The 69,979-nt window shown below is 51.9% G+C and overlaps 2 protein-coding genes across 2 annotated transcripts; both read left to right on the top strand.

Annotated features, from left to right (window-relative positions):
* Positions 1-19,104: 19,104 nt before the first annotated feature.
* Positions 19,105-39,212, top strand: MTARC2 (mitochondrial amidoxime reducing component 2). The gene is made up of 8 exons (XM_056110678.1): positions 19,105-19,563; positions 24,991-25,164; positions 27,233-27,395; positions 28,095-28,235; positions 34,214-34,275; positions 34,350-34,421; positions 36,387-36,532; positions 38,416-39,212. The coding sequence occupies exons 1-7, from the start codon at positions 19,292-19,294 to the stop codon at positions 36,508-36,510; spliced, it is 1,008 nt and encodes a 335-aa protein (XP_055966653.1). The 5' UTR covers positions 19,105-19,291; the 3' UTR covers positions 36,511-36,532; positions 38,416-39,212.
* A 1,515-nt stretch (positions 39,213-40,727) lies between these two features.
* MTARC1 (mitochondrial amidoxime reducing component 1) lies at positions 40,728-58,113 on the top strand. The gene is made up of 7 exons (XM_056110686.1): positions 40,728-41,010; positions 44,133-44,306; positions 52,353-52,515; positions 53,453-53,593; positions 55,954-56,015; positions 56,083-56,154; positions 57,848-58,113. Exons 1-7 carry the CDS (start codon positions 40,739-40,741, stop codon positions 57,972-57,974), a joined length of 1,011 nt encoding a protein of 336 aa, XP_055966661.1. The 5' UTR covers positions 40,728-40,738; the 3' UTR covers positions 57,975-58,113.
* The last annotated feature ends 11,866 nt before the right edge of the window (positions 58,114-69,979 follow it).

Genomic DNA, 69,979 nt, shown 5'->3' with positions numbered 1-69,979 from the left:
AGGAGTAAACCTTGAGCATCACCCAGTATGGCCCAAAAAGCAATAACAGAGAGGGGGGGGGAGGGAGAGGAGAGGAGAGGAGAGAGAGAGAGAGAGAGAGAGAGAGAGAGAGAGAGAGAGAGAGAGAGAGAGAAAGGCAGAGGGGCAGGAGTGATAGTACAGCGGGGAGGGCACTTGCAAGCGGTCAACCTGGTTTGGATCCTCAGCACCCCATATGGTCTCCCAAGAACTGCCATGAGTAACCCCTGAGTATTGCCTAACACATTAGCCCCCCAAAAAATGGAGACACAGAGATAGTCAGGGTTAGGGTTAGGGTGGTGTTAGGAGTCAGCCTCAATCAAGGCAGGTGTCTTCACTAACCCTTTTTGCTGCTCTCTCAGGCTCTTTAACATGTGTTTGGGGCATGCAGGGGCTCCCACACAGGGCTACAGTGTCCAGCCCTGACTCTGTGGGCCTGGGGGTTCCAGGCTTGGATCCTGGCAGGCCTCCTGGCTAGACCCAGAGGTGCTGGGGAGACTCTGTGGTGCCCGGGTCTCTGCACCACACCCCTGCCCCACAGTGGAGAGAGACTGCCTTGGGTTGAGTCTTGAGTCTTTGCTTTTGGTGTTATGGCCAATGTAAAGCAGAAATGAGCTGGTACCAAGCAACACAGGTGCGCCCGGCCAGCACCGCATCACAGCACTGCACCACAGCACTGCATCACAGGCCAGCACTGCATCACAGCACTGCAGCATGGGTCAGCACTGCACCACAGCACTGCACCACAGCACTGCAGCATGGGTCAGCACTGCATCACAGCACTGCACCACAGCACTGCAGCAAAGCACTGCAGCAAAGCACTGCAGCACTGGCCAGCACTGCCTCAGTCAGTTCCAGTGAGCACAGAGTCATCCTCATGGCCTGGCTCACCTGAAGAACATACGGAACAACATATACCAGAGACTGTGCCAGGTAGAAGAGTCAGGGCTGATGCCTGATGGGAAGGCGCTTGCTTGCACACAGCCAACCTGGGTATGATTTGGGTATGATCACAAAAATTAAAATCACACACACAGCACTACATAAGGTCCAGCAAATTCTGCCAGGAATGATGCTGAGCACAGAGCAAGGAGGAATCCCTGAGTACCACCAGGTGTGCCCCTCAAGTGAACAGAACCCAGAATCAATGGCCAGTGCGCAGGCCTGGCTACTCGGGCAGTTCAGGTAGCAGGATGCCACAGTCACTGCGACAAAGGATGAGAGAGGGGAGGGACAGGTGGGACACCGCCCGTCACCAGGGCTGCACTAGGGAACAAGGAAGCCTCAGTTTCCCCTGGCCAGCTGCTGCTGGCAGCTCCATTTTATCTGTCTCCACCCGCTATTTTTAAATATCCCCTGGACTCTTTCTGAGAAGGGGAAGTTCACATTTTCCCAAGCCTGTAGATTTTGCCCCAGACCTTTGGCTCATCAAGACTGAGATAACAGTTACTAACTGTGAGAAGCAGAAGATTCCTCAGTATGATTATAGAAAAGGGGGAATGTGAGAAGCAGAAGATTCCTCAGTGAGATGCTAGGAAAAGGGGAATGTGAGCTAGCTCACCTCTTCTCACCCTCTTTGTAAAAGTTGTAGGGGGCAGCTCTGGCCAAGAGGGATAAATGATTTAACTGAGTTAACTAGTTTACAGCAACAGAACCAGAGAAGCTCCTGTAGGAACATAAGGCCAGGAAAGGAATTTCAAAGAAGACCATAGCCATTCCCAACCGCCCTGATAACCGCCTTAGCAACGGACTTTTATCTAGGTAGAAGCCCACGTGGGGCAGGTTGGAGAAACCCTATGAAGGCCACCTTGAACAAAGGAACAGCACGCATATGCTGCCCGAGCCCATGTGCTGCTTGTGCCCACGTGGCCAAGCACATGTGCTTGAGCACATGTGTTGCCCACATCTCCCCTCTTGAGATGCGTACTTTCATGCTTTACTGTCTAGCTGATAAGATGCTTTCTTGATGTCTTCTTAATTGCGAATGTTTGTTTTCTTGATAATTTGTTTTTGTATGCCTTTGTTCGCTTTGGACTCTTTCTAAGTTACTTTTGCCTTTGGACTTGTTTTTCGTTGATCTCCCCCCACCCCCACAATAAGCCATAATTAGTCCCTACTAAGTCCATGCCCATTTGGGGAGTTTTTCTCTGTTCTACTTTCCAATAAGCTTCTTCCCCCTTTCCTAACTCTGAGTCTGAGCACCTCCATCGTTCAGCCAATACTGACAGCCCTGGGGACTGGGGGCCAATCCAGAGACCTGCCACACTCCTCCTGCTCCAGGGGGAAGGCTCTGGAACCCAGCAGCTCCGTGGTCCTGCTGAGCTCAGGGAGTCAGCGCAGCTGCCTGTCAGGTGGGCGGGAAGACCCCTTTACAGCCCCAGACAGGAAGGGGGGTGCTGAGCAGAGACCACCCCAGGAAGCGATTCTCCCTCCTCTGCTCTCCTCCACCCCACACTGCCCTTACTTCTCTCTGAGTGGCTTGGGAGGGGGGGTCCCACACTCTCCCACCCCCAACCTTGAGAGGGCGTGCCTGACTGGGGGAGCAGACAGCTTCGTTCTCGGGTGTGTGGACCCTGGAGGAGCTGAGTGAAAGGACTTTGGCAGGTGAGGTGAGGCTCACTGCAGACAGCCGCGTGGGCGCCAGGTGCCTGGGGGAATCCCTGGGGGAATCCCTGGGGCTCCCAGCCGCCTGAGGGCAGACATGTGGGTGTTTGCGCCTCTCCCCCACCCCCACAAGCCCAAAGCCGCCTTGCAATGTTGGAGAATGGACCCCGCCACGCATTAACAGCTCTCTGGCACACATTCCGCACGTACAGCATCCTGCTGTGCTCCCCAGCACCAGCCCCGGGTCCCAGCGGAGTCTGGACACCCCCAGGGTACCAGGTCCCGCCGCAGCCTCCCAGAGACCCAGACCCGAGGGTTGAGCACAGGAATGGAGGGCAGAAGCTCTGCAGGGGACTCTGGCCTCCTGCGGGTGGACTCAGGCACGGAGGAGCAGGGCTCGCAGGAGGAGGCACCGCCGAGGGAAGCAGCTTGTCGGGTTCCGGGATGGGCCGCCACCTGCGCCTGGCACATGCGCAGTCCTGACTTGCATCCCCCGCAAGGCAAAAATTAAAATCACATACACAAAAGTCAGACTCAGGGGAGCCAGGATGGCTAGTGCTTAGCCAGTGCTAAGAGGGAGGCAGTCACCCCACAACTGGCAGAGAGATGGGATGGGTCCCCAGCAGGTGGCTGCGCTGAGGTCCCCCAGGAGGCCAATCACCCAGCCCTGGAGAAACTCCCTGACCCCTCCCCGTCCTACGTTCAGAGAGGAGACAAGCATCTACAACTAGACAAGCAAAAAAAAAAAAAAAAAAGAAAGAAAATGTTTTTCCCCCAAAAGCACTGGCCTGGGCGGCTTGTATTTTGGTTAATATGACCACCTCTTCCGGGGAGACATTCCTTTGCCTGTGACTGGACTGAGAAAGCCTTTGTCCGGATAAGGGCCCCAGGCTTAGCGGCAGAGAAGACAGTGGAGGCACCTCACAAGAACTCGCCTCCCTAGCCCCCACCCTACACTACATTGGCCACTAGTTTTTGCATATGCCACAGGTGATTATGTGCATGCATAATCACACATGTGTGTTTCTCACTCTTAAATACTCACCTTTTTTCCTGGCAAAACATACAGTTGTTTTGGGGGTTTTTTTTGCCCTAACTTGACTGAGTATGAAACCATTTCCCACTCACTTATTTTTCAAATTTTTACTTTGGAGGAGGGTGAGTAGGCTGTGCCTGGCTCTATGCTCAGGAATCACTCTGAACTGGTGCTGGCGGGCCCCTTGTGGTGCCAGGGAATTAACTGGGGTCATGTGTGCCAGGCAAAGCGCCTTCACCCGGTACAATACTTCAGTCTGCTCCCGTGATTTTTTTTTTCTTTTTGGGTCACACTCGGCGATGCACAGGGGTCATGCCTGGCTCTGCACTCAGGAATTACCCCTGGTGATGCTTAGAGGACCATATGAGATGCTGGGAATCGAACCCAGGTCGGCTGCATGCAAGGCAAACGCCCTACCCGCTGTGCTATCACTCCAGCCCCTGCTCCCATGATTCTTGGCTGAGGCCCCTAAACCATAGGGGAGGACAGGATATTGTCATTGAAGTGAAGCAGGGGTGAGGTGGGTGAGCTGCTGAGTTTTTGGGTCCCCTAGGGGAAGAATCCCCAGGTCTCACTGGAGCCCCAAGGAGCAAAGGAAAGTGAGGGGATTTGCAGAGGTGGAGGAGGGGTGAAGAAAACAGGCATCCAGAATTCTCTGGCCTTGGCTGGAATCAGCAGGGGAGAAGAAACAAAGAATGCCAAGAAGCTTTGAGCTCCAGGCCAAGAGAGCTGTTTATTTGTTTAACGCTCACAATGGTGGAGAATAATGAGCAGGTTCAGCCCTGGAGTTTTCTGCCTCTGGAGCCGAGTTTCCTGAACTGCTGTTGTCATTGTCCCCAGCCCCTGACCTTGGCCTTCTCCGGGAAGGGAGCTGCCGGGATTCGGGCCGGGATTCGGGCCTACACTCCGTGTCTGTCCAAGGCACATTCCAGGGCCTGAGGGGCGCGCCTGTGAGGCAGGGCTGCGAGAGCCTTTGGTTATTCCTCTGACCCGCCAGCTCAGCCGATTTCCCTCTGAGAGCTGCTGCCCAGACGGAGAAGGGGCCCACTCAGCAAGAGGACCCCCCAGAACCCCCTCCTCCCAAGAACTGAACAGCCTTTCCAGCCCTCCGCCCCGCCCCTTAGAGTTGTCAAGTAAGGGCTAATGCAGTTTTAGGAAAAGGAGAAAGGAAATGAAAAGTTCCCGCAGGAAAGTAGAGTGCAGGGAGGACTAAGGGGGCCTCTGGAGTCACACCCACTGATGGTCAGCCCCGAGGAGACACCTCCTTCCCCCACAGTCTCTGAGGAAGGATCTCGATCTCAGATTACAGTGCTCAGGCCAGATAGTCTTTCCCACCCCTAGCAGGATCCTAGTCTCGTCGTTACCTTTGGATCATGACAGCATTTGTCTATGATCAAACTCTTAACTTATAGTTAAGAATCGTGGCACTTTGGCCTGGCCCATTTCGCTGCCAGGGTAGCTCACCGCTTGCCCTGGGTCCATTCAGTTCCTCGTCGGGACCCTGCTTTTGGGGTGTTAGGAACTAAGGGCAACTGAGGCTTAAGTCGAGAAAGCAGATGCCCGGGAGTGAATAATATTCAAAGCCAATCAAATCCTAAATTACAAAGCATAATGTTAATGGTCTTCCTGGATCTATACAAAAAGGATATTGCTTTAAAGTAAACTGTTCATAAGGCATAAGGAGAGGAGAAAGGCAATATTTCACTCATACATATAAAATCATAGATTTCTGGGAAACTGACTTTACAAATTAACAGTCTGATTAACTGGGTGGGGAGGAGAGCATAGGGAAGACTGTTTACAGATAAACACAATGGAAGTGCTTCAGGAGCACTGTGATGGGTGTAACCAGATAAACCTAAGCTTCTTGTGGAAGAAGGACAAAGCAATGTTATCCTACAAGCTGTGTGCAAGGCAAGTGCCATATTGTACTATTGTGCCAGCCCCAATTTTAGAAAGAGGTATGAGTCAGAGCCTAAAGGATCAGGATCACTGTCCTCCCGTTGTTCATCGATTTGCTCAAGTGGGCCCAGAAACGTCTCCATTTTGAGACTTGTTGTTACTGTGTTTGGCATATTGAATGTGTCACAGGTAGCTTGCCAGGCTTTGCTGCGTGGGCGAGACACTCTTGGTAGCTTGCCAGGTTCTCTGAGAGGGGCAGAGGAATCAAACCCGGCTTGGCTGGGCTGGCTGCGCGTAAGGCAAAGGTCCTACCGCTGTGCTATCACTCCAGCCCCAGTTTTAAATGTCTGCATTGAGTTCTCTGGTCTGTTTGGAGTCTGTGTTGACACACAAGGAATTTTCAGGGATATCTGTCTGCTGTTCCACTGTCATTGATTAAGGAGAATATTTTGTGGCCTCTCTTCTCTCAGTACTGCACTGTACTGTACCTTACAATGGGGAAGGACCTGCCTTGCACACAGCTGGCCCGGGTTCCAACCCCGGCAACCCCATGGTCCCTCGAGCCCACCAGGAGTGATTGCTAAGCACAGAACCAGGAGCAAACCCTGAGCACAGTCAGGTGCAGCCCCCAAGTAACAATAAAACAGAAGGCCACGCCGTGACACACTTCCTCAGACATGGTAACGTACAGTCCTCAAGGTCCATTTCTCTCCAGACTCTGAGTCTGATCTCCATTTCCTACCCTGTCTGCATGCATACTCCCCTGGAACCCTCACCTGCCACTCCTCAACTCCAAGTCACCTCCTCCAGGAAGCCCGCAGGCAGAGTTCACTGTGTTAACTACTCACACAAAACATTTCTGAACCCAACAAAACCTTGCAGTTTACTGATCCTCATACTCCATTTGCCTTACTGTGAACTCAATTGTACCCACAGGACTTTAGATGTTTTATTACTATTATTATTGTTGGGGCTGGAGCGATAGCACAGCGGGCGTTTGCCTTACAAGCGGCCAACATGGCCGACCCGAGTTCGATTCCTCCGCCCCTCTCGGAGAGCCTGGCAAGCTACCGAGAGTATACGATATGCCAAACACAGTAACAACAAAGTGTCCAGTGGAGACGTTACTGGGCCCGCTCGAGCAAATCGACGATCAACGGGAGGGCCTTTACCTTTACCTTTACCTTTATCGTTGTTATTATTTTTGGGGCTGGAGCAACAGCACAGCAGGTACGGCATTTGCCTTGCATGCGGCCAATCTGGGTTCGATTCCTCCGTCCCTCTCGGAGAGCCTGGCAAGCTACCAAGAGTATCTCACCCGCACGGCAGAGCCTGGCAAGCTCCCCATGGCGTATTCGATATGTCAAAAACAATAACAGCAAGTCTCACAACGAAGACATCACTGGTGCCTGCTCCAGCAAATCGATGAACAACGGGAGAACAGTGCTACAGTGCTATAGTGCTTCTCGCAATAGAGTTATTATGGAAATTATGTCAAGGGGGGTATGGTGCCACCAGCAGGTCAACCTGTACTAGCAGGGTGAGTACATCAGTAGCCTGATGGTGCCTTCAGGCTTCCTGATACCCCAAAATTGCTGCTGTGCCTTTAGCCAGAACCCAGCAACTCGGGGCCAAGTTTACCAAGAAATTAAACTGCCAAAAGTTAAGTATGTGGGAGCCATGGCTGCAAATTACCTCTGGCTCTGCTATACAAGCTCATTTATCGACCTTATTTCATTTATCGACCCATAAAAAGATCTCAAAAGAGATCAAAAGCTACAGTTACTCTTAGACCCATGCATGGCTGAACAGACTGGGGTAAATCGAAGGGGGCCTGTGCCTGCCTGAGCAGAGCTCCTGGCAGCCGCTTGCTTCCACAGTCCAAAATTGCCACCATACCCTTGGCCTAACTCCATCATCTCAGGACAGACCTCACTAGGATATAATTTGCTGAAAATTCTGGTATGCAGGTTTTGTGACTGAAATCTCCAGGCTCTCTCAGAGTTGGAATGGGCTACCTCCCCCCCCCCTCCACTTCCCAATACTCCTGGAAGCACTGGTAGTCACCCCCACAAACCAACTCCAGCACCGCCATGTAAGCTCTACTACCGTCCTTGCTTCAGAGACCCATAAGTAGATCTTGAAAGAGATCAAAAGCTGCAGTTAATCTCAGACCCACACATGTTTGAACAGACTGGGGTAAATCAAAGGGTGGTGGGTCAGCCTGGTGCCTGCCCAAGCAGAGCCCTTGGCAGCTGCTTGCTCAAACAATCCAGAATTGCCGTAATACCTCTGGCCTGACTCCACCATCTCGGAACAGATCTCACCCAGACATAATCTGCTGAAAATTCTGGTATGCGGGTTCTGTGACTGAAATCTTCAGGTTTTCTTGGGGTCAGGATGGGTTATCTCCCTGAACCTCCCTGTACTTCTGGAAGCCTTGGCAGTCACATTCACACCTCAAAGCTGCCACCCACTTGAAAAGCTACTCCAGCCTTACCATCCCAATAAAAATAACAAATTCCCTGAACAAACACCATTATCTCTTGGCACCTGTATTGCAAACCATAATGCACAAAAGGAAAAGGAGAGAGAGAGAGAGAGAGAGAGAGAGAGAGAGAGAGCAAGTAGAAAAGTGCCTCCCATAGAGGAAGGCTGGGGGTGGGGGGGGTTCGGGGGCTGGGAAGTGGTGGTGGGGAAACAGGGGACATTGGTGGTGGGAAATGTACACTGGTGGAGGGATGTGTGCTGGATCATTGTATTACTATAACCCAACTATGAACAGCTTTGTAATGGTCTATCTCACAGGTATTCTATTTAAGGTTTTTTTTTTAAGGATTATGGAGTTCATGCCCGATTCAATCAGCTTAATCAATGGCTAAATAAATAGCAGTACTCCTTACAGTAAAAAAAAAAAAAAGAAATTATGTCAAAATTCTTGATCACTTGACATCCTGTTACTTTTCGATTTGCTCCAGCAGGTGCCAATAACGTCTCCATTCACCCCTGTTGCGTGCTAGTGTAGCCCAATGGCATCTGCTCGCTCCAGGAATATGAAGGGCCTCAAACCGTTCGTTCAGGGTCTTGACAAAGAAGTCTGACTATCTCATAGGTGGGCAGCCATGCGATATTTTTTTTATGTAGGAATATTGCTATTTATTCAGCCATTGATTAGGCTGATTAAATTGGGCATGAACTCCACAAGCACGTGATCTTTTGATGTCCCATGGAATCCAGTCGGTAATGACTCTAGTCCAGCGGTCATCTCCAAATCGCATTACGTGTCCGGCCCATCTGATTTTCAACGCCTTGGCAAATGAGACAGTGTCCCTGATTCTCAATCTTCAACGAAGGTCGGAACTTTAGATTCCTTCTCTCACTTGAATGAAGCGTGATACTCCAAGCATAGCCCTTTCGATTCCTCTTTAGGAGACCCCAATAGCGTTCTCATCCTGTTTTCATAGGTCCCAGGTCTGAAGCATATGTTAATGCAGGAAGAACGGTGGAGTCGAAGAGATGTGCCTGGAGCCGGAGGTTCTTCGTCCTCTTAGCTACTAAACCTAAACAGAAGGTTTTATTTCTGAATTCCCAAATATGCTCCATTGAACTCCTGCCGATACTAAAAGTGTCTTTTAATCTGGAGCTTTGTGGGAAGCTTTGCAGGTGGTTAATGTTTTCTTCTTTGTTTCAAAGTGTTAAGGTAGAAATTAAGGTTACTGATTTGATTTTTTTTAAAGGTAGGCATTAGGCATTTTGGGGGCAGGTGAAATAGTACAGTGGGTAAGGCACTTGCTTGTGGCCCACCTGGGATCCACCCGGGTTCCTTATATTAATCACTCCTTGAGCCCTCAAGGAGTGGTTGCTGAGCATAGAGCCAGGAGTACCCCTTGACCACCACCAGCTGTGGCAACAAATCCAAAACATATAAATATGGGCATTCAAGTGTACAAATTGCAGCTAAAAACTAAATACTATTCTATTCTGTAAGTTTTGACATATGGTATTTTCATTTTTACTTATCTCAAGGTATTTTTCTAATTTTTATTATAATTTCTTCTTTGATTTAGTTGTTCTTTAGGTACATAGCATGTGAATTTCCCAAATTTGTTTCTGGTAATGACTTTCTAACTTCATTGCATTGTAATTGTAGAATATATTTTGTACTATTCATATATTTAATATTGTTTGAATATTGATCCTTTCATCATATAATATGACCTTATTACTAGTAAAACAAGTTTTGAAATCTAGATAGTTTGAAACTAATAGAGCCACATCAGTGGGTTTTCCCACTATTTAGAACTATAACATGCTGATCTATGAAGGTTTTCCTAATTAGAAATGGCATAAATGAAGAATTAATTACTATGAACTTCCAGGGAGCTGACCTAAGCCTGCTGTAAACAAGGTAAGGATTCCACCTACTGTACTCTGAACTCTGAACTCTGTACTCTGGCTCAGGTATGAAGAAGTTTTAATGTGCCCTCAAATAAAAATATTTGCTACTAAATCATAGCAGATAACACAAAAAACTAAAAGAACACTAACACAGTAAAAGCAGGAGTGCTATAATAGCAATAGGATTATTAATGCAATAATGTTATAATAAACAGCCTGGAAGAGTAATTCTCAGGGGAAATATTGGGAGTTTTACTTGTGGCATGCATTGCCTTTATAATTCCTTGGTGTGAAACCAGTACTGAATGTGATTTTTACTTTTCATCTTTTTATAGGGCTGGAGTCATAGCACAGCGGTAGGGCGTTTGCCTTGCATGCAGCCAACATGGTTGACCCGAGTTCGATTCCTCCGCCCCTCTCGGAGAGCCCGGCAAGCTACTGAGAGTAGCCGCCCATGATGTATTTGATATGCTAAACACAGTAACAACAAAATCTCCAATGGAGACGTTACTGGGCCCACTCGAGCAAATCGATGAACAACGGGAGGGCCTTTACCTTACCTTTATCTTTTTATAAAGACAAAAGTCTTTTTGGATTACTGGAGGCTCTCTGGGTGACTTGGGTGACGTGGGAAGAAGAGAGGCAGGAGCCTTAAGGAGTAAATCTATTGCTTTCTCTCTATCCGCCAGTCCCCCTTGGACTGCTGGGAGGGTTAAGACTGATCAGATGCGATGAGCCTCTGCACGGTCCAGACCTCATGACTCACCAGCCCCTGTCAAGCTGTCAAGCTGCATCTGAAGTCCACTTGTTCTCTGCGGCACGGGGGATGATCCCCACTATTCGATTCCCAGCGAGCCGTGGACTGAGGCTGGAGTGGGGAATTGCTCTCTGCAGGAAAGAAAGGTCAGTCCCAGAGCTCACCCAGACCTTTCGGGTCCATGCTGTCCTGGAAAAACAGTTCAGGAGGGGCTGGAGCAATAGCACAGCGGGTAGGGCATTTGCCTTGCATGTGGCTGACCCGGGTTCAATTCCCAGCATCCCATATGGTCCCCTGAGCACCGGCAGGGGTAATTCCTGAATCAGAGCCAGGAGTAACCCCTGAGCATCGCCGGGTGTGACCCAAAAAGAAAAAAAAAAGAAAAACATTTCAGGAGAAGACCAAAGGAAAATAGGTTGATTTAGAGATTTTAGAGATACAAGGAAGAGGAGGGAAAGAGTAATGCATTTAGGAGAGAACATGGGCTTCTCTAGAGTGGAGAGAACTGAGGGTGCACGCACATCTCAAGAGGGGAGGCGGGTGGCCTTTGTGCCGGCCAATCCTGGACACGGGCAGAATGGGTTGGCCACATAGACCACTCTTCCTTTTTCCACGTTAGTTTATTTACTTTTCCCAAGCTGACCCCATGTGCATCTTTCTACCTGGTTAAGAGTCTGTTGCGAGGGTGGTTGCCAAGCTGGGGAGCGAGGAGCAGGTGATGGTCTTTTTGTGTTCTTGGCTTGGCCTGTGTTCCTACTGGAGCTTCTCTCTGAAGGGGGTCCAGCCTGCACTGGAACCCAGTTAAAGTCTTACCAGATCTTAGCTTCCGTGTACACACGTGGGTGCTGTCAATGATTCTATGAGGGCTGGTGACAGAGAAACTTCTTTAAATTCCCATCTTGGTTTTATTATGTCTGAGTGGGGCCCCCTAACTACCTGTCTGCAGACTTCCTGGTGAGAAAAACTGGGACAGATGTTGTCACTGAACTTTGAACAAGGGTTGGACAAGGTGTGAAGTGCACAGATGAGGGTGGAACTGCATGAATCCACTTAGGTGGTTTTTCTTCCTATTCATGGCTAAAGAATATTTGAGACTTGCAAAGGTCACTTATTGCTCAAGAGTCAGCTCTCTGGGTCTTTTGTGAAAGTGAAGAGGTGCTATAGGAACTTGCAAAAAGCAGGGAGACCTGTAAATCTGGTCCCTGAGGGTTGGAGTCACCATTTGCCATTTCCTTATTCCACTGAAGTTTTGTACCCAACCAGTTCATTTGTGTGGTTACTGGACTCTTGTTTGTTTGGGGTCACACAGTGCATGTTCAGGGTTATTCCTGGCCCTGTGCTCAGGAGTGACCCTTCATGGTACCTTGGGGACCATATGTGGTGCTGGGGATTTGAACCTGGAGCCACTTAGGAGCTCAGTGATAAGAATAGCATGGGCACAAGTCACGTGCTTCCAGATTCCAGGGGGTGTCCTGCAGCACACAGGACTCTCCTTAACTGTGCTGTGTTGTCTACGGGAACTTTGAAAGGATAGGCTGGAAAGTTCTTATAGGAGGAAAGAAAAAAGTGGTAAGTCTATGCAGTGATAGCTGTGAATTAAAGTTCTGAAGGCAATTGTTTCACAATCTCAAACCTTGAAATAAACCCAATGTTCTCTGGCAATTGTACTGCAATAAATGGGGGGGAGGGTAAGAGGAGGAAAAGAAAGTTCTGATATTGCTCATGGGGGGTACTTGGGCATGGCCACTATGAAAAGTAACTTTAAAAAATTAAAATTAAAATTTGAGTGACTCCAGCACCACTCTAGCAAAAATGCAAGAGACATGTGCATGAATATTCACAGCAGCCTTAGTCATCAGGTTTAATGGGGAAGTGGACAAACCAAATTTGATATATACATACAATGGAATCTTATTCTCCTTCAAGACAGAATGAAGAACTCTTTGAGGCCAGTACACAAGTGAACCCTAAAAACGTTGCTAACTGAAACAAATCACAGCCACAAACTAAAGCCACATGTTTTCTGGTTCCATTGATCTGAAATGTTTCAATGGAAAAATCCCGTGAAGATAGAAAGTACCAGGACATGTCAGGGCAGGGAGGAATTGGACCTGGAGTTATCTTGTGCAGAAGATTCTGGAATGAGGTAGAGAAGGTGAAGGTACTAAGTCCCACTTTGTGGTGCACCTTAAATTAGTGAACTAAGGACTTGGCAGAGCTCAGTAGCAGAGCACAAAGTCAAAAGCTCACCACCCCCTGCACCAGACCACATGCCAAGTGGCACCCCAGGGGCACCTCTATTTGGGATGTCCAATTCCACCACAGTGTGTGATGACCCTCTCCACCCTGATCATCACAGCAACAGCAGCCAACGGAAGGGAATGGGGGGATTCTGTCTGGTGGTGAACTTGATATTAGGTAAACCAAATCTCTTAAATGAGACATGGCAATGTAGTTGTGGCTGTGCCAAATTATGCTGATCACCCAGGTCCACCTTGACAGGTCAATAAAAAAGCAAAGAAATGATAAGGGGGATGAAAGGGAGCTTGGAAGGGGAGGTTGACATGGGACTAGCCTTAGATGAGGAGACATGTTGTGTCCTATTTCTGGGGGAAGATAGAAGGAGGGTGCAGGGAGGCACCACAACAGGGGCCTTGTCTGGAAAAGGGTGGCCTTGAGCAAGGACATATTCTTCCCTCCCCGGTCAGTGTGTTCCGCTTAGTCTTCATCCTTTTCTTGGAACAAGGACTCACTGCGCCTGAGATGAAAAACCACATCCCCAGCAGCAGCCAAGGAAAACAAACACAGAAATGTCCCAGTACCCGAGCGGAACCCTCCGGGTCAAAGGTGTAGAGATTGCTGGTCTCGGCCTTCGAAGAAGATCAGGTGATGCGGCCCAGGAAAGGGTGCTGAGGGGTCAGGGGCTGATATAAGGCACAGCAGCGAGAGACCCGACACAGTCCTTTGAACATCTACTCATTAGTTATCAGACGGGTTCCACCATGTCCAAGAGACACAGAGGCACATGACGGCCTTCAGGTGCCTTGTCCTGAGGCTTCTGGCTGGCATGGACACATGTCAGCCTGGTTCCTCAGACCATTACTGGGCCCTGCCCAGGCTCATGTCATCTCCTGAGCCTTTCCTGCTAGGGGTGGAAGGGGGGTGTGCTGGGGAGAGGCCGGGTCTGAGCTGTCCAGGCTGACTCGGGAACAGACGCTTGGTTCTGCTTCCTGCCCAGGTCTGCCGTAAGCAACCAGGTCAGCAGCCCCAGCGACCTTATTGACAGCCCAGGGTGATTCTCCTCTTAGGGCTGAGGGCCAGTGTGTGGCTGGGTTTCCGCCAGTCTTGTCCAGAGCACTTGGCCTGCAAGTGGCTCGGCATCCTGACTCTTCACTGAGCTGAGTCAAGGGAAGTTGTGTTGGGACTTAGCCTGAGGAAGGAAAGGAGGGCTTCCTGCCTGCCTGGGAGAACTGCTCTAGGCCCTTCCTGCCTGCCCTTGCTCCACAGCGCTGGTCGCAGCGCCCCCTGGTGGGGCTCAGGAGCAGCTGCTAGGGAAGTATACAAAACACACACATTAACACCACACACACATGCACACACACAGGCACAGGCACACACACAGGCATACACACATACACACACACAGGCATACACACACACACACACGCACACACGCACATGCACAGAGGACAAACGTCAAGACCGGAGTTGAACCTTGGAAGGGTGAGACCTGGAGTTCTAATGGGGTACGTGTACATGTGTGTGTGTGTTTGTGTGTGTTTGTGTGTGTGTGTAGTAGGCATGTAATTGGAGCAGGGGAGCATAATATAGCTCTTACTTCACAGATAATTTTGATTTTCAACACAAGTCAGAAACTTTCCCATTGGAAAAAACAAATCCAACTGTGTAAGCCAAACAAAACAAGCAGAGCCAGGCGGGGTTGCACACCACCAGGAAGGTCAGATTCACGTGGAAGGAGGAAAGAGTGATAATATTGAATCCTGACACATAAACAAGAAACAGACTGGGTAACAGAAAACATTTTGAAGAAAATATAAAAACCACAACCATTAATGTGTTTGACAAAGAGGAAAAAAGAATCATCTTGTTAATTCATTTGTTATTCTAGTATCTTTACTTTTTACATGGATTTAAAAAAAACTTTCTATAGTAGTAAAAACTAGGAGGTCTTGATCAAAATTATGGGAGGGAACATTCAAATAGAAAACTTTTAAAATTTTATTTTTATTTATTTATTTATTTTTTAAATTGATTCACCATGAGGTACAGTAACAAAGCTTTCATGTTTGAGCCTCAATCATACAGTCATCAAACACCCATCCCTTCTCCAGTGCACGTTTTCCACCACAAAAGTCCCCAGTATCCACCTCCCCATACCCATTCCACACCTACCCTTGCCTCTGTGGCAGACAATTTTTTTTCTTTTTTTTTTCCCCTTTATTTTATTTTATTTTTTTTTAAAGTTGTAGATTTACAATTTTTTGTGCTTTGGTTTCAATTATACAATGATCAGATACCCATCCCTCCACCAGTGCCCATTTTCCACCACCATGGATAATATCCCTCCCACCCCCATCCCCCCATCCCCCCTGTCTCTGTGGCAGGGCAATCCCCTGTGTTCTCTCTCTCCTTTTGGGTGTTGTGGTCTGCAAAAGAGGCATTGAGTGGCAAACATGTTCAGTCCATAGTCTACTTTCAACATGCATCTCCCCTCCTGGGAGGATCCTCCAAACATCCTTTATTTGGTGCTCCCTTCTCTATCTGAACTGCCCTTTCCTCTAGGATACCCGGCTGGCCTCTAAGTTATGGAGTAATCCTCCTGGTGCTGATCTCAGCTATTCTTGGGTATTAATCTCATACTTTGTTACTTTATATCCCCCAGATGAATGCAATCTTTCTATGTCTACCCCTCTCTTTCTGACTCATTTCGCTTAGCATGATACTTTCCATATTGTACCACTTGTATGTAAATTTCATGACTTCATCTTTTCTAAGAGCTACATAGTACTCCATTGTGTAGATGTACCAAAGTTTCTTTAACCAGTCATCTGTTCTTGGGCATTCAGGTTTCTTCCAGTTTCTGGCTATTGTAAAGAGTGCTGCAATGAACAAACAAGTGCTGATGTCACTTCGACTATACATTTTTGCCTCTCTGGGATATATTCCCAGGAGTGGTATTGCTGGGTCAAATGGGAGCTCAATTTCTAATTTTTTGAGAATCGTCCATACTGTTTTCCAGAAGGACTGAACCAGTGGACATTCCCACCAACAGTGAAGGAGTGTCCCTTTCTCGTGTGGCAGACAATTTGCACAATACTCTCTTTCTCTTTGGTTACCTTTGACATTTGTGTCCAGTCCCATCACCACTCATACCTGCCTAAAATGCAATGCTAGACAGTGTATTTTATATTGCTTGTTACGGATACAATATAATGCCGCATGGCTGAGAGAGTGGCCGCACACTCTAGGCATTCTAAAATTTTAATAATTAGGGTCTCAAGAGATCACTGCAGCAAGTTGCTCTCATCCAAGATTCATTTGTGTGTCTCTGGATCATGACCATATGGGAGCTTAAATAGACAGTGGCCGCGTTTGGGCATCATTTCAGAGTCCCATCAAGGCAAGGGGGACAGAGAAGGACCCAGGAGCCACCGTTACCCGTACCTAGAGCTTTTCGCTGATGGCAGCCACCGGGGTTCCTAGAGGGCAGGCAGAGAAACAGCACCTGCCCCTTCCTGGAGTGGCCCAGAGAAAAGGGCCTATTGCAAAGTCCAGAGCCATCTCTGCCATAAGTTGTTTGGGTCCGAGATTCATTTGTGTGTCAAAATAGAAATTTTTTTTTCCAGGGAGGGACTGGAGAGATAGTACAGTGGGTAGGGCACTTGCCTTGGATGCAGCCTACCTGGGTTCAATCCCTAGCATTCCATATGCCTCCCCCCGCCCCCCCAGTACCACCAAGAGTGAGTCCTGAGTATAAAGCCAGAGGTTTGTCGGGTGGGGCCTCAAAACCAAAAATAAATGAATAAAAAATAAAAGGGGGGGGCTGGAGCGATAGCACAGCGAATAGGGCGTTTGCTTTGCACGTGGCCGACCCGGGTTTGAGTCCCAGCATCTCATATGGTCCCTTGGGCACCGCCAGGAATGATTTCTGGGTGTAGAGCCAGAAGTGACTCCTGTGAATCACCAGGTGTGACCCAAAAAGCAAAAAAAAAAAAAAAAAGAAATCAAAGGGGCTGACATGATGGGTGTTTGATGACTGTATGATTGAAGCTCAAACATGAAAGCTTTGTTACTGTACCTCATGGTGAATCAATTAAAAAATAAATAAAAAATAAAAATAAAATTTATAGCACAGTGGGTAGGGCGTTCGCCTTACAAGCGGCCAACATGGCCGACCCGAGTTCGATTCCTCCGCCCCTCTCGGAGAGCCCGGCAAGCTACCGAGAGTATTCGATATGCCAAACACAGTAACAACAAAGTCTCCAATGGAGACGTTACTGGGCCCGCTCGAGCAAATCGACGATCAACGGGAGGGCCTTTACCTTTACCTTTTACCTTAAAATTTAAAGGGCGCCTGCCTTGTATGCAGCTCACCCAGATTCAACCCTCAGCCCCCCATATGGCTTTCTGAACTCACCAAGAGTGATTCCCAAGCACAGAGCCAAGAATAAGCCCTGAACACAGCTGGTGTGCCTCCCAGTTTTTAAAAACATTTTATCTTTGGATTTGGGGGACATGCAAGCCACAGCTCCAAACGCAAAAGATTATCAGCATGTTTACAGGGGAAGTTTCCACTCTTCCCAGACTCCCTCACAGAGTAATGGTATGCCTGCCTTTCTGTGCTCAGGCCAAAGTCCACATTCCTTCCCCAGCACAGTCCTTTCATCTTGCCCGTTACCGCCCTCCAATCGCCTTTGCCCTCACCTCTTGCCGGCTGATGCCTGTGGAGATCAGAGCTCTTTAAAGGCCCAGGACCCGACTGAGAGTAGCACTCAGCTGGGCTGGAATGAAAGTCACTTTCCTGCACCACAACGGCCCATTGTCCTCAGAGCACGTGGCCTCTGGAAGCTCAGGAACTTGCATTGGGCAGCAGAGACCCAACTTTCCCCGGATCCCCACCCGCAGGCCGCACTCTGCCACAGCCTGTGCATCTCCTTGGGCTTCAGGGTGGTGCCTCGTTAACTAAGGAGGAGCCCTGGCACTGGGTTCTCTAGTTCACCTCTTATTGGGCCTAAGGGGGACTATGACTCCAAAGGTGCAGGAGCCCGAGGGGGCACAGGCGCGGTTCTCACTGGGAATGAGGGTGTGGCTCTCCAGCTTTGGACCCTAGTGATGTGGAGCACTCCTCTTTCCTCTGAGTTTTCCTCAGGATGCTCAAGTAACCAAAGGAACACCAGATTGGTGGGGGCAGGGGACCACATGGTATCAGAGCTAGAACTTGGGTCCTGGGACCAGAGAGAGTGCAGATAATCAGGCACTTGTGCCGCACAGCCCTGAGCCTGGGTTGATCCCCAGCAACACCTCATATTATCCCCTGAGCACTGCCAGGAGTGATCCCTGAGCACAGAGTCAGGAGTACGTCCTGAGTACTGCCAGGTGTGGTCCCCAAATCCAAAAATATTCACCTTGGTGGTGTCAGGGAAATCCTATGTGTTACTGGGGATTGTGCCCTGGTCCACTGTGTGTAATGCAGAAGGCCTGCAGGAAGGGAGCTGTGAAAGGTAAAGCAAGACATGCCTGATTGTAATCGGCCAAAAAGTTGGGCAGCTGCCTCAGGGGGCTAAGTGCTAGTTCTGTTTTGGCCAGGTTCGACCCTTGGTGCTGGATCCTCTGCAGAGCACCACCTGGAGCACGGACACAGGAACAGCCCTGAGCACCTCCAGGTGACCTGCCCCGGCCCCGCCCAAAGAGCTTCATTTTAACCGAAACATAAAAAAAAAGTTCGTTATCCAGAAACTACCAAAGAGTGAAGCATTACTCAGATCCACCAGTGAGCTGCGTGGCCCGAAGGTGAAGAGACAGGCTGTAAAGGGACCAGGCGGCGGCCACAATCTTCCCCGCTGCCGTCGGGGAGTCCACGCGCCGGGAGAGGCGCCCGGGCCCTGGCAGGAGCGGGCAGCGCCCTCGGGGAGGGTGGGCTTCTCCGACGCGGGAGCGACAGCCTGCAGCCTGTCCCGCGCCCCCGAGCCAGGCTAGAGCGGGGCGCACTTCGCGCCAGGCTCCCCAGCGGCTCTGGCGTTGGGGGCACGCAGCTGGTGCCAAGGAAAGTTTTGACCTGGACGGTGCCAGCCCGGCCGGCAGCCAAGTGCAGCGCGGGGGTGGGGTGGGGTGGAGGGTGGCGGTCGGGGACCGGAAGGGAGCGAAGGGAAGTGCGCGCGAGGGGCCACCCCGGAGAAGGTGGCGCTTGTCCCGCGGGCTTGGGGCGTCGCGACCGCCTCTCGGGGGCGCCCGAGGTCGAGCCAGAGCCTGTCCCCGCGCCCGACCGGCCCGCAGCGCGTCGGATCCCCGAGCCTGCCGTGCGCCCCTGCCCGCCCGCTCGCGCCCAGCCGCTGCCCATGGGCGCCGCCGGCTCCACCGCGCTCGCCCGCCTGGGCCTCCCCGAGCCCGGCCGCACCCGCTGGCTGGGGGTGGCCGCGCTGGGGGTGGCCGCGGTGACCCTGGGGGCCGTGGCCTGGCGCCGCGCGCGCTCCCGGCGGCGCCGGCGGCTGCAACAGGTGGGCACCGTGGCGCAGCTCAGAATCTACCCGCTCAAGTCGTGCAAGGGGGTGCGGGTGAGCGAGGCCGAGTGCACGCCCCTGGGGCTGCGCAGCGGCCACCTGCGGGACAGGTAGGACGGCACCGCGCGCGCAGGACCTGCAGTCGGGGGCCGGGGAGGCGTGGGCTGGCCCCGGGTGGGAGCAGGAAGGGGCCGCCGCCCGCCGTCTCACGCTGTTGGTGGCAGCCCCGGCCCTTGGCGGCCCGCAGGACAAGTCCGGTTTCTGCAGGTGGGAAAGGAGCCGGGTCCGCGCTCGTCCCTCTCGGGACGGCAGTTGGCGTCTGCTCGGCGGGGGTCTGGGCGCGCTAGCCAGGGCTTCTGCTCCCTCTGAACTTTCCGTCTTGGCCAACTCCGCGGGCGCAGCGGGCAGGTCGAGCTGGGCAGCGTTCCGGGACGCTGCCTTGGACTCCGCTGGGCTTTGTACTTTCCCCACTCTCGGCCATGGGAAAGGGGCCTGGGAGAGCCGGCAGAGCCGGCCTATTGTCAGCAGAGTGGATGAGTGTGAGCAGAGGGAATCAGGCCTGGTGTCCCTCCTCCAGAGGCACAGGGCTCAGGAGAGCCCTCCTCAGGAAGAGATGGGGGGAAGGATGGATAGGACGGAGAGGCGCTTGCCTTGCACGTGGCTGACCCCACTGCCCCATATGGTCTCCTGAGCCCCATCAGGCCGTGATCCCTGAGCCAGAGCCAGAAGGAAGCCCAAAGTACAGTTAGGTGTAGTCCACCCCCCGCCAATAAATTTGGGGGAATGCCCCCAACAGCAGACCTCACATGTTATATCTGTGGTTTTTGTTTGGGTTTGGAGCCGGCAGTACTTAGCCTTGCAGCCCTTGTATCCCCCTGGGTACTCGCTGCTTCCCTGTACCCCTAAAGGCTGTGTCCTGAGCTTATTTAAAAACTTAAATTTCCTGTGAGTCTCAGCCTATATTTGCGGATCAAAATTGCCAGGAGCAAAGCCAGTAGTTTGCTTAAGTGTTGAAATCTTCCCCCAGGTGATTCTCTGCCCCGGATTAAAGGGGTTTATTTGGGATTATTGAGAAGAAGAAGATGTTCAGGATTTATGGAGTGTGAGGATTAGAGACTCTCTTCCTGTGAGAAGCTGCAGAGCTCTGCACGCCCTCCCAAAGCTGGGAGAGGTTCTTGCTTATACTGCACAAGAGAATCGTGCCTGCTTCTTCTCGGTGTTGTTTTTGGGCCACGCCCGGACGTGTTTAGGGCTTATTTCTGACTCTGAGCTGAGTGAGCTGAGAGATCACTCCTGGTGGGTTCAGAGGACCATGTGGGGTGCCGGGGATCAAACCTGGGTCAGCCGAATGCAAGGCTAAGTGCCCTACCTTATGTACCATCTCTCTGATCCAAAGATTCCTGAGTTTTTACGAGGTGGGGTGCACATTCCTGGCAAAGGTCAAGCCCAGGCCAGCCAGCAGTGCCCGGGCATCTTGCCATGGCAGGGATGCACCCAAGACCTTCCTCGTATGTACAAGGCGTGCAGCTCCCATTCAGCTGTGTTCTCAGCTCCAAGGTTGAGGCCTTTCCCAGAATGATTTCCAGTTCCTGTCTGAGTTTCCTTGGGTCCTCCGAGTAGCTTTGGCTTTCCACTTCTCATGATGCTACTTGTCTGTGACTCCCAGGAATCTGACCTTTGCATGTCTGCTCCTCGTGGGCATCCTAAATTCAGTGGAACTGGATCCACTTTTCTTGCTTTTAAGCCATCGGTGCTTGGCATGGAGTGGGGTGGGGAGTTGTGTTGAAGAAACTTTTACTCAGTGCATAATATAGGTCTGAGCTAGGTCTGCACGGAGATGGCTTTATTACTCCACCTATGACTATATCACGGTCTGGATCTTAACGTTGCAACCAAGGAAGCTGGATCTATCAAGGAAGCATTTGAACCAAGATCACTGTTAGACATGAAGTGCTGGAGGATTAGAATTTGGATCTCTGTGGCAGCAGTGTCTCTGTTCTATGAAACCAGTGTCTGATTAGGAAGGATCATCTGGGACCGGAGAGATCATACAGAAGTTATTGTTCTTGCCTTGTAAGCAACTGAATCTGGTTTGATTCCCTGGGCGACATATGATCCCCTGAGCACAACCCCAGGAATGATCACTGAGCACAGAGCCAAGAGGAAGTTTTGAGCACTACTGGGAGTGGCGAGAGAAAGGAAGAAAAAAAGAAAGAAGAAAGAAAAAAAAGAAAGAGAAGGAAAAAAGAAAAAAAAGGGAGAGGAAGGAGGAAAGAAGTTCCTAGCCACCAGCGAGTTTAACCTGAAGTCTTCATCTCTCTTCGTTTTTGTATGGAAAAGAGAAAGTTTGAACCTGGTAATATCTGAGCCCGTATCTAATCTGGGCTGTATTAATTCAAGGTTAATTGAGACCCGGAAAGCTAGCAGGGGAGACCACTGTGAAGTGATTGCGTTGTTCTCCTCACCAGAGCCTGAGTCCCACACTTGAGTCCTGTGCCTACATGCTGGAAAGAGCTAGGGTCTTTGGAGATGTTCTTAGAAGCAGCTCATCTTCCGGGGGCTCTCAGGCCTATGACATCTGGAGAAGTGCATTCCGCCTCCAGGCCTCTTTGTAAATGTGTAGCCAGGGCCCCTGACTTTGGATTCATCTGAAGTCCACTTGCAGAGGGCTGGCATTGCCCAACCGCCACCACCACTGGGGAGCAGAGTCCCTGGGGCTCCCTGGGCCTTGCAAAGCTCCCCCAGTTGACATGCTCCTTTAATTTTTTAATTGCATCACAATGAGATACACAGTTACAAAGTTGTTCCTGACAAGCTCCTTAACCTGCACCTGCCCTCTCTGAAGCCTGGCCTTGGTTTATTCCAGCACATGTGAATTCCCTGAGCGCCCTTCCCTTCCAGAGTCCACGTCCACTCTTGGGGCGGGGGCTCCCGCCTTCTCGGACACCATCTTGCCCAATCCCCAGTCTAGCCTGTCACTGTGAACATGAGTGTTCTGGCTGGAGAGATCACGCGAGGGGCTGGGCATGTGCTCTGCAGGCAGGAGACCAGGGTGTACTGGGTAATGAGGGTAGCAGCCCCCACGCACAGATCAGACGGTCCCCCCAGAGCCTTCCTTCCTGTCCTGCCGGCCTGCTGCCCTGCCCCTTCTGTTTCGGGAGTCCCCAGGCTCCTAGCGGACCCCTCCTCCATCCACTGACTTTCTGTATCCATCCAAAGTAGCAGCTTTGAGTTACTGTATTTTTGTTTGGGGGCCACACCTGGCAGTGCTCAGGAGTCACTCCTGGTGGTTCATGGACCCGGGCAGTCGCATGAAAGGCCAGCGTCCTGCCCTCTGCACTCTCAGTGTTTGGCTTTAGAACAGGGTGGGCTGTGTGTCCTGGGAAAGGCCTTTGTCCTTCTGGGTCTGATGGGCAAAGCTGGCTGTTCGTTCCCAGGTCAGGGCTGAAAACATGCCTCCCCGGGTGGTGGGGGGGTCGGAGGGCAGTGGGGCCGGCCAGCATTGACCTTTGGCCTTTGGTGGTTGCCTCTGTCAGGTCTTTTGGGCTGCGAGAGGTGGCCACTTGCCTTTAGAGTCTTGGCGTCAGTCCAGGCGCCTCTCCTTGCCGTGACCTCTGGTTGTGGCACAGGAGATCCGGGTTCCTGGTGGGCTTGGGGGCTAGGGTGAGATGGGGATGGGTGGGAGATGAGAAGCTCCATCAAGGTGTCAGAAGGAAAGTGACCACCTGTGACTGCCAGCTGGATGCCGGCCCATGCCCCCAGCCTCCGGGGTGGAAGTGGAGGGCGCAGGCAGGGACGCACCAGAACAGGGTCCCCCAGGACTCTGCACCCAAGGGTGAGGTTGGAAGAGGCTCTGGACAGGGAGTTACGAAGGCTGCACCCTGCCTCGCCCCACTGGGGAGCAGGATAGACAATCCAGGGTGACAAAGACACCTCAGCAGCATAGCCAGCCTGCCTTGCCGTATGTTCCCAGCTCTGGGGGCAGGAGCAACCCTGACAATTCAGGCAACAGCACTGTACCTTCACCCCCCACCCCCGACCTCTGCTCCCTCCGTGTCCTTGCACCCACATGGGCAGTTGGGTGGGGGTCAATCAGTGTCTTGCAGAGAAGAGACAGGTCAGTCCAGTGCCTGAATAGGCTCTACATGATCGGGAACCTTCAGCAGAGACTGAGCAGCATGGCAGGCCCTGAGCTGTCCATGCCTCCGTGTCCTCACTGCATTATTCCAGATGTCACACGTAGCTCTCGTGGGCCCTGAAATAGGCACCTTGCAGAGTCTCACCCTCCCCCCAGTCCAAAACGACCCTTGCTCCACTGCCTACGTGCTTGGAAAATCTCCGGCTTTGTGTTGCCGCTCATTACTTTTGTCCATGAGCCCAGCACTCTGTCCAGTGCAGTGAGGTTGAAACATGCATTTCCAAGGAGGCAGAACTCCTAGTTGGGAGGCTTGGGCCCCACCCCACAGTGCTCAGGTGTGGCCCCGGGCGGTGCGGAGGGGCTATGTGTGGTGCCAGAGATCCAGCTGCATTGAGGCGGCTGCCCCAGCAGACAGGAGCTTTCCCTTGGGCCTTGCTGGTTTTTTGTTTTTTGTTTTCTAACTAAAACTCTTAACGATATATTATTTATTTATTTATTTTTAGACTTACAAATTTTTGTGCTTAGGTTTCAATTATACAATGATCAAATACCCTTCCCTCCGCCAGTGCCCATTTCCCACCACCACGGATCCCAGTATCCCTCCCACCCCTCATCCCCCCCATTCTATGCTGCCTCGGTGGCAGGGCATTCTCTTTTGTTCTCTCTCTCCTATTGGGTGTTGTGGTTTGCAAAAGAGGCAATGGGTGGCAATCATGTTTGGTCTATAGTCTACTTTCAGCATGCTTCTCCCATCCTGGGAGGATCCTCCAACACCCTTTCTTTGGTGCTCCCTTCTCTATCTGAGCTCCCTTTTCCCCTAGCATGTGTGGTTGGCCTCCAAGCCATGGAGTAAAATTCCTGGTAATCTCGGCCATTCTTGGGTGTTAGTCTCCTATTTTGTTACTTTATGTTTCCCAGATATCAAGGATATACAAAGTACTGGTTGAACTCCACAAGAAGAAAATATCCAACCCCATCAAAAAATGGGGCGATGAAATGAATAGAAACCGCCTGGTTCTCAAAGAAGAAATCCGAATGGCTAAAAGGCAACTGAGAAAATGCTCCACATCATTAATCATCAGGGAGATGCAGGTCAAAACCACAGTGAGATATCATTTCACACCACAGAGACTGGGCCTCGCTGTTTAAGTGATAATATCATTTGGGTGATGTGGCTCTGAATCTACGCCCTGTTGTGCATGAGACCACCCCAGTCTCTCTCCTGACCTTCAGTCCATCTCCCCTTGGTCAGCGACAGGCCCTAGGAGACGAGGAGCGAGGCCAGTCCCCGCAGAGGCTGCCCAGAGCTCTGTAGGGTCAGGGTCTGCAGTTAGTGGGCAGGAGTGGGCAGCGGGTGCCGGGAGGGGTCTCGACGGCTCCCTGCTTGTTTTTTTGGCAGGTTCTGGCTGGTGATCAAGGAAGATGGACACATGGTGACAGCCCGGCAGGAGCCGCGCCTGGTGTTGGTCTCCATCGAGGCTGAGGGTGACCGCCTGGTCCTCAGTGCCCCAGGCATGGACCCGCTGGTTCTGCCCAGCAAGCTGCCTTCGTCCAACTCCATTCAGAACTGCAGGTGCTCTGTTGGGAGGGAGGGGGTGTCCAGGGACCCAGAGAGAAGAGGCTTCCCTTCACTCCCTGTTTCCTTCCCATCCTCCTCCACCCCTCCCTTTCTCCCTGCCCTCGCCTCCCCATTCCCTTTCTTGGAGGGCATATATGGGTGTGCTCAGGAATCCCTCCTGGCAGGCTCAGGAGACTGTATAGGGTACTGGGGATTGAGCCCAGGTCAGTCAAATGCAAGGCAACCTCCTTACCTGCTGTACAGCCCACCCTCCCTTCTTTCCTTTTTGACCCCTTTCCTTCTCGTCCTTTCCTTTCTCCCCACTTCTTTCTGCTCTTGCCTGTCTGGGGGGGGTCCCCTATTTCTGGTGTGCTAGTGTAGCGCCTGCCTGTCTGGGGGTCCCCTATTTCCCCTGAGGTGTGCTGGTTAGCACTTGCCTGTCCTTCCTTCCTTCCTTCCTTCCTTCCTTCCTTCCTTCCTTCCTTCCTTCCTCCCTCCCTCCCTCCCTCCCTCCCTCCCTCCCTCCTTCCTTCCTTCCTTCCTTCCTTCCTTCCTTCCTTCGTTCCCTCCCTCCTTCTTCCTGGCTCTATATTCAGGGACCTGGGGACTCTATATTCAGGGACCTGTGTTCGTACATGTCCCTGGGAATCAAACCAGGACTGATCACATACAGGGCAAGTGCCATAATCCCTGTATTATCTCTCGAGCCCTCAAAGTCTTAGCTCTTTCCATGGATCAGAGGACATAGGGGCTCAGAGGATGTGGGGTGGCCTGTCTGTTTGCTTTCTTATGGACACGAACCAAGTTTCTCTGTAGGGTGTGTCAGCTTGCTGAACAGGCAGAATACTGTCGGTGGTGTTTAAACAAGAATTTTTTTTAACAGCAATTATAGATGAGGAGGACGTCTTAATTATTACAAAAACGTATATACTTCTTGTCTGGGAAGCTGAATTGAGGGTTCATAAATGACCTGAAATCCAGACAGAGCCATGGCAGTTCCATTTAATTCTTTATAATGAAATAATAGCTCCCTTTGAAGTGAAATAGTTTCTCCCGCTGGGCTTTCTTCCATGAAAGGCTCTGTTACCTAGGGATGATGGTACAGAGTTCAGTTCATAGACAAATGCACCTGTGACTGAGAGCACAGCCCAAGAATTCCAGTGATGAGTTTCAGGTGCTGTCCTGATCTCTGGGGGCCCTTTCCCTGAAGTCATCCATGAGAAGTGGGCCACCCCCAAGTGTCCAGGGCAGTCTTCCGGCCATATCACTGGTGTGCGGATTCTTTCCCAGTTAGGGGAGGCCAGGCAGGCTTGGAAGAGAAATGCTGACAGTTCGTTCCCTTAACTACCTCGAGGAATGAACACGGGGTTATTCGCAGAATTAAGACTTTTTTTCCTTTGTATGAGAAATGAATCTTTTTAGCCAAGAAACCTGTATCTATGGCAGAATCTGTCTGTGGCAGAATCTCTGTGTCATGATAGAGCTTCTATTTGGTTCCTGCATCCCCTGAACTCAAAGGCCCTCGTCCTTCCTTCCCCTTTGTCGGACACCCCCAATTTCCTCACTGGCTTTGAATCCACATTCTGGTGGATTCTCCAGTGTTTGTAATTAAATCTCGACTCTTCTCTTGCTCATCTGTCTGATGTTCATTTGCTTACGCCACCCACCTGGCCGGGGCCTGGAAGGGCCAGGAAATGTCTCCTCCTCTAGGTGCCAAAGTTTCTTGTCCTTTAGCTACTCCCCTTTGTCATTCAACTTATCTACGAGTTCCTAAGTAACAAATAGATGCTTAAAGTTTCATCTTTTTGGGCTTCTGGGCCTCACTGGATGTGCTCAGGGCTTCCTCCTGCCTCTGTGTTTAGTCACCCCTGGTGGGGCACGGGGGACCCTGTGCACCGCGGGGGATCCAACCTGGGTCATTGGCGTGCAAGACAAACGTTTTACTTGCGGTCCCATCTCTCTGGGCTCAGGGGTCACTGTGGGCTGGCCTAGGAGGCAAGGGGGGTGCTAGGCTCTATCCTGGGCAGCCACATGCAAGGCCAGTGCCCTCCGGTGGTCCTACCACTTCCGGTCCCTCTTTCAGGCTATTCGGCCTCGACATCCAGGGCCGGGACTGCGGCGATGAGGTGGCTCAGTGGTTCACCAGCTACCTGAAGACGGAAGCCTTCCGGCTGGTCCAGTTTGAAAAGAACATGAAAGGCAGGAAGGGGAGGGAGATTCTCCCTGATATCAAGGAGAAATACCAGGTGCGCGCTCCAAGCAGCCTCAGCCCACTGCCCCTGCCCTCCGCCTTCCTGCCGCAGCCCCCCAGGCCAAGAGGGGTTTCTTGGGTGCCCCCCGAGACAGAATGGGAATAGCCCAGGTGGCGGTGATGAGGGTGCAACGTTGGGAATGGAGACGGAGGTGGGTTCCAAGCCCAGTGGCACCTCAGGAGGCAGGGGGTGTAGACAATGGGAGACACCACTGACGCAGAAGCTGGGGGAACCCTGCCAGGAAGCAGAAGAGAGGCTAAACTCGGGTTTCCTAAGATGACAGAAGCCAGTTGTGAGCCCCAAGACCAGCCTGCCGGTGCTTCCGGGAGACCCGGGTTCCAAATGCTCGCAAATTCTCTCCACTCGCCGCCAGCTGCAGGCTCCTTGAGGGCCAGGATCTTGCATTTTTCTGTTTAGAACTGTGCCAGGTGCATACTAGGAGCTTACTGAGGGGGACCATTAATGCCTGCTGTGCAGAGAACCCATTCCTAGAACGGGCGGGTGCTGGGGTCAGGGACAGGCAGGTGAGGGCCAGCTAATGCTGCTCAGCGTAGGGCCTGGGAGGTTCCTTGGGGTCACCTTTTTCCCGAGCGTCCTCGGCCTGTCCCCCTTCTGTGGGTCCATCTGTGGCTTGGTTCAAGATGTGAGTGTGCCGGGTCAGGTCCCACGGTGACAGCTCTGCTCTCGGCCCAGGTGGCTTACCCAGACTGCAGCCCTCTCATGGTTCTCTCGGATGCCTCCCTGGCTGACCTCAACTCCCGACTGGAGAAGAAGGCCACAATGGATAATTTCCGGCCCAACATCGTGGTGACGGGGTGTGGCGCCTTTGAGGAGGTGAGCGACCTCCTATTGCGGGGCCCAGGGCTGTCGGCACAGCCAGACCCAGCGTTGCTCCTCTCCCATGTCCACTCACATGACAGAGGCTGCTCCTGTGGGTCTTGTCAGCGGCTATGGAGTCGTGTGGGAGTCATTCTACTATGCTGTGTATCACAGACTCCTCACTCTGTGCTCGGGGGTCGCTTCTAGCAGGGCTTGGGAGAAATGTATTCAGTGCCAGGGAGCAAGCCTGGGCCGGCTGCATGTAAAACAAACATCCTACCTCCTGGACTATCACTCTGCTTCAGTCGTTCAGATTTTGGTGGGGTTTGGGGGTGACACCTAGGATGTTTAGGGCCTTCTTCTGGCTCTGGATTCTAGGATCACTCCTAGTGGTGCTCAGGGAACCCTACGGAGTGCAAAGAATTGAACTAGAGTCCGCTGCATGCAAGGCGAGTTTCCTACCCACTGGACTCTCTCTGACCCCCAATTATGTCTCATGCTAAGTCAGCGTCACATTGGGGGTGCCTGGGAGAGGCTATTTAGCAGGAAAGTTGGGGGGAAGGAGGAACACGTGTATCTGGGCCTGTCGTTTGGATTCTTTGATGGATTGAATCATGAGACCAGGCCATGATCATTATGATTAGTTTTCACCCGCAAATACCTGCCAGAGGCCACAGTGTCCTGGCCACACTGGAGAGTCCAGAATGTCCATGGAGAGGCAGGGAGACCTGAGCAGAAACAACCAGGGCCCCAGGTGCTCCTGCCCCAGAGAAAGAGCCGGGAGGGCGCTGTGCAGCAGTGGCTCAGTGGGACCCAGGGCACGAGCTTTCACAGGCTCAGACCTATTCTAGGGCCAGTGTGACCAGGAAGGTGGGACTGCAGGGTTCGCAGACGGTCAAATGGACAAATGCTGCTTATCTCCCTGGGCAGATATTGGTCGCATGACTGCTCCTGAGCTTTGCTCCTGTCTCTGGGAGCAGGATGTTTTGGGGGGCTGTCCTGCTTGGATCGTTCCTCACCCCATGTCAGGGAAAGTGCTTCTCCGCCAGCCCGAGCTGCGGCACCCCTGGCTGTGTGCGCCAGATCCTCCTAGGTTATCCTTTGCAGGTTTTATAATTGATGTTTCAGATAGGTCATTGTTTATGTACAGAAATACATGAGTTTGTTTGTTTTGGGGTCACCCCGGGTGGTTGGTCAGGGCTTACTACTGCTCCTTGCCCAAGAATTACCCCTGGAGGGGCTCACCCTCTGGGGTGCTGTGGATGGAGTCGAAGTCAGCTCTGTGCGTGACACGCTACTTCCCAGTCCTGCTGTCTCTCCTGCCCCATCCTCTGCAGATTTCAGAAAGCCCATCTTTTGCGAATCATAGTCATCATCCAATGCTGCAGCCTCCTAAGCTGGGTTGGGCTGAGTTAGGAATTTATTGGGATGCTGAAGCATAGCACAGTGGGTAGGGCATTTGCCTTGCACATAGCCGAACTGGATTCGATCCTTGGCATCTGATAGGGTCCCCTGAGCACTGCCAAGAGTAAGTCCTGAGTGCAGACCCAGGAGTAACCCCTGAGCATCATCAGGTGTGGACCCAAAAAGTAAAAAAAAAAAAAAAAAAAGAATTTATTGGAGTGCTTTAATAAGAAGCCTTATCCCGGGGCTATTCTTTGCCTGGCTTCAGGGATTTTTGAAGTGCCAACAGCCCTGATGACAACCTAGAGACCAAGAATGATGGTGGAGGTGAGAGGCGAACCCAGGGGGGGTTGAGGACCAAACCAGCGTTTTGGGGTCAGGGTGAGGGTTCACTCCTGTGAACTCTGATTGCTGGAGTCTTTCAAGTTTACTCTTCATTGTGACTATTGCCCATTATCCCCCTTGTTTAATTGGAAGCTCAGGGGAAATGGTGCCCATTGGGAGACTCATTCCTGGTTAAACACAATGTGCCAATGAGCAGTGATGCTCTGGAAGGTGGTTAATGCCAGAGCATCTGGGAAGGACCGGACTTCCTCTGATCCTCTTTAACTTAAAACTCTCAGAGTCCCAGGGAACAGGGAGGAGAAGGTCAGGGAAGGAAAGAAGCTGAGGGGGGAAGATGATGAGGAAGAGAGGTGATGAAGAAGTCAAGGGCCTTGGGAATATCCGCAACGTGGGGGTGGTGTTGCTCTAGACCCAAACGCAGACTCAGTGGCACCAAAGACATGAGGTCCAAACTGCAACCAACAGACTGGATAGTGTGTTGTCAAGATGGGGAGTGGGAGAGAATTGAAAACACTGGTGAAGCGACACTGGTGGTGGGTTGGTGCTGGCACATTATATGTCTAAAATGTATATATAAACCAGCTGAAAGAATCCTCTTTCACAGAAGTTACATTTCATATTGTGTCCCAACTCTCTCTCTCTCTCTCTCTCTCTCTCTTTCTCTCTGTCTCATACACACACAAACATACACAAACACCCCCAGATATAACATAAACAGCATTTCCCCCCTTTTTTCTTTTTTAGTTTAGTTTTTGGGTCATACCCGGTGATGCTCAATTATGTGCTAAGAATTGTCCCCTGGAGGTGCTCAGGGAACCATGTGAGATGCCAAGGATTGAACCTGGGTTGTCCGTGTGCAAGGAAAATGCCCTCCCTGCTATGCCATCATTCTAGCACCTTAAACAACATTTTGATTTTGCAGAACTTTCCTTAGCCTATGTACATATAGATTATGCTGGTCGCTTTTGTTTGAACATAGTCTTGATTTTATAAAAACTGGCCAGCATCCACTCATGGATGTTGGAACCCAACAATGAGCTGTCCCAGGAAACTCGAGAGGATGGGGATTAACCTTTCCCCTCACTGTTGGGAATTGAACTCAGGGCCTCTTGCCCACGAATCTGTGGCTGCTGCTGAGCCACACCACCCGCCTCCGAGTATTGGGTGTGTTCAAGTTTTGGTGGTTATCACATTAAATTATATTTTTGTGCTGAGCCTGAGTGGAAAGTGTCTGATAACCACTGGAGTCATGTTTTCACGCCATTTTTTCAGATGAGGACATAGCTTCAGAGAGGTTGAGTAGCTTGCCCACCGTTACCATGCCAATGTGTGACCAGGGGGGCTCTGTGCTCTGTTGGGAGTCAGGGAGACTAAGCCACAGCCCCTCCTCTGCTCCTCTGGGCATGAGTCACCGAAGAGCGCTGGGCTGGCACTCACTGAGGGGCTCAGGGGCTGGGCATCTGCCCGCAGGGAGCAGGGCTGCCAAGCCATCAGAACCAGAAGAACCGACACCAGCTTCGGCATGATGGAGATTGGCTTCAATTTCATATAATTTGATTTGACACTCAGCCCCTGGAAGCACTTTCCAGGGGGGTGTGGGCAGCTCGAGGGTATACATGTATGGGGCCCTTTCCTGGCCTTCTTTTCCCCCAGAAGCTCCTGATGCGGTTGGGGTTCCCTGGGGACTTAGGTGAGGTGGGGAGGACAGAGGTGGCAGCCTTGAGATCTGTCCCTTTCTCTTTCCCACTCTGCCACCCAGAAAGGACTGGGGGACCGGGGACTGTGAGAGTCTGCAGGGACCTCGCTCCCTGCAGGAAAGGAGGATCCAAGACTTTTATGTCCTCACCTCACACTCACGGGAAAGAATTTCAGAAGATAAGCCTTGAAGGAAAGGCAGGTTGTATTTGAGACTGAAGATGGGGTGGGCAGGAGAAAGGGCGGGAGAGACAGACAGAGAGAGAGAGAGAGAGAGAGAGAGAGAGAGAGAGAGAGAGACAGAGAGAGAGAGAGAGAAGAACATAGGCTTCCCCAGAGTGGAGAGAGCCCCAGCACACATCCCAGCGTTGAAGTATGAAGGTATGAAAGTGCCTCTCTCCAGAGGGGAGATGCAGGCCATACATGCCACTGGCTAGAGGAGCATATGCACGAGCCTCCTTTGTTCCAAGTTGACTTTTATAGGGCTCCTCCCAACCTGCCCCAGGGCGGTTGCCAAGGGCAAGAGCTAGGGGCAGTTGGTGGCCTTCTTTGAAGTTCCTTCCTGGCCCTCGTTCCTGCTGCAGTTTCTGTTGGAGGAGGGTCCAGCCTTCTCCGTGCTGGTGCCAGGGAAAGGTCTATCAGGCCTTAGTTCCTGTGCCCAGGGGTGGGTCTTGGCAGCATTAGGGCTAGTTGGTTTTATTGCTCCCCAGAACTCTTTGCCATGGGGCCTCCCCTACCTGCCTACTTCCCTGACCTACTTCCCAGGTTTTGGTAGGAGTGCCAAGCAAGGACCTTGGCCAGGTTTGATATAGAAAAAAAAAAGATGTAAACAGTAGATGCCAGTGGGGCCTGGTTGGATGGGGGGAGGCAGAGTCGGAGCTTCTCCAGATGTGCCCAGAGGTTGTGCATTCACTCTAGGTCATCACCCGCCATGCCTCATGCTTACTTCCTGCCGCTTCTGTCCAGAAACTCCGGAGGTTCAGTATTAGGGGAGAAGGGGAGAAGGATGGAAAGTTAACCCTAGGTGGGTTTGGGAGGAGCAGGCTCTGTGAGGTCCCCCACTAGCTCACACCCTTTCCCTCACCCTGCGACGGATCACAGTGGACACAACATGGCCAAGAAGAATTTATTTTGCTTTGTTTGGGGGTCACACCTGGTGATGCTCAGGGGTTTCTCCTGCTGCTGCACTCAGGGAGCACTTCTGGTGGAGCTGGGGGGGCTTATGGGATGCCAGGGTTCAAACCCACGTCATCTGTATGCGAGGCAAGCATCCTACCCTCTACTATCGCTTAGGAAGATGAGGATTTAGAGATTTGCCCAGTTTTGCAGTGAGGGCCGGGGTGGTAGAAGGTGGGGAGGTGGGTCTCACTGCCGCAGCACTCACTGTTTAAGCATTTTCTTGGTCTTTTGGCTTCTTTCCATATTTCCCTCCTACAAATAATAATGAGCAACAGCTTTGTCCAAACAGTCTTTGCCTGTTCTTGTAAGTTTATTCTTGCGAAGTGCTGAATCAGCGTTCTGGAGACGCTGTATGTATTTCCTAATTGCTTTTGCAGAAACCTTGCACAGTTCATGCTCCCAGAACAGAGCAGAGGAGCTGTTTCCCTTCCTCCTGCCAGCGCCAAGCCTGTGATCTTCAGAGTCCCACGAAGGCCGAGCCATGGCATCGGCAGTAAATCTCAGCCTCATGCAGCTTCTGTTAGTTCCTGCATGCAGGAGGCTCGGCCAAGAGAGAAATGTTTACTTCAGTGAAGGGAACTTACTTCCTGCAGGGAAGAGCTCTGGCCAGGATGCTGGAGCATTCATGCTGCTGACGAGGGTTCAGTTTTGAGGGTTTGTGGCGCTTCTGCTGGGCTGGGGGTGAGGACTGGAGGAGTGAGCTCAGCACAGTTCCCGCTGCACCCTCCAGGGTCATGGTGACCGTCCTGGGGCCCAGGGAAGGAGCAGTGAGGGGTGTCGGTGCATGCTGCATGTGCAGGGCTGGGGGCATTTAAGGGGCGCAGTGTTGAAATGTAGGAATTTGGTACACGTAGAGTGTGTGTGTGCATCTGTGTCTGTGTGAGTGTGTGTCTGTGTGAGTATGTGTCTGTGTGTATGTCTGTGTGAGTGTGTGTCTGTGTGTGTGTGGTGTGCGTGTCTGTGTGTGTCTATTTGAGTGTGATGTGTGTGTGAGTGTGTGTATCCAGTCATTGCTGTCAGCAGGGCGTGGAGCCTGTAGGCAGGTCCCTTCCCCCAGTGCCTCCTGCCGGGCCCCCAGTCATGGACAAAGGATCACCCCTTGTATTTCAGAGCCTGCTAACCAGAGGCTGTAGCTTTCCTGTGCTTCTCTGCTCTGCCAGCAGCTCGTTGCTAGCACGCTGTCTGCGGGGATGTCAGGGTGGGCGTCCGTGTGCAGCTGGGTTCACTGCATGTGGTAGCCAGCCTTGGGCAGCCCTGCTCTCCAGGGCAGGTCCCAGGCTCACTCTCCCGCTCCCCTACTGAGCATGGGGGCACTGCTGGCTTCAGAATCCAGTGAAGGGTCATCCTTGAGGTCGCCTCCTCTCCCGTAGGACACCTGGGAGGACCTGGTCATCGGCAGCGTGGAGATGAGGAAGGTCCTGGCATGTCCCAGGTAGGCTGGTGGGAGCTGCCCCTGCAGGGGCCACGCGCAAGGTCTGGTATTGGCCTCACGCATGTCTGTGGCAGGTGCATCATGACCACTGTGGACCCGGACACCGGCGTGATTGACAGGAAGGAGCCTCTGGAGACCCTGAAGAGGTGGGTCGGGGCCCATCGCGATCACGAGCGGGAGCCCTGCCGGAGCCCTGGCACCTGGGTTCTGGCTACCACCTGTCAGCCATGTGCCGGTCAGCCCATGTGATCATCAGCCTGTGTGTCTGTCAGCCCACGAGCGCATCAGCGTAACAGCTTATGCACTCATGAGTCTGTCAGCCCATGTCTGTCAGTCCATGTGCCCATCAGCCCATGTGTCTGTCAGCCAATGTATCCATCAGCCTGTGTGCCTGTCAGCCTGTGTATCTATCAGCCTGTGTGCCCATCTGCCCATCAGCTTCTGGGCAGGGCCTCTGTGCTTCCTCTTCTCCTCTGTGGATCTATCTTGCAGAGTTCTTGATCCATCTCTAATTGGAAATAGTTTTATGTCTCTGATCAGTGTATTTTTCATCCTCTCTTCATGTGTGTCCCCAAATGAAGACCTCAAATACTTGAATTTAAAAAAAATTGCAATTCAAAGGACTGGGGCTATTTTTGCTTTTGTGTTTGGGGACCACCCCGGGTGACGCTCAGGGCTCCTGCTCTGTGCTTGGGGATCATTCCTGGCAGGGCTCAGGGTTTTGTGCTGGGGTGCTGGGGATCAAAGTGGGCATGGAACTGAGGCTGGCTGCTTGCAGGGCAAATGCCTTCTGCCCTGCCCGAAGTTTCCGACCCCCAAGTGCAGATTATTTTAAAAATGTTTTTATAGGGACCATCCAGAGTGCCCTGTGGACCGAGCCTACTCCTGGGGGTGGTGGGCTGGTGGGGTGGACCTGGCCACAGGACCACACTTCTCCACGCTGAAGCACTATTTGGTGCCAGGGATTGTACTTGGGGCTTCACAGGTGCCGGGCTTGTGCTGACCATGTGAGCTCACTCCTGGGCCTGGCTTGTGGGTCATTTTTAGTGTTTAATTATTGTCTTTGTCTTTCATCCTTCTCAAACATTTATCCTTTTCCTTCGAGAGAAATGGTCACTGCCCCCTTCCATGATCAGGGAGGTATTGCCTGCCTGGTGCCTCTTCACCCCAGTATCCATGGCCCAGAAACCCTGTGTAGGCATGTTGTTAACCCTTTCGATGTTGTTGCACAGGAGAGTGGGTGCCCCCTGAAAGTTGGGTGCTTAGCCACATGGTTCCCAGGAGACCAGAGAACTTTGTTTCTGTGGGTTGTGAAGTTGCAGTGCCCATAGTAGCCAAGCATTTGCTTATTTGAGTTATTTTTTGTGTTTGTGTGTGTGTGGGGGGGGAGACACCGGACAGTGCTCAGGGCTTACTCACGACTCTGTTCTCAGGGATCACTCCTGGCAGTCTTTGGAGAGCTTATATGATGCCAGAAATTGAACCAGGGTTGGCCACCTACAAGGCAAATGCCTTACCCACTGTACTGTCACTCCGGCCTTGCGAACTCTTTAAGTGACACATACAGACTTTTCCTTCTTGGCCTCTAGTGGGAGCCATAGAAAAGTGGTTTAGATTCTCACAGACAAGAGAGCGACTACAAGGGTTAAGGCCTTCCCTCACCAGGCAGCCCACCCTGGTTCCACCCTCTGCGTCACATGTGGGCCATCAGTTGGGGGCGCTCTTGAGCTCCAAGCAATGCAATCCACACCCTCTTCTCCAGCTACTTTGTGAAAAAAGTGATGTTATTTGCAGCTTAACACTGCTCACAGCCTTCCCTATTGATTTTAGAGAAGATGTGTGCTTTGGGTACAAAAATGCTGAAATCTGGGGTTAGCTCTCTCAGACCTCTTCCCTTTTGGTGCCTGCTGATGGATTTTTGTTTGTTTTTTGGGGTCATACCTAGCAGTGTTTAGGACTTAGTCCTGGCTCTACCATCAGGGGGATCACTCCCAGTGGGACTGGGGGACCATATGGGATGCCCAGGGTCAAACCTGGGTAGGCCGCATGCAAGGCAAGTACCCTCCTCTGCCCTAACGCTCCAGCCCTGCTGATGGATTTTTTGCTTTCAGCTACCGGCTGTGTGATCCCTCTGAGAAGTCCATCTACAAGTCTTCCCCCCTTTTTGGAATCTACTATTCAGTGGAAAAGATCGGCAGCCTGAAAGTGGGAGACCCTGTGTACCGGATGGTGTAGTGGCCACCTACGGGGATGATGGGTAAGAGGCCATGAAGTCTGTTGCCATTGACAAGGTTCGGTTTTGCTGCTGCTCTGGGGCCAATCGAATGATGCATGTGGGGATGGTGGGGAGAAAGTGCTTCCGTGGCAACAATGTCAGCAGGTTGGACGACGGTGGACTCAGGTCCCCCAAGCATCGGTCTTATCTGCAGTCACGAGAAGGAGAGGCCCAGGGCAGCAGCTTGCCTGGCACACAGCCAACCTGGGTTCTATCCCCGTCCTGCACAGGGTTCTCTAAGCTCCGTCCGCCAGAGCCTCAAGTGAGCCCTGATCGGGCTGGTTGTGCCTCCCCCCAAAGGAGGGGGTTCTAAAGAAAGAGAACAGCGAAGCCCACTTTTAGGGTGGGTGGGCTTCAGGCCAGATGGAGAGTGAGTTCACCCAGAGACTGACTCTCTGAGCAGACTTCTGATATCACTGCAAATTAAGTCTCGCACTCCATTTTCTTTCCTCTTATCCTTGAGTGACAGATGAAGTGGACGTTCTTGCCCTTCTGCACCATGGCTGAGCAGGATTTCTGGTTGCTGAGTTTGAAGACTTTCCTTGGCTGACTTTTTGTATTTTGTTTGCATTTTGCTGCTGAGAATGCAAGATGGGGAGAATGAACAATTTGTGTCTTGACCATTTTTTGGTTTTGTTTTTGGAGGTTGCTCAGGTGTTACTCTTGACTCTGTTCTCATAAATTGCTCCTACAGGACTTGGGGGACCATATGGGATGCCCAGGATGGAACCTGGGTTTGGCTGCATGCAAGACCAGTGCCCTACCTGACATACTTATGGCTCCCTGCCTCTTGACCTTGGGGGCCGGGTTACTCTGTTTCTTTGCTGTCAGTGATCTGAATCTTCAGGAAGCCGTTCCCAGCACAGTCCCTGCCCCCACTCCCCACCAACCCCCGCTGACCTGTTGCTTGGGAAGGGTTGAACCAGGTTGAGGTTCCCACTGTGTACGAATTCCACTCAAGAATATGGAAACCAAGAAAAGTCATTCTCAGTCATTTTCTGTTTATTATTTATATGTTTAGGAAGGGGCCTAAAATATGAATAGTGTTTTTTATTATGTAGTTGGGGGCCTCTCCTGGTGGTGGTCCTGCCTCTGTTCAGGGGTCACCCCCTATTCTGCTCAGGGATCCATATGTAGTGCCAAGGATCAAATCAGGGTCAGCTACGCACAGGGCCAGCACTGTCCCTATCCCTTTTGTACTGTCTTTCTGGCTTTCAGAGGGTCTTTCCCAGTCGGGCCCACACTTGCCCATTCAAAGGTGTCTCTGCAGCTGCTGCCAAGCTGGAGATTTAGTCCTCACAGGCAGCCTCTTCGGCAAAGGCCATTTGGCAAAGGACATAGCTTTTATTTCTTGCAATTTAGCCTCAATACTTTTTTTTCTAAATATTTATTAGTGAGACACCATGAGGTACAGTTGTAGACTTACATTCTTTGTGCTTGGGTTTCAATTATACAATGATCAAATACCCACCCCTCCACCAGTGCCCATTTCCCACCACCACGGATCCCAGTATCCCTCCCACCCCCTATACCCCCCCATCCCACCCTGCCTCTGTGGCAGGGCATTCCCCCCTGTTCTCTCTCTTCTATTTAGCCTCAATACTTGCCTGGTTTGTTTATGTGGTTTGTGACTGGGAGGGAAAATGGTCCAATAATTGAGATTTTTTGTTTGCTTTGTTTTAGTTTGGGGGCCACACCTGGCCATTTGCAGGGATTACTCCTGCACCGAGGGGGTCACTCTTGGAGGGCTCTGGGGATCCTGTGGGTTGCTGGGGACTGAACCTCAGCTGGCTGCATGGAAGGCCAGCACTCACCACTGTACTACTTCTCCAGCCCCTAACAGGAGATACTTATCATTGCTCTAGGCTCAGTGTCCAGAGGCACATCAGGGACAGCTTGTGCACAGCAGCTCGTCTTGTCAGCCGTGGACCGGTTTTGCCTCAGACATGAAGATTCTGTTTTTGACTTTGTTGGAATCATGCATGCTTCAAATGAATGCAAGAAAAGGCTTAGAGGTGATTTGGGAATAAGGAGATGAACAAATGGTAGGTAATGAAGACTTTCCAAATGACTAGTGTTGCCTAGAAAATGATCTTATATGTTCCTGTAGCTCTTCCATTTCTTACCAAGCCCTGCCAATGACATTGAGGAGTAAAGTATGTATCAAGAATCAACTGAAAGTTACAAAGAAAAGCTCTTCGTGTCCTTATTGTATCACTCACCATGCAGTATTGTGGCAGACTGAGAAGCAGAAGGTTTTCTGATGTGTCTTAGTGTGTCACAAAGGGGGGACTTTCCACTTAAGCTTCTGACACCCACCCCCCAACATTATGGGTCAGGTTGTGATTGAGTAAGAAATTGGAAATTATTGGCTATACCTTGCGTTGTATATTCGATTACTTCTTGGTTAAGCCACATCCAAGTGAGTTGGGGGCACCCCTGAGTCGGTGCAGGGTACAGGAGACGGGCTGAGAATGGGATTTTCAGAGCAGAAGAGGCAGGAGGAGGAGTGAATGAATATCTTCTAGCTGCCTGTAATTGTTTGTAACGAAGAGACATGAACCCTTTGGTCTACCCCGCCCCAGTGCCTACCATGGGAATGAATGACACCCCCAGGCCCCAGTTGTTGTTTTGATATTAATAAAAGTGATTCTTGATTGTGCTTCTCGGGATTCATGAGTTTGGTGTTTGAACTTCAGTCACTGTCCTTCGCATTTCCTTAGACTTTCTTTCACAGGTACACTCAGGCAATAAGTGAACTTCCTGCCCTCAGCGTGGGCACTGAGATACCCGCAATTCCCGGAGGCCACTGAGGGGCAGCTGTTCCTTGGATGGATTCGAGGCTGAAATGAACGTCATGCCCAGCACCTGAGAGCATGACCCCTGAGGAAATTCCAGGAACAATGACGACACTGAAAAGAGATTTTTTTGTTTGCTTTGTTTTAGTTTGGGGGCCACACCTGGCCATTTGCAGGGATTACTCCTGCACCGAGGCGTCACTCTTGGAGGGCTCTGGGGATCCTGTGGGTTGCTGGGCACTGAAGTTTCCAGCCAATATAAAAAGGCTCCTGGAGACCAGAAGGTGTTACTGAATCTAGCCAGGATGTGGCTTGGTGTCAGAGCGTTGCCCACTTGTGTGAGGTCCTGGGTTCGAGGGATAAGGAAGAAGGAGGAGAGAAAGGAAGAGAGGGAAGAGGAAGAAGAAGGGGGAGTCAGAGGAAGTGAAGGAGGAGGAAGAGAGGGAGGGAGGAGAGGGAGGACAGCAGAGGGAGGAGGTGGAGACGTCTGAAGAGGGGAGGAGAGAAGGTGGAGGAGGAGAAAGAAAAAAGGCAAGAAAATATAACACCTAGGGGGCTGGAGCGATAGTACAGTGGGTAGGGCGTTTACCTTGCACGTGGCCGATCTGGATTTGATTCCCAGCATCCCAGTTGGTCGCCCTCCAGGAGTAATTCCTGAGTGCAAAGCCAGGAGTAACCCCTGAACCTCGCCAGTGTGACCCGAAACGCAGAAACAAACAAAAACATAACATCTAGGTCTGGTCTGGGGCTGCTCACGGAACTCTGCGGCCCGTTCACACTGGGCGGAGTGCCGCGGACATCCCGGGAGAACGGCCACCGGGAGCCGGAGCTGGGGACAGCGGGGGTGGGGGGCGTTCGCCCTGCACACGGCCAGCCCAGGCTCAATCCTGGCGTCCCACAGGCCCTGGAGCCCGCCGGCACTGATTCCCGAGAGCGCAGCGCCAGCAGTACCCCCTGCACTGCGGATGTGCCCTCAAACCCACACCAACGGCTGCCGCCACAGGGTGTCCCCGCCGCTGCGGCCCGCGGGGCTCCCCGCCGCTCTGCAGCCCCGGGCGCAGCCGTGCGCCCCCAGCCCGCGCCTTAGCTGGGAGGGCGGCCCCCGCCGTCGTCCCCACCGCCCGCTGGAGTTGGCCCGGCCACGATTTCCGAGCTCCCCGGCCGGCCTGGCCCGCGCCCTGCTCCCCGTTCGCTCCCGGGGACGCCGAGCCCCGGCGGCGCGCCCGGCGGGAGGGATGGCCGGGAGCGAAGATCTGGTGCGGGTGGGGCCGCCGCCTCCCTCTGCCCGCCCCCTGGCCGGAGCCCAGGGCCGCGCTGACCCCGGCGGCGCCTCCCCCGCGGCCGCGGCCCGTGCGCGGCCCCGCAATACGGCCGCGCGCCTCCGCTGCCCATGGGCGCCACCGGCTCCACCGCGCTCGCCCGCCTGGGCCTCCCCGAGCCCGGCCGCGCCCGCTGGCTGGGGGTGGCCGCGCTGGGGGTGGCCGCGGTGACCCTGGGGGCCGTGGCCTGGCGCCGCGCGCGCTCCCGGCGGCGCCGGCGGCTGCAGCAGGTGGGCACCGTGGCGCAGCTCAGCATCTACCCGCTCAAGTCGTGCAAGGGGGTGCGGGTGAGCGAGGCCGAGTGCACGCCCCTGGGGCTGCGCAGCGGCCACCTGCGGGACAGGTAGGACGGCACCGCGCGCGGAGGGGTGCTTGCGGGACTGAGGGCTTTGGCCTTCCCGGGGCAGTCCCCGGGGGCCGGGGACACTGCGCTCCGCCGAGTGGGCTGCACCGCCCCCTCCCAGGGTCCGTCCGGATCGTGCACGCCCTGGCAAGGACGTCCTAGGAGTTTGCTGGCGCGCAAGTCAACTTTCCCAATTCCTGTCCCGGCGGCGCTTAGGCTCCGGCCCCGTGCCGCCTTCTCTGAAGCAACCCTCTCTACAGACCGCGGGGTGACGCCCCAGGAGAGCCGGGGGCCCGGGAGCACGCAGGCGCGGTGCCCGATCGCACCGAGGTCACAGCCCAAGTGACCTGCGGCGTGCAAGTGCCCACGCGGTGCCTGGTGCGCTTCTCCTCCGCACACCTCTGCACGAAGACGCCGCAGGGCGGCGGGGCCAGACGCGGCTTTCCCGGCAGCTTTGTAAACGGTGATTTTCTGAATGTGTTCTCGGTTCAGCCCGTCTGCCCGGATTCTTGAGCTTCGCCAAGTTGCAATACCCAGCTTGCCTTTGGCCTCCTCTGGTCCCGGCGTCCGGACCTGGCCGCATTGAGAGACCTGAAACACCTTCCTCTCCCTACTGCCTCTCAGCCACTTCTAGTCTAGTACCTACACCCCAGCCCCCCCCCCCCCCCCCCAACACACACACACTCTGTCCCGCAGACAGAGAGCAGTTTGTGTTGGGAAGAACACCTGCTATACCCCTCGGCTGCAGGAAGGATGCCAAGGATCCCAATTTATGACATGGGGAGCCCAGGGATAGTACCTTGCACGTAGCTGACCTGATTCAGACCCCCAGCTCCCCATATGGTCTCCAGAAACCGCTGCAAGTGATTCCTGAGTGCAGAGCCAGGAGGAACCCCTGAGCTCTGCAGCTGTAGCCCACTCCCCATCTCCAAAAATAAAAAAACAAAACAAAACCCAATCCAGAACCAAGTTATGACATGGTTTGCAGGATGGAGGCTGCGCGAGGAGCAAAGTCACCATGTGTGTTTCAGTGCCCGGCTGAGTTCCTGTTGCTACAGGACGCACAGGCCTAGCGGTCAAGACTGTGAGCAGAAGGCAGCGTTCTGTGCAGGGTTCAGACGGGAAGGGAGCAGGGCAGGGAAGCCCTGCATTATGCGGGTAGGTAGGAGGCCTGGGGGATGCGAGGCATTTCAGTGAGCTTAAAGTATGCAGGGAGCTCAGGCAGAATGGGGGGGGGGGGCGGGGAGGGGGGAGGAACACTGAGATGATTATCTTCTGGTTGACATTCCATCTCCCCATATTCGTCATCCTTTTCATTCTTTTTTAGTTTTTTGCCACTTCCAGCTGTGTTCAGGCTCTGTGCTCAGGGATCATTCATGGAGGGGATGCGAGAACCATAGGGGATGCTGGGGGTCAAACCCAGGTCGTGGCCAGCATCCTACCTGCTGTACTATCACTTTGGCTCCCCAGTAATCCTTCCTTTGGAGGCGGGGTTGTGCAGCGCCTCCAGCAGTGGTCAGAGCTTACTCTTGGCTCTGTGCTCAGGGATCACCCCTGGCAGGCGCGGGGAACCATAAAAGATGCCTGGGTTCAAACCTGGGTTGGCTCCATGCAAGACAAGTGTTCTACCCTCTGTACTACCATTCGGGACTTTCTTTCTTTCTTTCTTTCTTTCTTTCTTTCTTTCCTTTCATTCTATTTTTATTTTTTGGTGGGGAGGCACACCTATTTTTGCTCAAGGAATATTCCTGGCTCTGTGTGAGGAGTGATCCCTGGTGATGCTTTTGGGACACTCTGTGGTTCTGGGAATTAAATGGGGGGCTGGTCATAAACTATGCCTTAACTCCTCACCGTCTCTCATCTCGTGGATTCTTTTCTTTGGGGCCAATATTTCTCCAAAGGAACTCTGCCTAACCCCTTGTGCCTGTGTCAATATTGTAATAGGTAGTAATGGGAGCATTTGTACCAGCCACCATGATAAGTTATTTTGTCTTTCTGTAACACAAAAAGTGTGTGTCAAAGATGTAAAAGCTTCTAAATAACAGGAGGAAGTGAACCTTCCCTTCTAGGTCGTTGGCTTGAAAAGAAGAACCAAGAGCACCCACACACGGCTGGTCGGCTGGTCGGCAAGAGCAAAGACAGGCTTTGTTTGTCTTCTGTTGTTTTCCGGGAGGCATCTCTAGATCAGGATTCCTGAGCCAGTGAAAACATTGTCCACCTGGATAAGGGATCAGCAAACTGTAAAATTCACAGCCCCGAGGACAGAGACAGAATTTTTCCTGAAGGTGGAGGTGGCACGTCACCGGGCTCAGCCAGCAATGCACTTTGTTGTTTGTATTAGCAGCCCCTTTGCCTGCTGGCTCCGAAGCACCCTCTGGGCTTTAAATAGGTTCTTGTTGGGCCAGAGAGATAGTTCTGGGGTGAAGGCACTTGGCTTGCATCCCACCAACCACAGTTCGACTCCCAGTGCCACTGATGGAGCTCGAGCTTTGCATGAGCCACTCCTGAACACAAAACTAGGTGTAGTTCCCAGCACCAACTAGTGCGACCCAACCTCCCTGGCCAAAACAAACAAAAAGACCATTGTCATCTCCTGGGGCCTGATCAGTGAGAAGGAACCGACTTTCTGGGTGATTGGGATGGAGAGAGGGCCAAGAATTTGATTTCTGGACCTTCTGGACCTGCGTGTTCTGCAGATGTCACTTAACAGATGCTAGGGTGGGGAGCGTGGAGTGATAGTACAATAGGTAGGGCACTTCCTTGCATGTGGCCAACTCAAGTTCCATTCCTGGGACCCCATATGGTCCCCTGAGCACTGCCAGGAATAATTTCTGAGGGCAGAGCCAGGAGTAACCCCTGAGCATCACCAGATGTGGGCCCCAAACAAAACAACCAAACCCCCAAAACAGTAAGATGCTAAAGTGATAATTAAAACCTTTGACGTTACCAGGCCAAGTTTGAACTTACCTGCTGCACTCTGACCTGATTGTTCAGGACAGACAGTTCCCAATGCCCCCCTCCCGCCCCCCACTTCCCCAGCCACTGGTCACACCGCCTCAGTCCCCCAGGCCGGGTTGCGGGTCTCCACACATGTCGCACATATTGCGTCTTGAAAATGACAGGTTTTGGCTGGTCATCAACGAGAAGGGGAACATGGTGACAGCAAGACAGGAGCCCCGGTTGGTGCTCATTTCCCTGACCTGTGACGGGGACACACTGACCCTCAGCGCCGCCTACACTGCGGACCTGCGCCTGCCCGCCAAGACGCCCAGCACCAATGCCCTGCGTGCCTGCAGGTAAGAGCAAGTTGGGGGGCTCCTCAGTCTTCCAGGGATGCAGGCCTGCAGGGGGCTGAGCCTGGAGGGGCTTCTCTTAGGGATTCTCCTGGAGCTCAGCCAGAAGATTCAGACAGTGCAAGACCAGCACTGCCTGGTTCTAGCTGCGGGGAGAACATAGAGAAGGATGGCAAGTAGTTCTGAGGGAGAAGAAAAAAATACGCATGGCTTTACTTATCTGTGCTACAGAGAGCAAACAGAGGAGGGAATAGACGGAATAAATGATGGCAAGCCCTTGGCCTGGGGTTATGGAAATGAGACCGCCAAGGCAGGGTGGGGAAGGATGAAGAGGGGCAAAGCAGCATTACGTTGGTGACTAAATAGTATTACCTTGGTGGAGGGTCCTGGGTACGTAGGTATGGAGGGGTGAGAGAATGTCCTACATCTAAACCATAATGATCAGCACTGTTGTAAACCTGTGCCATGTAATTATTAGAGTTGTAAACCTCAACTCTAATAATTACACTTCTTTAAAAAGGAGTTTGCTAGGGGTTGGAAGAGCTTGAAACTTAGGTGGAGGGGAGCTGGTTCAGGTGGCCGATATGGAGATGGAACACCATTGGACTAAAACTCAATAATAGGGTTTATATAATAAGAGACAATCTTGTTAATCTGTTTTTTTTTTCTTTTTGAGTCACACCCAGTGGTGCTCAGGGGTTACTCCTGGTTTTTCACTCAGGAATTACTCCTGGCGGTGCTCAGGGGACCATATGGGATGCTGGGAATCAAACCAAGGTCGGCTGCATGCAAGGCAAACGCCTTACTGCTATGCTATGGCTCCAGCCCCTGTTAATCATATTTTATGATTAATTGGTGCCTCATTTTTTCCTCCACTTTATTTAGACACCATGGTTTACAAAGTTGTCCATGGTAATTTATTATGGGCATTCAGTATTCCAGCCCCAAGCCCACCACCACTGTCACCTCCATCATTGTCTCCATTTTTCCAGCCACCCCTCAAGCCTGTCCCCATAGCAGGCCAACAAATAATTTTTTTCCATAATTTTATTTTTTTTCTTCTTATATTTATCTATTGAATAACTGTGGGAAAAGTTACAAAGCTTTCAGGTTTAAGTCTCAGTCATACAATGATCAAACCCCTTTCCCTTCACCAGTACTCATTTTTCACCACCAAGAACCCCAATATACCCCCCTCCCACCCCTCCCAATGCCTGTGAGGCAGATGATTTCTACTTAACTCTTCTCTACATTGATTACATTCATTATTTCGACAAACAATGTACCATTATTGTTCAGAATTTCCCCCTCCCCCCAACAATCAGAATTGCTGAAAAGGCATTGTGAAATACTTTGTTTTCTATAGTTGGTTATGAGAATCATATAATGATTTTAGATTTCTGCAAAGAGCCAGATAATTACGAGACTGGTTTCTGTGCGTCTGGTTTTATGGCTGTGCCAGAGAGCTGCTCGTGGGAAGCAACTCATGACCTTGGTAGGGTGTGAAGGACTAGCCGGTACCGCCCCCCTTCCCATGAGACTGCAGTTTCCCCATCACTGCCGGCTCATACCTGGCTTTCCAATAAGTTCTGAGGTGGCGGCCACCCATGGTCCATTCACTTTTCTGCTGCAAGCTCCCGGGCTCTGGACTAAGTCCTTTTGCCTCTGGAGCCATGGATGTGCCGGAGAGCCACTTGTGGGGGGCAACTCGTGATCTAGGTAGGGTGTGAAGAACGCCGGTACCACCCCCCTTCCCATGAGACTGCAGTTGCCCTGTCACCGCCGCTTCATACCTGGCTTTCCAATAAGCTCTGAGGCAGTGGCCACCTTGTATGAGGTCTGGATGCATATCTGCCAAAAGCCGCTGGATTTTGAGATTTGTTTCTGAGTGTCTGGGATCATGGCCGTTAAGCAGCTTGATCAGGAGCCAGAGAGGCCATTTGTAGGCGGCGACTCGGGGTCTCGTTGGGATGGGGAGGAAATGGCCAGTTCCACCCTCATCTGGTGAGGCCCCACATGTTTCATCATTGCAGGCCCAAACCTGACTGTCCAGTGGCCTCTGGAGGATGGTGGTCACCAGGCCACCAGGGAGAACAGGCCAAGGCATGAAACCTATTCCCACCTGGAGTGGCCCAGTGCCAGTAACCTACTGCAGGAACAGGACGCATTTCTGTCAAAAGTGTTTGGGTTCTGAGATTCCTCTCTGAGTCTCTGGGATCATAGCCATTAAGCAGTTCGATCAGGAACCAGAGAGGCCGTGCCTCCAATTATATAGCTGGGCCGAAGGTGGTTTGTGTGTGTGTCTCCCACATACCTAACTTTTGGCCATTTACTTTCTTGTAAACTTTGCCCCAAATTTTTGGGGTCTGGCCAAAGGCACAGCGGTAATTTAGGGGTATCTGAAAGTCTGACAGTGCCATCAGGCTGCTGATGAATGAACTCACCTCACAGATACAGATTGACCTGCTGGTGGCACCATACCCCCAAGGCGAACAAATAATTTATTTCATTTGCGTGCTATCACTAAATGGCTAATTAAAAGGTCAAAAATTATTTCAGTGAAAGAATATTTTTGAAAATTGTTGTATCTCGCCATGGAGACACTAAGTTTTTGAGGGCTTACAATGCTGTTGTTGCAAGTTAAACCTGCTGTGTTAATATTTTTGTTAGTTGAGTTTAGCTGGCTTCTGTTTACATTCCCATATATTCTGGTGTGCTCCTACTAGGATGTCAGTGTTGTAGAGTTTGGGATGTCAAAAATCCAGAATATTTAACTGGGCAGTGAGTTTATTATGGTGGCAGTGGTGGGAAGTGGTTCTGGAAGAAGGTGCAGAGTTTTCAGCCAAACCAACCCTGAAGTTGTCAGCAGCTTGGCCTCTGTGGAGCTCGGTCATGAGGTGGGTGGTGAGTCTGGCCATAGCATGATGGCAGCTGCTGGGGTGTGAGTGCAGGTGTTTGAACTCTGTAAGGGTGGGAACTTGGTCTGCCTTCTCCAAAGATCATCTGGTGGTCTCAGCTGGGTCAGGGTATCTGAGAAATTTCTGCAGCTAGTTGACTTCTTTTGAGATTTAATTATGAATCTCTGGAACAGGGCTGGTAGATGAGCTAACATGGTTGCAGTGGTTGTGGGACATGCGTCTGGCTCAAATTTTCTTTTTTTTTTGAAAAGAAAATAAGAACTATCTAGGAATCAGCTTAACAAGAGAGTTGAAAGACCTATACAAAGAAAAACCATTAAACACAACTAAAATAAATAAAAGAAGACATGAACGAGTGGAAGCACATGCCCTGCTCATGGACTGGGAAGATTCATGTTGTCAAAACAGCAGTGCTCCCCAAAGCATCAATACAGTCCCCAAAAGAATACTTGTGACATTTTTCAAAGAAATAGGTTGAACACTCCTGAAATGGTTATAGAATCATTGCCCCTACCCTCCAAATGGAGCGATAGCACAGCGGGTAGGGCGTCTGCCTTGCACGCAGCCAACATGGCCGACCCGAGTTCGATTCCTCCGCCCCTCTCGGAGAGCCCGGCAAGCTACCGAGAGTATTCGATATGCCAAACACAGTAACAACAAAGTCTCCAATGGAGACGTTACTGGGCCCGCTCGAGCAAATCGACGATCAACGGGAGGGCCTTTACCTTACCTTTACCTTACCCTCCAAATAGCCAAAGAAATCCCAGGGAAAAAGAAGGTGGGAAGCATTGCTGTCCCCAACTTTAAACTGTACCACAAAGATGTAGTAATCAAAGCCATGTGGTACCGGAATTAAGACAGACTTGCAGATCAATGGAATAGAATTGAAAACCAGAGATAGACCGTCAGGTAGATAGACAGCTAATCTTCAATAAAGGAACAAAAAGTATGAAATGAGGCAAGGAAAGCCTCTTCTACAAGTAGTGTTAAAAAGATTGGTTGGTCACAGCAATAAAAAGAATGCAGAACCCTTTCTAAAGCATGCACAAAAGTCAAATCAAAACTGTTGAAAGACCTTGAGATCATTCCTAAATCCACAAGTTACCTGAGGACAACATAAGCAGTGACATTGAAGCTAGAGCATTGCCCTTAAGGAGTGGATGCCAGCGGCCAAGCAACCAGAAACAAGGGATACACACTAGAACTAAATTAAGAAGCTTCTGCATCTCACAGGAAGTGACCAAAATACAAAGACATCCCACTGACAGAAAATATTTTCTCAGCACTCATCTGATACAGTGTTAATATCCAAAATATGTAAAGCACTGGTAGAACTTTATAAGAAAAAGAATTCCGTGGATTGGAGCAATAGTACAGTGGGCAGAGTGTTTGTGTTGCACACAGCCAACCCAGATTCTATTCCTGGCACCCTATATGGTTCCCTGAACACCAAGAGGAGTGATTCCTGAGTGCAAAGCCAGGATTAAGCTCTGAGGGCCTCAGGTGTTGGCTTCCCCAAACAAATCCAAACCGAAACAACAACAAAAATCCAGCCCCACCAAAAAATGGGGTGAAAAGATGAATAGGAACTTCCTCAAAGAAGACATACAAATTGCCAAAAGGCATAGGAGAAAATGCTCTCTACCGCTAACCATCAGGGAGATGCAAATCAAAACAATAATGAAATAACACTTCACATCTGAGAGACTAGCACACATCAAATAAGCATGAAAACAAACTTCAATCAGCATAATAAATGACTGAATAAATAACAATACTCCTACATTGTATAAAAAATGAAAACAGTGTTGGCATGGATGCGGGTCGGGGGAGCGGACCCTCTTCACTGCTGCTGAGAATGTCTACTGGTGCAGCCTTTTTGGAAAATAATGTGGACAATCCTCAAAAAAACTAGAAATTGAGCTTCCATGTAACCAATCAATTTCACTTCTTGTATCATACCTCATCTGCCCCAAAACACAGTGCAGAAAGACATTTGTATTCCTATGTTCACTGCAGCTCTATTCACAATAGCCAAAATCTGGAAACAACCCAACTGCTCCAGTACAGGTGGTACATACACACAACGGAACACTACTTGGCCACATGAAACAGATGAAAGCATGCAAATTGCTACTACTGGGTGGATCTGGAGAGTATCATGCTGAGTGAAGTTAGAGGGAGAGAGGCAGACACGGAGTGATCTCTCTCTGATGTGGGATATGAAGAAACAGTAGGGCGGTGGAGGGACGTGTTCAACCAGGAGGAAGAGGGGGTGCTACAAGGTGGGGAAGTGTGATGTGTGAAACCCTATCCGTAACAGCACTGTAAATCTCTCCTAGGGGCAGACTTCTGGGTGCGAGGAAACAGGCCAGGGCATTGGTGGAGGAAAGTGGACCCTGTGACGGGATCAGTGTTGAAACATTGTATGCCTAAACCCAGCCACGAATAATTTTATAATTCAGTCACTCAATTAAAAACTATGCCACCAGGGGGCGCCAGAAGCACATGCACCGGAAAGCATGCACTGTCTAGAAAGTTTCCAGGTCCCAGGCAGGCGGCAAAGGTGGGAGCCGGGACTTGTAGGGGGTCAGGGAGTGACACGAGCTCCAAAGAGCGTGTGAAAGCTCAGCAAACAGGGCGTCACCCCAGGGGGCCAGCACTTCCCCAGAAATCCAGTTTAGAGACACGGGGAGAGAGAAGGCAGAATCAGCAGCTGCAGGAAAGCCAGGGAGGTCGAAGGAAACAGGGAGAGGCAGTCTGGACGAAACAGCCGCTCAGAGAACCAGGCAGGCACTGGGAGCTGAAGAATAAAATGAGTTAAAGGTAAAGGTAAAGGCCCTCCCGTTGTTCGTGGATTTGCTCGAGGGCGCCCAGTAACGTCTCCATTGGAGACTTTGTTGTTACTGTGTCTGGCATATCGAATAAGTCACGGGGAGCTTGCCAGGCTCTGCTGTGCGGGCGAGATAGTCTCGGTAGCTTGCCGGGCTCTCCGAGAAGGACGGAGGAATCGAACTTGGGTCGGCCATGGTGGCTGTGTGCAAGGCAAACGCCCTACCGCTTAGGGCGTTCGCCTTACAAGCGGCCAACATGGCCGACCCGAGTTCGATTCCTCCGTCCTTCTCGGAGAGCCCGGCAAGCTACCGAGAGTATTCGATATGCCAAACACAGTAACAGTAACAACAAAATGAGTTAAACGGGGAAAAAATCATGTAGAACGACAGCAGAATGGGCCAAACAGAAGAAAGAAGCTGGTTTAGGGGACAGTCTGAACAACCTCATCAGAGCAGAAAAAGGAAGGAGAAAGAGGGCTTGGTAAAGAAGCACCAGAGAACATTGCGCTTGAGCAGCTAGCGGGAGGAGAGGAAAAGGAGAGGAAGCCGGTTCAGAAGCAATGCCGAGGCGGGGTCAGTGCAGGAGGCCAGGAGCTTCCCTGCCTGTTTGCCCCTCAGCTTGGAGCACGAAGCCAGGAACAAACAGCCTCTGAGCACTGCTGAGAGTGGCCCCGACACCCCACCCCCACCTGAACCAATGAAAACTATCACTGTATCACTGTCATCCACGGGCGCCAGTAACATCTCCATTCATCCCTGTCGCGTGCCAGTGTAGCCCGATGGCGATGGGGTCTCTTTCAGGGTCAGGGGAATGAGGACCATCATTGTTACTGTTTTTGGCACATCGAGTACACCATGGGTAGCTTGCCAGGCTCTGCCATGCGGGCGGGATACTCTCGGTAGCTTGCCAGGCTCTCCGAGGGGGGTGGAGGCTTTTGGGGCTCCAGGAAATATTATGAAAACTATAAAAAGAAGAAATAGATACGCTTGAGATTATCTCCTACTTGCGGAATGATGGTGGTGATTTTACATGGTGATTTGTTCAAACTCCATGATTATATCAGTTTATTACATGCTGGGCACTTCAAACAGATGCATTATTAAATCTATATCGGTGAAGCTGGAAATTTTGTATAGAAATCTGGGGTTGGGGCAATAGTACAGCGGGGAAGGCTCTTGCCTTGCACACGGCCAACCCGGGTTTGATTCCCGGCGCCCTATATGGTCTCCCAAGCCCAGACAGAGGTTATTCCTAAGTGCAGAGCCAGGAGTAATCCCTAAGCATTGCCAGATGTGACGACCACCCCAAACAAAAGCATTATGTAGTACTAAATACAGCCATGTGTTTTTAGAAAAAGAAGTATTTTGATATATTTTTTATTATGCTACTACGTCTATATAATTACTTGAGAACAGTCGTTTGATTCACTAAATATGAGCATTTGATTATGGGGCAGCTCTGCAGAGAGAGCTTATGTTAATCGGGGGGGCTTGCAATTCCAGGCACACCCCAAGTCTGTGAATAGATTGGGGCACTGTGTATAGATAATCCCTAATCTCTGTGAGGTGATGGGTTTGTGCCTGTTTCGTAGGGGAAGAAACCGAGGTAGAGGAGAGGGAATATCCCCGCAGTCTCAGACTGGTGTCTGAAGCAGAAAGCCTGTCACGTGGTCCTCCTGACTGCCTGCTCCTCGGCATCCAGGGATGCTTGGACCCGCAGTGCTGGGGAAGACTAGCCACCCCTGGGGGAGTCGAGGAATCCAGGGTCTCACCTGGTGGTGCTCGGACCTGTGAGGTTCTGGGATGAGCTAGGGGTCTGTACCATGCAAGGCACGAAGTTACCCCTGTCCTCTCTCTAGCCCCTAGAACTTAACTTGGAAGGCGTTGCTTTGGGGCACACCCAGCCCTGTTCAGGGCTTACTTCTGGCTCTGTGCTCAGGGATCACTCCTGGCACAGGAGCACTTGGGGCTTGGGGACTGTATTGGGGTACCTGAGATCAAACCCAGATTGGCCGTAGGCAAGACGAGTGCCCTACACACTGTCCTGTTGCTCTGGACCCAAAAGAATGTTTTTATGCAGGAAACTTGGTGTCTTTTTATGCCACGGCCCCCGGTGTCCTGGTCCCTTCCTGCAGGAGACGGTGTCACACACACTTTCCCTTTAGAGGTGCACCTGGGCCGCGCTCACATTTGATTTCCTGGGAAAGGAAGGAACAGAGTGGCCTGCAGCCCCTGGCTCTCCTGCCCGGCGCAGGGTGTGGTGGCGCCCTGTGTTTCCATGTCCTCTGTCCCCCCAGAGTGCACGGCCTGGAGATCTATGGCCGGGATTGTGGGGACGCGGCCGCCCAGTGGATCACCAGCTTCCTGGACACGCAGCCCTACCGCCTGGTGCATTTCGAGCCTCACATGCTCCCGAGAAACTGTCAGAAGATGGAGAACATGTTCCAGCCAGAAGACCAGGTCAGAGGAACCTCAGGGTCTACAGCAGGCTCTCCTGGGGATCAGCAAGGTAGCCCCCCTGTTGGGCAGCAGAGCGAGTCGGCCCTGTCCTGCTTGCTCCTTTTGCCCAGTGGATCCCCATTGACAGTGAACAGGCTGGACACTCTTGCAGCTGCCATCCTCGTGAGGACAGTCTGCAGCTTGCAAACTGCCCCCTGCCAGTGTCTTTTTCAGAGCACTGGGGAGCGGCTGGCTCGTCACGTGCTCCTGCATGGTCAGTCAGGGCATGTGGGCCGGGGGCCCTGCTCTCAGGCCTTTATCGCCCAGCTCCACAGCTGTGATCAAAGGACTCTCAGCTGCGAAGCTGGCCTGCCTTCCCAGCCAGGCTCTCAGTCTCCGCCGTGAGCAGTCACTTGAAGGTGTCAGGCACTAGCTGGGCCCTCCCAGAACAAGACTGCAGGCATCACTTTCCCTGCCGGGCTAGAGCTCGGGGCCCCTGAAACATGGTGCTTGGTCATGTCAGTGTCAGTGAATACATGGGCCTCTGAAGTAGCAGATTAGGGCAGGGGGCCCGTAGTACAGTGGGTGGGGCATTTGCCTTGCATGCAGTGGACCTGGGTTCGATCCCCAATATCTCGGATGATCCCCTCAAACTCACCAGGAGTAATTTCTGAGGGTAGAGCCAGGAGTAACTCTGAGCCTTGCTGGATGTGGCCAAAACTGCCCCCCCAAACTAGCTTAATATTTGAATTGCCTAAAAGGTTCACAGACCCATGAATATTTCCATCCCCAGTGCTCAACCCGACCCTCCTTGTTAAGCTCATGAGGACTGGTGGGGCGCCCTCGGAAGGCGAAGCCATTTACGGGGACCCTGGCAGCTCTGAGGCCCAGGGCCTCACTCCCCTCTCTGGAGACGTCCCCCGAGCAGCACAGGTCACCGTGTTCGTGTCCTCCACAGGTGGCCTACTCGGACGCCAGCCCCTACATGATCCTGTCCGAGGCGTCCTTGGCGGATCTGAATGCCAGGTTGGACAAGAAAGTGAAGGCCGCCAACTTCAGGCCCAACATCATCGTCTCGGGCTGCGGGGTGTTCGCGGAGGTAGCTGGATGCCCCCTGTCCCCTTGCCACCCCCTCCCGAGGTCTTTGGCGCACTGGCCCTGCTCACACAGAATGTTTGTGTCTGGTTTGAGCACCGAGGCAGCTGGGTGGGTGGAAGGGCAGCACATGCCACCTTCTCCTTCAGCCTGGGCGTGAGTTGGGCCGCAGTCAGGCCACACACCCACTGGCCAGCACAGACCCCAGGTGCCCATCGGCGGCCGACTAGGGGACAGATGGTGGTCATTCTGTTCCCCTCAAACCCATCTTCGGCCCTGACCCTGCTCTTGTCTCAGACCTCCGACAGCCTAGCGCTCTGTGGGGGGCCTGTACGTTCCCTTCTAGTAGGCCCCCGACAGCCCTGCGCACCCATGGGTGCCACTTCCAGAAACTCCTCTCCCAGGCTGCAACCCCTGCTCCCCTTTGCCATTGCCCGTCCTCTGCTTCCCAAGCGGGGGTCCCTCTGGACAGCACCTCTCAGCTCTCACAAACGCGTCGCCCATCCCGTCCCCCTCCACCACGGAGACAGTCCCAGCTGGTCCGTCTTCACCAACGTCCCCAGCCTGTTCCTCTCAGATCATCCACCTCAACCACCTGGGTCACCCCTTTACAGTGTCTGGGCCCTGGGGGTCTTTCCCAGGGGTTGCCCCACTCTGGCCCCTCCTGAGGGGGGCGTCACTCTGCAGGGGTTGACAAAGAGTCTGTCACTGCTTTGTTCAGTGGACTCAGGGGCCCTTCCCCCAAGCTCTCGAAGGCCCAGCTGCCCCCTGGGCCGTCCAGCCCCTCCCTGATTCCCCTAAGACTCCTCACCCCCCTGCAGCCCTGGCAGCTCTGGGCCCACAGGGGGCCCCTTCACCTTTCATCCTTCACCCTCAGATCATAGCCCCCTCCCTTGAGAAGCTCGCCCAGCTCCCCAGACAGACAGATGCTCCCCTCCCCCGCCCCCACCTCCGCAGGACCCTCACCTCAGGGCAGTGCTGATGGGGGTCCCTGAGTGGGTCAGTTCATCTGCATCCATCCATAGGACTTTCTCTTTCCTCCTCTTTGCCCGGGGGCACCTTCCCTGGGGTGGGACTTTATCTGGGATTCAACCCCCCTTCCGTCATTTGTGTGTTGACTTTGGGGTTTTGGGCTCCACCCTGTCGGGTTCAGGCTTGCTTCTGGCCCTGCACTCAGGGACCGCTCCTGGCGGTGCTCGGCTCAGGCTACCCTGCATGGGGCTGGGGTGGAACCTGGGCCAAGAGCTTCCAAGACTCCCTCCCTGCTGTCAAGGCTGGTATAAATCAGATATAAAATATCTGGCCTCCAGTATTTTTTTATTGCCCATAAACGAGGTTCTTGACACATTTCTTTATTGAATAGCAAGTTAATTGTCTAACTGCAATGCTTATTTCTTTCCTTTCGGATTAAAAACGTCTGCTTTCCATTTTATTTTTTTCATATGTAGTAGGGGATGGAACCCGGGGCCGCTCACCAGAGCCTCCTTTGTCCCCCAGGGGCAGTCCTGGTCCCTGCCAGCACCTTTCCCCCGTGACCACAGTGCCCCCTTGTGGAGAAATGTACGCAGGACAGGTTGTTGCCGCTCAGCCCTGCGCCCAGCTGGAAACTGCCCTGTGTCGGGCAAGTCACTCACCGTTAGGGTGAAACTGAGCCTGAACCTTGACAGAGGCTGGTGATAAACAGGGAACTGCTGCATTTTAACTCCCAGATTCTATCTCTGGGTGGAATCCAGCGGTAGAACCATACATGGTCCCCGGATCCCTACCAGGAGCGATCTCTGAGCACCAACACACACACAGGGCTCCAGGATGTCAGCACGTCAGGGGTGCAGCTGGAGGGTGTGGGGTCCCCACCACAGAGAAGCCCCTTCTGTGTCCGCTTTCTCCCTTGCCCCCCTCCCGCCCTGCTCTTCTCCAGCCGTCATCCAGAAATACTGCCTGGGGTGGGTGGGCTTTGATCAAGGTGTGGGGCAGTGACTGAAACCCAGCCTTTCCTTGCGGAGGATTGGGGACAGCCAGAGACTGACATTACCTTTCTGCTGTTTGGGCTACACCCTAGCAGAGCTCACGACCACCCCCAGTCCTGTGCTTGGGGACCTTCCTGGTGGTGCTAGGGGAACCGTGCAGTGCTGGGAGCTGAGCTGGGCTCTCTGGCTCTTGGCCTGTGGAGCCCGAACGCAACCCACTGGGCTTCTCCTGGCTTTGTCAGTGCTGATGTGGGGGTCAGTATGGAGGACCCCTTCGAGCTCCACCTCCCGGTGGAGGTGTCGGCGTGGGGAACCCTGTCAGGGCTAATGGTCAGGGTGTCAGTGTGGGGGACCCCTTCAGGGCTAACGGGCGGGCTCTGGGTCTGCCCTGTTGCAGGACTCCTGGGACCGGCTTCTCATTGGGGACGTGGAGCTGAGGAGGGTGATGGCCTGTTCCAGGTGAGCAACTCTCGGGAGGGTGGGCAGGACCTGCTGCCCATCCCCCTGACACTCTGTCTGCGCCCAGGTGCATCCTGACCACCGTGGATCCGGACACCGGGGTCATGAGCAGGAAGGAGCCCCTGGAGACCCTGAAGAGGTAGGTCGGGGTCTGGTCGATCTGCATGGAACAGTGACCCCTGGACCCTTTTGCTCACTCGCTCTGAGCACAGTTTCAGTTTCCATTTGAAGCTCAGATCTGCAAAGACACACCGGACAGCTGCAGTAAATACCAACCGAGATGCCAGCAGCTCCTACTGGGCACTGAGGACTGAGGGGTACCCAGACTTAGCGGGGATGGCGGAGGCCTCGCGGGAGACTGAGAAGCTTGTTGAGGGGGAGGCAGGTCTGCCATATGCTGCCTTTATCCAGGAAAGGAGAGGCAGGGTGGGCTGGGAAGAGGGGAGGGAAGGGAGGGGATGAAGGGGGAGGGGAGGGAGCAGAGTTAGAGAGGGGAGGGAAATGAAGGGGAGGGCAAGGGAGAGGAGGAGAGGATAGGAAAGCCAGAAGAGGGGAGGAGTGGGGAGGGCCGGGGAGGGGAGAGACCATAGGTTGGTGCTTTAGAGGGAGCCAGGTTTGGCCCTAATCCCCGGATGACCCCGCATAGTCCCCATGTGACCCCTCTGGGCCCTGGCATTGCGGGGCGTGAGCTGCAGAACCTCCTTAGCTCCTGTACAAAACCAGTGACCTGTTGCCCAGGAACCGCAGATTCCTCACTGCTGTGAGGCCCCTCCCAGGCCAGGGTGTAGCTCAGTGGCTGGCACTTACCTGAGTAAGGGAGGCCTGGGTCTGATCCCTGAGGCTACAAAAATACTTGGGGACCTCGCCTGGTGGTGCTGAGCTACTCCTGGCTCTGTGCTCAGGGATCACTCCTGGCGATCTTGGGGGCGTATAGGGGGTGCCGGGGATCACACTTGGGTCAGCCACAAGCGAGGCCTGTGCACTGCTCTACATGCTGTGCTCTAGCCCAAGGATCGGACATCGAAGGTGTCTCAGGACAGTCCTCCAAAAAAGCTTGTCTAGCTGGAAACTGGGTTTTTCCAGTCTGGAAATAGCTTTTTTTTTTTTTTTTTTTTAATAAAAAGGCCAGAAGTCTCAGGTGAGGTTGGAATCAATGTTGTCCACACTGGCACCCCAGTATCCTCTCACAGCAAGCCTTGCACGTCAGAGGCGAGGAGAGGGCACTCCCATTGGGCATGGGGAAACTTTGGGGTTTCAGAGCCCCGGAAATATGCCATCAGACCAAAAATCAAAAAAGCAGCAGAGGGTGGTGCCAGCGAGGCCTTGCAAGGCAGGGCCAGAGGGGAGGGTGGTTGGGAGGTGAGAGAGTCACAGGCCGTATGATGTGAACTCAAGACTGAAGCAAGCCAGGGCTGAGCTGGTGAGTGGACTTGGAGCTCAGCAGGCGGCAGCGGGGGCAGGAGATGGGGCACCCTGGGGCTCCAGGCCAGTTGGAGACAGAGGAGTCAGAGGCAGATGCTCAGACAAGAGCGTCTTGTTGATTTAAGTATGGGGAGTACCTCATCTCTCCAGCCCAGCGGGGAGCCTCTTTTGGAGAGAAGACGGGGGAGCATGGCTCTGGTTATGCTTCTGCAGCTTGTGCGCTGGGCGAGCTGTCTTCTCCACAACTCCAGAGGCTGCTGTTTTGCAAGAGTGGTTGGGACTGGGGCCGCCCGAAGCCTGGTGATGCGCAGCTGTGTGCGAGGCATCTGACATCCCTGGGAAGAACCGCCGGGTGACTGGGGGCTAGCTTCCACTGACCCCCTGATTTCTCATGCCTTTTCCTATTCTAGTTACCGCCTGTGTGATCCTTCTGAGCAAAAACTATATGGAAAATCACCTCTCTTCGGCCAGTATTTTGTTCTGGAAAACCCAGGAACAATCAGCGTGGGAGACCCTGTGTACCTGCTGGGCGAATAATAAGAATCTTCTGTCCTGGAATAGACTTGCTGTCTTAAAAAAAAAAGTGCCAACATTTAAAGCACAGTGTTGGGGGAAGGAGAGGGGAACTGACACTTCTGCCTTTTCTTTAGATCTGTATTTTCTACATTTTTGCTTTGTTTTGGAGGGGCGGGGAGGGGGGGACTTCCTAGTGTGTCACTGCTCCCAGCAGCCCAGTACCCAAGGCAGAGAAACTTATCAGGACTTCAGGAAGTCACATGTCAGAGAAGCAAGGATTCCAAGTGCACCTCTTAACTACAACTGTGAATTAATTCTTTCTCCTCTGTTCACCTCTCAGCGAGCTGACCTCCATCATCTTCATTATCAGTCCAGGGCGAAAGCAAAGAGCAAGACCTGGTGGGCCGGACGAATGTTCTGGGATGTTCTATTTCCTCCCATGCATGGGCAGAAGAATTAGAAATTAACTCCTTCCTCCTGGGTGAGACTGGAAACACACCTTGCTTTGTCTCCAGGAGTTCCAGGAGAACTTCTGAAGCTCAAATGCTGTCCACTGGGAAAGATGCTAGTTTTCTGTGGACCTTTTGTGTTTTGGATTGTTTTGTTTTGAGGACACATCCAGCAATGATCAAGGATCACTCCTGGTAGTGCGGTGCTACTATCTATGGTATACTGGGGATTGAACTGGGTTGGCTGCATGCAAGGCAAATGCTATATCTACTGTACTAATCCTCTAGCCCCATAAAAACACGTAGTCTTATAAAACAGCATTCCTCAGTAAAAATTAGAATCTGTTAGATCCTTCTAATTCTTGGGTTTAAAAATAAATAAAGATATTTAGAAATAAAATTAGTTTTGTTTTTTGGGTCACACTCGGCAGTATTCAGGAGTTTCTCCTGGCTCTGCACTCAGGAATTACTCCTGGTGGTGCTCAGGGGTATTGTAATACCGACATGGCAGCACTGAGAAGGATGAGAAAGGAGAGGCCGACAAAATCTCAAGGCCAACCTAGGCTGCCACAACGAAGGAAGACAAAAATGATCGTCTGTACTTTCAATGCACGTACGCTAGCATCAGATGCATCCATCGAGGACCTGATGGTACAAGCGCGAATGATCAAGTACGACATCATTGGTCTGACCGAGACAAGAAGGCACGAATCTCACCATGCCGTTTTCGACACTGGAGAAGAATTGTTCCTCGGAACATGCGATAAAAGAGGTGTTGGAGGCGTCGGTGTCCTTGTCAACACAAACTTGGCCAAGAGCATTGATTCATTCGAATGCCTAACAACCCGAATCGGACGTTTACATTTGAATAGATGTGGCTCACTGCCTGCAGTTTCTATCTTCGTTGTTGTCTATGCACCAACATCTCATTATGATGAAAGAGAAATCGAGAAGTTCTACATGGAGCTAGAGAAGTTCTATAAAGAAGACCACACCTTCTACAAGATCATTGTGGGTGATTTTAATGCCAAGATAGGACCGAGAAGATCAGCTGAAGAACTTCACATCGGGACCCATGGCCTAGAATGGAACAAACAGGGTGAGAGACTGTCTGAGTTCATCATGTTGACCAAGACCATTCATGGTAACTCACAGTTCCAGAAGGCAGAATCTAAACGATGGACATGGGAGTCTCCCGGTGGACGATTCCACAACGAAATAGACCACATCATATTCAATCGATGGTTTTGCCTGACTGTGTCGCTGTTGTCCCAAAATTTTGAACGGGATCGGACCACCGTCTCCTTCGTGCAAAATTCTACTTCACAGAGCAGGGAGAAAGGGCTGCAAAGTTCAAAAAGAGAACTCCCAGAATGACCACCAACTGGGAACTCTTTGGTACTATTGCGGCAACATGGGAAGATGCCATTGTTGACAACATTGACGAGGAATACGATCGACTGGTTCAGCACCTCCATGAATGTGCGAGGAACGCCAAGAGAGAGATAGCCACAAAAAATCGCCTATCTTCGAAAACTCTTGAGCTAATTCGCCAGCGTGGTTTGGCGCATGCCTCAGGCAACCGCAAGCTAACGTCCGAGCTCGCAAAGCAGTGCAGAGATGCGATCAAGGAAGACCTCAAAGAGAGAAGAGCAGAAGTACTGGTAGATGCGGCAGAAGCCGGGAAAAGTATTCGTAACGCCCGCCTGTCCTTCGCCAACTATAAGACCAAGATGACTGCCCTCCGACGTCCTGATGGATCCATCACATCCTCCAGAATGGCAATGGAGAAGATTATCCATGACTTCTACTCAAATCTCTTCGATAGCCATGTCCACTTGCCGACATACCAAATTCCACAGGATGGATATGTCGTTCCCAACGTTCTCCATTCCGAAATCCGACACCCCATTTCGTCGGTAAAGAAACAAACAGCACCCGGCCCAGACAAGGTCAGACCTGAACACCTGAAGAACCTGCCGTCAGTACTCATCAATACACTGGCTCGGCTCTTCACTCGCTACCTGTCTGAATGCAAGGTTCCGTCACAATGGAAAACCAGCAGGACCGTACTACTGTTCAAGAAGGGAGACATCCATGACATTGGCAACTATTGCCCGATCTGCCTATTGTCTGTCATCTACAAGTTGTTCACTCGAGTCATCCTGAATAGGATTGGCAGAACACTAGATGAAGGACAACCATGCGAGCAAGCAGGGTTCCGCAAAGGATTCAGCACCATCGACCATATACACATGATAACCAAGCTCATTGAGGTTTCTCAGGAGTTCAAGATGCCTCTCTGTTTAACGTTCATTGGTTTAAAGAAGGCCTTTGATTCTGTTGAGACGGAAGCGGTCATTGAAGCCCTAGCCAATCAGGGCATTCAAGCCCAATACATCAGGATCCTCCGTGAGCTGTATTGCGGATTCACTACCAGGATCTCACCATTCTACAAAGAAGTGATCATTGATGTCAAGAGAGGGGTGCGGCAGGGTGATACCATTTCACCGAAACTCTTCAGTGCCACCCTCGAGAACATCATGCGACGACTGGACTGGGAAGGAATGGGAGTGAAGATAGATGGTCGGCAACTACACCACCTCCGCTTTGCTGATGACATTGTTTTAATAACACCAAACATCATCTAAGCCGCACAAATGCTGGCCGACTTTGACCGTGAGTGTGGAAAGGTAGGACTACAGCTGAATCTTACGAAGACAATGTTTATGAGAAACAGCCTTGTTCCTGACGCCCCACTCGCTCTCAACGGAACAACCATTTCCGAATGCAACAGCTATGTGTACCTAGGTCGAGAGGTCAACATGACAAATGACCTGGCACCCGAGCTGCGCAGGAGGAAGAGAGCGGCTTGGAACGCCTTCAAGAACGTCGAAGAAATAGCTAAGAGGACGAAGAACCTCCGGCTCTGGGCACATATCTTTGATTCCACTGTTCTTCCTGCATTAACATATGCCTCAGAGACCTGGGCCCTACGCAAACAAGATGAGAACGCTATTCAGGTCTCCCAAAGAAGAATAGAAAGAGCTATGCTTGGAATATCACGTTTCACTCAAGTGAGAGAAAGAATCCGGAGTTCTGACATCCGTCGACGATCAAGGATCAGGCACGCTGTCTCATTTGCCAAGGTGTCGAAAATCAGATGGGCTGGTCACGTAATGAGATTTAAAGACGACCGTTGGAAAGATCGCGTGGCCGCCCACCTACCAGATGGTCAGACTTCTTCGTCAAGATCATGAACGATCGGTTTGAGGCCCTTCATGTTCCCGGAGCGAAGAGATGCCATTGGGTTACACTAGCACGCGACAGGGACAAATGGAGACGTTACTGGCGCCCACTCGAGTAAATCGACGACTAACTGGAAGTTAAGTGATTAAGTGATTAAGTGGTGCTCAGGGGATCATATGGGGTGCTGGGGATTGAATCCAGGTTGGTCATGTGAAGCAAATGCCCTACAAACATCTTTAAAAAGGAAGTGGGATGGCTTCCTGCCTCTTTCTGCTTCTCTGACCTATGCATTTGGTTTTCTAAAAATCACCAGGAGCTGGCCACGCCAGCCAAGAGTCCTCTGTATTCTTGCTGGCTGTTTCTCCTTAAATCTGGGCGGGAAACAATTCTGAGTGCAGAGAAGGAACATGATTGTGTAATTAAAAACAATTCACTGGAAATATATCAAAAGAGAATAAAAGAAACCATGCCAGTCTTCTCTGAATTCAGCATCTAATTTTTCGACTTCCAGAATCATAGAACTCTGAGATCTGGCGAAGTCTGTCTCTGGTCATTTTGTCCCACGACCATATTAGGAAGTGGACAAAAGTTCAGAAAAATGCTTCAAAACTATAAATAACTGGAGGGTGGGCTGGCCAGTTTTAGACAGAGTCAGACTTTGAAAACTGACTCAGGTAAGTGGGCCAAGAATTCTGGGGCTGGAGAGAGAGCCCGTGGGTAAAGTGCCTGCCTTATGCACTGCTGATCCCTCTCACCCCATACAGTCCCGCGAGCCGGCCAGCAGTGATTCTTCAGAGTCAGGAGCACATCCTGAGCACTGCCAGGTATAGCTCAAACACAACGACTCGGGGCTGGAGTGATAGTACAGCCAGGATGCATTTGCCTTGCATGCTGCTGAGCTGGGTTTGATTCTCAGCATCCCCTATGGTCCTCCCAGCACTGTCAGAATATTCCTGCAGCCAAAGCCAGGAGAAATCCCTGAGCATTGCCGAGTGTGGCCTTAAAGCAAAAATAAACAAAACAAACTTTAAAAACTCAACATAAGTACCCCTCCTCAAAGAAAGCCAAGTGGGTTCCATCCCCCTCCCACCCGAACTGAGTGGAGCAGAACGGGTGGGCAGACATCTTTGGAGAACTGCTGAGCCAACGGCCTCTTTGCTCAAAGCTCCACATGCTTCCACTCAGCCAGTGGTGTGGGGTGAGCCTCCTGCTGGTGGCTGATGGACACAGGGGTGTTTTTCTGCTTGTTGGTGTGCAGTGGCGCATTCACACAGACACTGAGTCCTCCTCTACCCCTGTAGATCTACCCTAGACGCTGCCAGAGCTAGAGAGAAAAACAGCTCGGCCAGGAGCAACATGAAGGGGCCTGGGGCACCAGAGCAGATGCGCCAGCGCTAGGGAGCCGTGGGGACACCTGTGGTGTGGGAGCAGCTCATCCTTGGGGGCCTGGAGAGACCCCATGGAGGGGTGGCAGCTTCTCCTGAGAAGTGGAAATTTGCAGCCGACCAGATGCTACGACCTGACCTTTAGCTATTTGAGAGGCTGGGGCTGTGCCACATGCAGCACTTCTTAGGGGCTACTCCTGGTCCTGTGCTCTGGGGACCGGGAGGTGCTGGGATCATGACTGGCCGTTCCTCCTTGGATCTGGGGGGAAACAGTTCTGACTTTAGAGTGCACAGCAGGTGCACCAGCCCTTGAGCTCTGATGTAAATCCTCCTGTGTTGGAACAGCTAACTCCCAGAAACCTTGTCCATGGCCCAGACTCAAGGTGACTGACCCCATTGTCCCTGACATCTGGGAAGCCCCTCTTCAGTTGCTGAGTGTCCCCTTCTGCTCGGTGTGGGAAAAAGCCCTGTCAAGCCAGGGACTGCTAGCGACCTCTCAGACCTCCGGGCAGCTGTCAAGCTTTCTGTCACTGAGATTTAAACTCTGCTTCTTTGTGTTTATTTCATATGTCATGAGCAGGGTAGAGCACCGGGCAGGGCTAGTGGCCCGTTTGCTCTGGAAACTGAATATTCGCGCAGAATTCCACTGGATGTGTAGGTTCAAGAACCTTGGCTGGCTCAGTGAAGGCCTTCTTTGGAGACTGTGGGTGGTGGACTGCCAGGCCCAGACATCGCCCTGGGGACTTCGCTCTGGGGGATGACGCCCAGCACTGGGGACTCAGAGAAGAGCTAATTGCCCCGGTTCTTGCGTTGCAGGCGAGAGGCCCCGGATCTCACCCCTGGCACCACATGGTTCCCTCTATGGGGGGAAAAAGAAGACTTAATTTCTCTTCTTCCTTTATTTTGGTCTGGTTAACAGTGCTTGGGGCTTACTCCTGGAGTGGTGCTCACTCATGGCAGTGCTGGGGGGCTTGGCCTTGAGGAACTTTCTTCTTCTCATGGCCCCTGCATTGTGTCCCAGCCACCTCCTGGACCTGTCACTCTAGTCTCACTGTTGCCAGGGAAGAGTTAGAGCCGTGAGGAGCCGCCACTCACAGACACACGGGGAGGAGCGAGGAGGGGGCATTGCCTGTGCCCCTGGGGTGGGGGTCGGGGGAGACTGGCCTCCTAAGTCCAGCTGGCAGGTGGGTCCAGAAATCTTGGGTGAATTCAAGCGTGGGAAGCAATCGGGGGTGGTGAAGAGAAGCTCCTCGTGCCTCTCGGGGCAGAACTAGCCAGGAGGGAGGGTTCAGCACTGGGTCCTCACGTCTTACCGCCTGGGCCACCAGCCGCGACCTCGAGCGTCCAGGGACCCGCGGCTCTGGGGCCTGTTTCTCATGCCCACCAGCAGGGGGCGCCCGGGCTCCCGCAGAGGACCTGGGAGCGTCCTCGCGGGGTTGCTCGGCCAGTCGAGTGCGGCATCGGGTCTGCACCAGCGGCTCCTCGGTGGGTGGCGGGAAGCCTTCCCCCCGGGGGGCTGCTGCGTGGAGGAGCTCCCCCGGGCTACTCTCTCCTCCCGCATCCCATGCGGGAAGGGCGGGGCCGAGGCAGAGCTGCCCGAGAGCATCTCCCGCAACGGGCCAGGGTTTGCACGGGTCGGCGCCCCAGCATGGAGGGGCTCCAGGATGGCTTTTGTCAGCCTGCTTTCCCTTTCAGCGGTGCCGCCCCGACCCCCACCCCCACGCAATGGCTTTGTTCTGTCATGTTTGCCACTCACTGAGAACAGGCTTTACTATTGGCACGTCCAGAATCACACACGCGAGTGAACGAAGTTGCACACAGTAGTGAAAAAAAGCATCTCACTTAGCACCTGCAAGGTTTTGGGAACTGCGAGGAGATGATGATGATGATGATGATGATGATGATGATGATGATGATGATGGGACTTGGGCCACACCCATTATACTCAGGGCATACTCCTGGTCTTGTGCTCAGGAAGCACTCCTGGCAGTGCTTGCACCATTGGTTCCCGGGACTACAACCTGGGCATACTTGCTGCACAACCTCTCCATGGTCTATCTCTCCAGCCCCGGAATGAATCTATGAACACACACTCAGGGTATCCACTGTGGACTCTAGCCCCGTGTCTATCCTCAGACACAGCTGAAAGGGGATTGTTGGGGCCACCAGGAGCTGTCGATGCTCCTCCCAGAGGCCAGAGAGAGCAGAGCCTTCAGTCCTCATGGGACAGGTTGCAGGCCGCACACTCAAGACAGCTCGTATCCCTAAGAGGACAGCAACGCCCAACAGCTTCCTGCAAGGCTAACGAAAACAATTGCTTTTGCTGATGGAGGGATTGTGAATAAAATACTGTTACCTGTGGCTTCATGTGCACATGATCCAGCACCACAACCATTACCAGACTACACATCTGCCTCCCCCAGGAGCCCCAGGACCCCTCCCTTTCAACCCGACCCCACAATACCAGTTGTAAGGATCAATCCGGTTGTCTTGCTTTGGCCCTTTGTTGCCACCATGCTGTGCACCTTTAAGTCTCACCCAGGGGCATCTGCCCCTTTCGTCCTGACATCTTCATCCTGCACCATCTCCTCTAGCTACATCCTTGTCATGGCAAAACATATGATTTTGCTCTTTCTTAGAGCATGGAAAGGCAACCTAGTTATTTTTGTTTGTTAGGGTGCCACAATGACTGCTCTCAGGGCTTACTCCTTGATCTGTGCTGAGAGATCATCCCCTGACTGGGCTCAGGGGACCATTGTGGGGTCAGGGATCAAGCTCAGGTAAGCTTCATGCAAGGCAAGCACCCTACTGGTTGTGCCATCTCTCCAGCCCCACGAGGCTGATTTTGATGGGGGATCCAAGTTCCTATATTTTTTCCAAGTTCCCATATTTTTATAATAACCAATCGAATCTCTCCCATCCGTGGTGGTCCTGTGTCATATTCTTGTTCCTTACCTAGGGCTCTGTAGGGTGCTCTTTTTTTTTTTTTTTGCTTTTTGGGTCACACCCGGCAATGCACAGGGGTTCCTCCTGGCTCTGCACTCAGGAGTTACTCCTGGTGATGCTCAGGGGACCATATGGGATGCTGGGAATTGAACCTGGGTCGGCCGTGTGCAAGGCAAATGCCCTACCCACTGTGCTATCTCTCCAGCCCCTGTAGGGTGCTCTTACCTCTTTTAGGAAGACTACTGCGTCCTTCATCTGTCTTTTTGGGGCACACCTCACTCTATCCTTGACTTTTTTTTAAGTCTCAGCAGGGCTGGTGCCATCCAAGTCTAGACTGCATCTCCCTCCCTCCCTCCCTCCCTCCCTCCCTCCCTCCCTCCCTCCCTCCCTCCCTCCCTCCCTTCCCCCTCTCTCTTTTCTCCTCCCCTCCTCTTCCTCCTTCCCCCCAACCCCCTCCACCTTCCTGGGATTTGCCCAGACCTTGGGGAGCAGGTCGTGTTGTCATGGTTGTTTCTGATGAATATTCTGACACCCGAGAAAGTCTCAGAGATTGCGCTGACCTGGTGTGGAGCAGAGGCCGTGGAAGGGCCTTGCTCCTCCCGGCCCTCGGGCGAGGACAGCTGGGGAGCTCTTCCTTGCAGGCAGTTCTGGTTAATATCCACCAGGAAAGCTCTTTGTAAACACATGAATAATTGATCGTCCTGCGCTCACATAGCTACTGAGGATCTGAGCCTGTATGAGTCATTTGCGAGCCATTCCTGTCGTCTGGATGCCATAACATTGGAGGAATGATGAGCGTTTCTTGGAGATTCTTCTGTGGTCAGAGTTGCAGAGACCAAGGCTGTAATGGTTTGTTATGATGACCTTTGTTATTCCATTAGGCTCAATTGCTTTAAAAAATGATGTGTGCATACTTTAGGAACGTTTTTACCCTTTATGTTGACCTGACATAATAGTTTATATTACAAAATGTATTAATGACAGAGGAGTGTTTTCATGTCCCAAGGACAAATTTTAACGACTATAATCTGCCCTTAGTCATCATTAATATAAATGTATTGGTCAAACAGATCTCGTTAATGTGGCCAAGATAAATGCTCGTCTATATTTTAAGGCTGCTCAAGTCCTAGAGAATATATTTGGAGCTTTTGGTGGGGCTAAGAGATCTTGTATCCATGCTATCAAAAGGCTGAGAAAATTAACATGTTTTCCCTGCTGGTTTTGAGTTGGACAGATATAAATGTCTCAGGGATGTCAAATGAGATTGCTCACATAGTTTCTGGGACCTATTAATGCCTGTGGGGTGAATCCCAGTTCTTAAAGCCATATTCTTCTTGTTTTGCTCACAGGCCTTTGGGGAAAAAGGCACGAAATAAAGATTTTTACACCTTGGCAATGTGTGTCTGACACACAGTTCCCTGAATTACCCTCCATTTTATTTTATTTTAGATTTGGGGGCCACATGCAGCTGTCTTTGGAGCTCACTCTGGACTCTGTGCTCAGAAACCACTCTGGTGGTGCTTAGGGGCCATATGCGGGGCCAGGGATTGAACTCAGATTGACTTATTATTCAGAGGCAAGCACCCTACTTGCTGTACTATGTCTCTGACCTGATACTGCATGAAAAGTTTTAATTAACCTAACCCCCGCCTCCAGCTCACTGCCCTGATATCTTGTTTCCTTCACGAACGTGTGTCTGACATTTGACATCCTTCCAGTTTGGCAATCCAGATGTTGGCAGGCCCTGTTCTGGGCACGAGCTGTGTGTGGGTGAGGCGGATTGAACACTGCTTTCCTCTATTCTGCTGCATTCAGAAGGCTTAGCCTTCCACAGAGCATCCGAGCTTAAGGCATCTCAAGCAGAAGATAAATCCTTCTTGGAGAAATTCTTTCTGATAATGTTTTCATAGTGAACCATACACGTGTATTCTGGGCAGCAACATCCCAGAGTTGCTCTGGGAGCAAGTAGACTGTTTACAGCACAGATCCGCCCCCTGAGATATGGTGTGCACAGCCTGTAATTAACCTCCATGTGGATTATGGTCATCTGGCAATGATCTATGGATCTGGACTGAAAACCATTCAGTCTTTCCACGGTGAAGAATCTTCCTGCTGGTGTCTGCTGTGATCTCTGGCAGTGCCACATCTGAGGCTTAAGAGAGTTGGTTTGGCCTGGAGAACTTCTCTAAGCCTGGGGTTGGGGGTGTTTCCCAAACTGCATGATTTGAAAAAAAAAAACTGTGCCAATCTTGTGTGACTTAGGCTTGTGATCCATTTTGATTTGATTTTGTCTTTTTTATTTTTTTTGCTTTTTGGGTCACACCCAGTGATGCACAGGGGTTACTCCTGGCTCTGCACTCAGGAATTACTCCTGGCAGTGCTTGGGGGACCATATGGGATGCTGGGAATCGAATCCGGATTGGCCGTGTGCAAGGCAAACGGCCTACCCACTGTGCTTATGGCTCCAACTCCTTGATTTGATTTTGATGGGGGGATTTAGTTCACTCTTGGTGGTGCTCAGTGGCTATTCCTGGCTCTGTGCTCTGGAGTGATACCTGGTTGTGCTTCAGAGACTATATGTGGTATTTGAGATCAAAGCAGTATTGGCAATAGGCGAGCAAGCACCTGAACCCCCATACTATATCTCTGGCCCTTTAATTTTTTTATTTTTATATTTTTGGCTTTTTGGGTCACACCTGGCGATGCACAGGGGTTACTACTGGCTTTTCACTCAGAAAGGAATTACTCCTGGTGATGCTCAGGGGATCAAAGGGGATGCTGGGAATCGAACCTGGGTCAGCCGCATGCAAGGCAAATGCCCTACCTGCTGTGCTATCACTCCATCCTCACTTTATCTCTAACTTTGACACAAAATTGATGATCTTGCTAATATAACATCATATAAACTCATATAAATCTCTCAGGATACTACTTCTTTGAAAACTTAACCTACAGTTTTGGACTTGGGACTGCCCAGTCATTGGTACTGAGGGGAGTTACGCCCACCTGTAGAGCATCTTACTGCTGATGTTTTATTGTTGGGATGCCTCGAACCCATCATGGATTTCCTTTTCTAACCACTGAGATGCTGTATGGTTGAAAATGGAACTAGAAAATAGTGAAGGCACAGGATCTTCTTGTCTTGACTAGAGAAGGTCTGGAATGACTTTCTGGAATGTCCTGGAATGTCCGGACCTACTTCAGCCTTTAGGAGAAAAATCCCATATGAGCCAGAAGGGCTGTGGGGGCTCAGAGGCTGATATTGGGGTGGGAGATTGCCTCCCTCTAAACACCTGCTCCCTTCCACTTGGCTATTGGTATAACAGTTAAGTACAGTGGCCCCACAGGACAAAACCCTACAGAATTCTAAGGAGAGATAACTGCCTGCAGCTGCTCTTAATCCAGTTTAGAGAATGTAGCCAGTGGGGGTGTGTTCCCTGTCCTGGGTCTCTCTCCATAGAGCGAGCAGACTGGCGACTTTGGGCTCAGCCACTGCGCTCTGCTCTCTGGCTCTTCCGTGGCAGCCCTGCAGGTGTGGGGCGCTGCAGAATCTGGCCAAAGGGTCCTTCACCGACTGGGGGAGGCTTGTTCTTGTCCACACAGCTGGTGGATCAGCTCAACACCAGGACGCAGAATCAAAAATTCCTGAAGAAGGACTCCCTCTTCCTGTTTGGCTTTTGTCAGTGAGAAAACGGCTATTTAAAAAAAATGTTCTTAAAGATTTTATTATCGAATCTCTGTGAGATAGTATCGTTATAAAGCTGTTCATTATTAGGTTTCAGTCATACACTGTTCCAACACTCCTCCTCCTGCCAATGTACATTTCCCAGCACCAGTGTCCTCAGTTTCCCTCCCATCACTGGCCCCCGCCCCGTGTCAGCCTTTCTTTATGGCAGGCGCTTTTATTCTCTCTCTTTCTTTTTCTCTTTCTCTTGATCCAGGGAGGCCAATACATTTGTGAAAGTCTTTGCGAATGCACCTCAGTAGTCACACCTGC

This window comes from Sorex fumeus, unplaced genomic scaffold (genome assembly GCF_029834395.1).
Source record: "Sorex fumeus unplaced genomic scaffold, SorFum_2.1 ptg000010l, whole genome shotgun sequence".
Lineage (NCBI taxonomy): Eukaryota > Metazoa > Chordata > Mammalia > Eulipotyphla > Soricidae > Sorex > Sorex fumeus.
The sequence above is the reverse complement of the archived record's forward strand: the minus strand, read 5'-3'. Positions and strand labels throughout refer to the sequence as shown.

Excerpts from the sequence above, each read along its gene's own strand:
- MTARC2 (XM_056110678.1), top strand. The coding sequence starts at position 19,292 with ATGGGCGCCGCCGGCTCCACCGCGCTCGCCCGCCTGGGCCTCCCCGAG. Across the intron at positions 19,564-24,990 it reads AGCGGCCACCTGCGGGACAG|GTTCTGGCTGGTGATCAAGG; the intron begins GTAGGACGGCAC and ends TTTTTTTGGCAG. Across the intron at positions 34,276-34,349 it reads AAGGTCCTGGCATGTCCCAG|GTGCATCATGACCACTGTGG; the intron begins GTAGGCTGGTGG and ends TGTCTGTGGCAG.
- MTARC1 (XM_056110686.1), top strand. The coding sequence starts at position 40,739 with ATGGGCGCCACCGGCTCCACCGCGCTCGCCCGCCTGGGCCTCCCCGAG. Across the intron at positions 41,011-44,132 it reads AGCGGCCACCTGCGGGACAG|GTTTTGGCTGGTCATCAACG; the intron begins GTAGGACGGCAC and ends TGAAAATGACAG. Across the intron at positions 44,307-52,352 it reads AATGCCCTGCGTGCCTGCAG|AGTGCACGGCCTGGAGATCT; the intron begins GTAAGAGCAAGT and ends CTGTCCCCCCAG.